Source organism: Myodes glareolus, chromosome 1, assembly GCF_982192425.1.
Source record: "Myodes glareolus chromosome 1, mMyoGla1.1, whole genome shotgun sequence".
Classification (NCBI taxonomy): domain Eukaryota; kingdom Metazoa; phylum Chordata; class Mammalia; order Rodentia; family Cricetidae; genus Myodes; species Myodes glareolus.
The window spans coordinates 111,472,753-111,544,841 of NC_142026.1; the positions used below are offsets into that span (position 1 = coordinate 111,472,753).

The window sequence follows — 72,089 nt, forward strand, 5'->3', positions numbered from 1 at the left end:
ATAAGATTGTTTTGGCTATCCTGGGTTTTTTGTTTTGCCATATAAACTTGATTATTGTTCTCTCAAGGTCTGTGAAGAAGTTTGGTGGGATTTTGATGGGAATTGCATTGAATCTATAGATTGCTTTTGGTAGAATTGCCATTTTTACTATGTTTACATATGTTTACTATGTTGATTCTCCCAATCCAAGATCAGGGGAGGTCTTTCCATTTTCTGGTATCCTCCTCAATTTCTTTCTTCAAGGACTTAAAGTTCTTGTCAAATAGGTCTTTCACTTCCTTGGTCAGAGTTACCCCAAGATATTTTATGCTATTTGTGGCTATCATGAAAGGTGATGTTTCTCTGATTTCCCTCTCTGCTTCTTTGTCCTTTGTGTATAGGAGGGCAACCGATTTTTTGGAGTTGATCTTGTATCCTGCCACATTACTAAAGGTGTTTATCAACTGTAGGAGTTCTTTGGTAGAGTTTTTGGGGTCGCTTATGTACACTATCATATCGTCTGCAAATAACGAAAGTTTATCTTCATCCTTTCCAATTCAAATCCCCTTGATCCCCTTTTGTTGTCTTATTGCTATTGCTAGAACTTCAAGCACTACATTGAAGAGGTATGGAGAGAGTGGACAGCCTTGTCGTGTTCCTGATTTTAGTGGAAAGGCTTTGAGTTTCTCTCCATTCAATTTGATGTTAGCTGTTGGCTTGCTATATATTGCTTTTATTATATTCAGGTATGATCCTCGTAAACCCAATCTCTCCAACACCCTTATCATAAAGGGGTGTTGAATTTTGTCAAATGCTTTTTCAGCATCCAATGAAATGATCATATGGTTTTTTTCTTTCAGTTTATTTATATGATGGATTACATTGATAGATTTGCGTATGTTGAACCAACCCTGCATCTCTGGGATGAAGCCCACTTGATCATAATGGATGATTTTTCTAATTTTTCTTGGATTCGGTTTGCCAGTATTTTATTGAGTATTTTTGTGTCAATGTTCATGAGTGAGATTGGTCTGTAATTCTCTTTCTTGGTTGTGTCTTTGTGTGGTTTTGGTATCAGAGTGACTGTAGCTTCATAAAAAGAGTTTGGCAATGATTCTTCTGTTTCTATATTGTGGAATACAGTAAGGAGTATATGTATTAGCTCTTCCTGGAAGTTCTGGTAGAATTCTGCATTGAAACCATCTGGTCCTGGACTTTTTTTGGCAGGGAGATTTTTGATAACAGCTTCTAATTCTTCACAACTGACAGGTCTATTTAGATTGTTCACCTGGTCTTGGTTCAACTTTGGTATATGGTACTTATCTAAAAAAATGTCCATTTCTTTTACATTTTCCAACTTTGTGGCATATAAATTTTCGTAGTAACATCTAATGATTCCCTGAATTTCCTCTGTGTCTGTGTTTATGTCCCCCTTTTCATTTCTGATCTTATTAATTTGCATGTTCTCTCTCTGCCGTTTGATTAATTTGGATAGGGGTTTGTCAATCTTGTTGATTTTCTCCAAGAACCAGCTTTTTGATTCATTAATTCTTTGGATTGTTTTCTGTGTTTCTATTTTGTTGATTTCAGCCCTCAGTTTGATTATTTCCAGTCTTCTAGACCTCCTGGGTGTATCAGCTTCTTTTTTTTCTAGAGCTTTCAAGTGTGCTGTTAAGTCTCCAATGTGTGCTTTCTCCGTTTTCTTTAATTGGGTACTTAGTGCTATGAACTTTCCTCTTAGCACTGCTTTCATAGTGTCCCATAGGTTTGAGTATGTTGTATCTTTATTTTCATTAAATTCAAGGAAGACTTTAATTTCTTTCTTTATTTCTTCCTTGACCCAGGGGTGATTCAGTAGTTGACTGTTCAACTTCCATGAATTTGTTGGCTTCCTAAGGGGTAGCACTGTTGTTGAATTCTAACTTTAATCCATGGTGGTCTGACAAGACACAGGTGGTTACTAATATTTTTTTGTATCTGTGGAAGTTTGCTTTGTTACCCAGTATGTGGTCAATTTTTGAGAAGGTTCCATGAGCAGCAGAGAAGAAGGTATATTCTTTCCTGTTTGGGTGGAATGTTCTATAGATATCTGTTAAGTCCATTTGATTCAATACCTCCAATAATTCTCTTATTTCTCTGTTAGGTTTCTGTCTGATTGACCTGTCCATTGGTGAGAGAGGAGTGTTGAAGTCTCCTACTATTAGTATCTGTGGATTGATGACTGCCTTGAGTTCTAGAAGTGTTTCTTTTACATAAGTAGGAGGCTTTATATTAGGGGCATAGATATTCAGTATTGAGACTTCCTCCTGATGAATTGTTCCTGTTATGAGTATAAAATGTCCATCTCCATCTCTTCTGATTGATTTTAGTTTGAAGTCAATTTTGTTGGAAATTAGAATGGCTACACCTGCTTGTTTCTTAGGTCCGTTTGCTTGAAAAACCTTTTCCCAACCCTTTACTCTGAGTAGATGTCTGTCTTTGTGGTTGAGGTGTGTTTCTTGTAAATAGCAGAATGTTGGATCCTGTTTTCGTATCCAATCTCTTAGTCTGTGCCTTTTTATAGGTGAATTGAGTCCATTAATATTAAGTGATATTAATGACCAGTGGTTGTTGACTCCGGTTATTATTATTTTTTGTTTGTTTGTTTAATAGAGTTTGTATGTGTCCCTTCTTTGAGTTAAGCTCGTGAAGGGTCGTTAGATGTCTGAGTTATTGTAGGCAGTGTTGGCAATGCTGGATTCCTTGGGTTGTGATTTTCCTTCTATTACTTTCTGTAATGCTGGGTTTGTGTCTACGAATTGTTTAAATTTGTTCTTATCCTGCAATATTTTGTTTTCTCCATTGATAGTGAATGATAGCTTGGCTGGGTATAGTAGTCTGGGTTTGCATCCATGGTCTCTTAGTTTCTGCAGTACCTCTATCCAGGACCTTCTGGCTTTCATGGTTTCCATAGAGAAGTCTGGTGTAAGTCTGATAGGTTTACCTTTATAAGTTACTTGACCTTTTTCCTTTGCAGCTCTTAGTATTCTTTCTTTAATCTGTATGTTTTGTGTTTTGATTATTAGATGATGAGGGGATGTTTTTTGTTTTGATCAAGTCTATTCGGTGTTCTGTATGCTTCTTGAACCTTCATAGGAATATCATTCTTTAGGTTGGGAAAGTTTTCTTCTATAATTTTGTTGAATATATTTTCTGGGCCTTTGATCTGCAGTTCTTCTCCTTCTTCAATCCCTATTATTCTTAGATTTGGTGTTTTTATTGTGTCCCAGATTTCTTGAATATTTTGTGATGAGAATTTGTTGGATTTGCTGTTTTCTTTGATCTGAGCATTTATTTTCTCTATGGTATCTTCAGACTCTGAGATTCGTTCTTCCATCTCTTGTATCCTATTGGTTATGCTTGATTCTGTAGTCTCTGTTCGTTTACCTAGATTTTCCATATCCAGCCGGCCCTCGTTTTGTGTTTTCTTCATTGCCTCCATTTCAGTTTTCAATTCTTGAACTGTTTTCATTACCTGTTTGATTGTTTTTTTTTCTTGGTTTCCCAGTGTATCATTCACGGATTTACTCATTTCTTCAAATTTTTTGTTATACTTCTCATCCATTTCTTTACTCATTTCTTCAATCCTTTTGTTGTACTTCTCATTCAGTTCTTTAAGGGAATTATTCATATCCTGTTTAAGGGACTCTATTGCTTTCATCATGGCATTTTTTTCCCAATTCTTCTGAATTAAGAGGTTCAAGTCCTTTTATTGTAGGGTTGTTGGGATCTGGTGATTTCATGTTGTTATTTAGATTGTTGGAGGAGTTCTTGCCTTGGCGTCTGCCCATCTCTTCCTTCAACTGCTCTATATTGGATCTTCTGGTACCAGGTCAGGTTCCCTTGTTGGGCAGGGACTTCACTGACAGAAGGTCTACCTTTCCTCAGGCAGTCTATTGAAACACAGGCACTCCCTCCTGCCGGGTTGCACTCACAGCCCCGGCCCAGCGCACAAGGGAGCTGCTCTGGGAAGATCTTGTGGCCCCAGGGGGAAGGGGGGAAGAGAGGGAGGTGTACCTGGATGAAGGCTGGGATGGGATTTGGGAGAGCTCCGCAGGGTGGAGCCACCACTTCTGGGCAACCAGAAAGTCGAGGGGGGCGGGGAAAGTCTGAATTCCTCCTAGCCGAATCCCTCGGGTCAGGAGCAAACTCACCCCTCCTCCAATGGATGTCTGCTAGAAGATCACTGTCTCTTGCTGGCCAGGAATGTGGCTGAGCTGATTCAGGGCCTGCCTATCAGGCAGGTTCTCAAAGCACAGGAACTGCCCCTGCCCGGCTGAGCCCACAGCCCAGGCTCAGGGTGCAAGGGAGCCTTTGGAGAACATTTTTGCAAAGATAAAGTGTATATACCAGTCTGTAGGCCATTTGTTTGAAATACCGGGCAAAACTCTCCTGAATTGTACTCAATACATATCCTAGCAAATAATAGTGGGTACGAATGGTGAAGTCTCAAAATTTAGGACCATAACAGAGAGCCCTGCTGGACCCTCAGTGGGGGATCCAGCACCTTCAGGAAAAAGAAGAGAGGGGAGTCTGTTTGTTCAGAAGAGTAATTTGAAGGGAACCTGTCGAGTTCTTGCCCCGTTTATGCAGTGTAATACTGAGGTAGAGGTCAGAGGCATGGCATTGTTGGCGGAATTATCATAAATGTTAACACTGCTCTATAAGAAATGCTAAGGGGATGGGTAGTAGCTCAGTTGGTAAAGTGCTTGCTTTGCTAGATGCTGGCTAGCATCAGGAGCTTGAATTTGATCTCTGCAAATCCATATAAAAGAACAATATGGGGTGTTCCTATAATTTCAGCACCAGGAAGGCAAAGATGGGGGAATCCCTGTGGCTCCCTATGGTCAGGCTAGCCTAGTCAGTGAGTTCAGGCCAAATGAGAGACCTTGTCTCGAAAACCAATGTGGCAGCACCAAGGATGATCCCTAAGGGTGACCTCTGACCTCCATGTAGCATCCTACACACATTCACATACAGTCACAGACAATGCACAAGAATAACTGAAGACCTCTCTCAGCCACAATGGCCTAGGAGGTGGAATTTTAGAGGCTGCCAATACTTTCCACAAGGGCCAAGGCTATTTATTGGGTATTCTTCCATCTAATGGTGACGTCTCCATGTATGTCAAGTGGGTGAAACACTATATCAAATTAATTAGGGTTGATAAAAAAACTGGTTGAGAACAGAAACCATAAGAAGTGATTGGTTATAACTGTATAGTAATTAAGAACCATGACAAAAATCTTACTTTGCTTTGTCATTGAACTAAATCAGTTCCAATTTTCATGAGGCATAAATAACCTTTAGTTAATCTTTTGAGGCATGATTTCTCGGTGTATTCCTGGCTGTCCTGGAAACCATTCTGTAGACCAGGCTGGCCTTGAACTCAGATATCTACCCTGCACTGCCTCCCAAGTGTTAAGATTAAAGGCATACACCACTATACTAATCCCATTATAAATAACTTTAAGTGTAGAGTGTTGTAGGCGATTGATAGTGGACTCTGATATTTTAAAACGTATTATTCACTTAGGTATCCATTTGTTTTTGTGACATAGTCAATAGAATGTTCCTAATAACAAATGCATTTAGTCCAACTTCAAAAGTTCTCATAAGTACTCTCTAAACAGTCCACACAGGCATATGCGTATGAATTGCTTGTGAGTGCAGATGCCTTCAGAGGCTAGAAGAGGGTATTGGATTGACCTGGAAGTGGAATTGCAGGCAGCTGTGGGTGCTGGGAACTGAACTTGGGTTCTCTGTAAGAATAGTATGTGCTCTTAAATGCTGAGCCATTTTTCCAGTCACAGTTTCCGTAAACCTTATCAACCCCCTGTTAAAAAGTTGGGCCAGTATGGGAATGTATATCTCAACTGGTAGAGTGCCTGCCTTTCTCTGGCTTCATTTTACAGCAGGGCATAAAAATGAGACCTTATGGCACTTAGAAAGGGGAGGCAGGAGGAACAGAAGTTTAAGGTTATTCTTGGTCATATAGCAAGTTTGAGGTAGCGTGGGATACAAGAGCCTGGGTTTCAAAGCAGAAAAATTCTGAAATCTACTCTTTTTAAGCTTCAAGACAAATTTTTTATTTTCTTTTTCTTTTTTGAGACAGGTTTTATTTGTGTAACAGCCTTGTCTGTCCTGGAACTTACTCTGTAAACCAGACTGGCCTTGAACTCACAGAGATCTTCAGACCTCTGCCTCTTCTGAGTGCCGGGATTAAAGGCATTCACTATCACTGCCCAGCACAAGACAATTTTTATCTTGTTTTGAGATAGTGTCTCACTATGTAGCCTTGGCTAACCTGGAACTCACTGCTGGCTTACAACTCTTAGAGATCTGCCTGCCCCTGCCTGCTGAGTGCTTGGGTTAATAGTGTGTCACCACGCTCCACTCAAGGCAGTCTTTTTAACTGTGAGCCCCTGTAAAATCAAAGAGTTACATTAGCAACACACAATAGCACAGAGTAAGCATTCCCATTACAAAAGTAAGCAGCAGGAGGATGCCCAGGAGAGAACAGGACTCCCACCCAGTGGGCCCACATCAAATTCTGTAGCTCTGTGTTGAACATCCAGGGTTTGTGGTGGTACCGTCAGGGCTTTCTGAAGCCTATACCTCCACACACACCTCCATTCCTCCTGAAAACACATCCTCATGATCAAATCAATGTCCATATTTCTCACATCAGTGACCCCACTGATGCTACCCATTTTTTGCATTAGTTTTCCTTCACTGTGGTGACATGTGACAGAAGCAACTTAAGGGAAGAGGTTTTTATTTTGGCTCACAGTTTTAAAGGACCTGGTCCATCATGGTGGTCAAGGCTTGGTGGCACAGGTTCTTTCTGTGGTAACACTGCTGTTACAATCAGCATGTTAGAAAGCATAAGTGTTTGGAATATGGTCAGAAAACATTCAGGAAGAACAGTGTTGTTCTTGCAGGAGTTCAGATTGCAAAAATTATGGGGTCAGCATCAAGGTCCCAGAGGGCGGGGAACAAAACAGTGAGAGCATGCAATATGCATCAGAGTCATATGTGTAGAGCTTCTGCATGGGCTATGGGCTATGCATGATACTATGAAAGTAGAACCAAAGTGTGATGGAGACCTTAGGACTTTTGAAATGCCAGAAATGTAGGATGTCTTCAGAGGAAAGTTGAAGAAACTGAATAAAACTGGCTCAAGGAAGAAGTTACATATGCAGCAGGGAACGGGGACATTATGGGTGGGTTTATCAAAACCGGTTAGGGCCTGAGATGGTACCACTGTGAGCCCTGAATGCTAGGCAATGACCTACAGAGTTTAATATCTATCCTGCTGGGTTTAGATAAAGATTCTAAACCATCTCGAGAATAACAGCTGTTCTAAAACATCAAATTTAAAGCAAAGTTATCATGGACACAAGATTGCTATTATTGTGCTTATCAATTTAAAACACATGAGAAAGAAAGGTTAATTCAGAGAGGGGTCATTTTGACTATGGCATTGTCATATTTAATAATTAAATGTTTTTAGTAATTCTTTTGAGGATAGCGTTATTCCATTCTATGGAGTGAGCAGAAGATGGCAGCATTGCTTCAACAGTTAAAAAAATTTCGATTCTGAGAAGGGATGGGAGTTGACTGGCTGAGTCACAGCAGCAGGTGTTATTGTGTGCACAGTACACAGCAAAGTTCCTGTTTCTTGTGTGAGGTGTGTAGGAAGAAAACATGGAGTCAGTTTGTTCAGTGCCTCTAAAACCTGCACACATTAGCGTACATTTTCCAGGGTAAGAGGACCTTCCCTGTAGAAATGAAATGGGTCAAATGTTGAGGTTTTTAATGAGATTTAAAAAGCTGTGCATGGGCAACAAAGAGCTTGGCTCTACAGATGTGGGGGCTTAGTCTCTGTTTCTATGGACTGGTAATTTTCTAAGAAGAAAAGATGTTTGTCTTTATTCTCAAAACATTTAGGCGATGTTAGTGATGAGTAAGGACTTGGATCTCAGGTGAGTAGAAAAGCAAGTATTAATACACATTTGTTTGAATGGTTTGTGCCAGAGAACAGCAATAGGTTAGGGAATAACTGGCCTCAAGGTCCCTGATCATTAGCAGCCTGGCTTGTAGCTCTTTTTGTGGAGTCGACATGTAGGCGTACATCCAAACTCAGCTTTTAAAGTGCATGCGAAAATAAGTACATAGACATTATGTGTAGAAAATTTGTGACCTTTCTTAGTTTATGTCATTAAGTTTAACGAGTTGTTGGAAGTTTCTGGAAAATAAAATTTATTGACTAAGAAAGAGGAAGAAATGAAGACCCACACAGATATTTTATTAATGCCTATGTTAAAAAATAGGCAAGTTTTGAGTTAAATTGGAAAGTCATCTTTATCTTCATATTTTAAAACTCTATGTTTTTCAACTTGTGAGAGATTCCATAGAGATGCTTGCCACCATGTCTGAAGACCTGAGTTTTATCCCTGGGACCTACACAGTAGAAAAAGAAACTTACTTCTGCAAGTGCCTTCTTTTCTCCCAAACAAACAAACAAACAAACAAACAAACAGAGAACTCTATGCCCTTAGAAGACTGCCTTACATATGCTGATCTAGGCCTTTCCTACCAAACTGTATCTCAAGTTAGAAGTCTTGTTTCAATGGTGTGTCTCCAAATTTTACTCTTAAAAGATGGATTTATATTGCTCATTTAAATTAACATTTAGACTTTAATTTCCTCATGTCTACTTATAATTTGATCTGGGCAATGATTGCTTTTTAAAATTCTGTTTTGAGAAAGCAACCCTTTATAAGAGCATGCATTTGACTGTGTGTACTAAACAGAACATTTTATTAATATGCTAACTCATTTCCCATTGAAAGCAGAAGCTGTCACATACATAAATACAGCTTTTACGGCTTCATGAGAGTCCTAAAGGTGAGCTGGCAATGTAGTCTACTTGGTGGCTTATATCACTGTCAGGGTTAATATATGAGAAATAACGAGTTGAGTGTGAGCTTGAATAAATGAAAACCATGGATGTTTAATAATGCAGCCAGGGGTTTACTCTGAGCTCCATAAATAGTGTGAGGGCATATATGATCTTAAAGCCTATTACTTCACTGCTCTGTTTACATATGCCAGATCTCCCCAGCAACTAATTGTGACAAAGGTACTGGTAACATGTTTCATGTCTTTCGAGGTAATGAGAACTTTAAATTAGACTGTTGTGTAAGAGATTCTTAGTGTATCTGTAGGGCTCATCACTGGGCTTCAGGTTGATTAGTGGAAACTTCTTAGGTTGTCCACACCAATCTCTTTGAAAAGTGGTAACTTGGAGAGGGGAATAAAATTACATTAAAATATTTGTGTGTTGTATGTCTGTCTTTCCCTATAGCTGTCTGTCTGTCTAGCTGCTTTTTGGCACACATTAATTTACAGTCAAAGGGGGCTCAGATATGAACCCTAGTTTTATAATTTTATAAATGAGAGACAACAGAGAAGTGTTTAGTTCTAAGGAATCCCAATGGTTTTATCTAAGATGGGAATGATAGTAGTGAGAGTTAGCTGGGTTGATGATATGAAATGTTTGGGATAGCATCTCAAGCATAAATGGTGGTAATTATGATGGTACAGAAATATTATAGCAGATATGTATGTATATATGATATTTTAAAATAATATCATTGTGTTACATTTTATTTGACAAAGCATAACCTATATAAAGATAGTTTTCAGATCTGTTAAAAGTCAGATATCCCTAAAGGAATAAGTTACAACTTTTATTTAAACAGTGCCTGAGACAATATATTTGTGTAACCTTCTCAGAAAGGGTTTATAAATAGCTTTCATAGGCATGGATTTTATTAGGGTCCCAGTCCTGAGGGCTCCATAGAAGCTAGTTTAAAGATTATTTAGAAAGATTATGGAAACTGCTCTGCCTCATGAGAGTTTGTGCCTGTTCAGATTCCTGCTCTTGGCTTCAGCTCTCGACTATGACTTGGTGCCTCTGGAGCTAACGTGCTTGTTAAGAGCACTGCTTGTGACCACTGAGGGCTCTGCTACTCTGCACAGCATTGTACAGAACACTACATACATACTAGTGTAACACACGGCTTTACTTTTTATTTCTGTAGGGGTTTTTTTGTTTGTTTGTTTTGATTTTTGTTTTTTGAGACTGGGTTTTCCTGTGTCACTTTGTTGCCTGCCCTGGAACTATTTCTTTTATTTTCAAATGTCAATCATACTTTATTATTTTTTATTTTATTATTAGACTTTTTAAAAAAAATACCAATCCAAGTTTCCACTCCCTCCCTTCCTCTCATTCCCTCCACACACCCTCTCACTCCATCCCCCTCTAATCCTCAGAAAGGGTAAGGCACTTTGCTTTGTGGAAAGTTCAAGGCCCTCCCTACTACATCTAAGCTGAGCAAGGTATACATTCAAAGAGAATAGGATCCCAAAAAGCCAGTACATCCAGTAGAGACAAATTCCATTGCCACTGCTGGTGGCCTCTCAGTCTGCCCCAGCCATACAACTGTCAGCCACATTCAGAGGGACTAGTTTGGTCCTACGCTTGTGGAACTAGCTCTTGTAGACTAGGCTGGCCTCAAACTCACAGAGATCCTCCTGCCTCTGCCTCCCGAGTGCTGGTATTAAAGGTGTGTGTCACCTCCGCCGGGTTTAGTTTAGTTTAGTTTTTAACTATTTAGAAAAACAAAATAAAGTCTGGCAAGATGGCTCAGAGCCACCACCGCGGATGATGACCCGAGTTTGATGCCTGGGACTTACACAGTAGAAGAGGAAAACCTCTAACTTCCATATGCACCTCTCCGTGTACACATCCCTGCCTTCCCACAAGGAAACAATTAGCACAAAGAAACAATGCTCACTTCATTAAAATATTTGTGAGGCGTAGGACTTCTATAGAATTCTTTAGTGTTCAGTTCTTATGTTTTCTTTCCATTATGCTATTTCTTTGAGCAAAGCGGCCAGTCTGGTTCTGTTTTTACCCTTCTGTCCTTCCCTCCCTCTGCTCACTCCTCATTTGTTTATCTCACATTCGCTGCACACTGCATAGTTCATAGGGATCGTTGATAGCCCTCTAGCCTAAGGTCCGTTCTCTCTGTCTTTATCTACATCCAGCTTGATGGGGATCTTGGTCAACCAATTATCTTTAAGAGGCGGGACCAAGTTAGGTGTGCCTTTCTGGGACCCAGAGAAAAGCTGTGCACTCTGTGGTTCCCTCGCAGCACAGCTTGGACTTTTCGTTCCTGTTTTGTGAGTTTTCCCCTTATAATAAATAAAAATGCAATTCCTTTATTTTTTAGCTAGCCTGGTTATTTGACGAACCAAGATAATTCAACACCAGCTGATGCTGAAGTTTCTTCAATAGAGTGGCCATTCTCAGAAGTTCTCTGCACTTTATCCTACGGCCACCCTGGCTCTTTACATGCTGCAAAACGGAGTGCTCCATCACTGCTTCTCAACTTTCTTGACTCCTCAATAGCACTGGACAACTGATAGCTTCCACTTCAGTGGAAAACAGTTTGGGGTTGTCCTTTAGGACACTGTAGCCTTTGCTTTGTTCTGTTTGTTTATTGTGTTGCTTTATTATCTTTCTGCTTTGTTGTTTTCTTTTTGTTTTCTCAATCATGTTACTGATTCTTTTTGTTTGTTTGTTTTTGTTTTGTTTTTTTCCCCCAGACAGCTGTCTCTATGTAGCCATGGCTGTCCTGAAACTCACCCTGTAGATTGACCTCGAACTTAGAGGTTTGCGTGCATCTGTCTTCCGAGCCCTGAGATTAAAGGTGTGTACTAGGACTGCCTGGCCATATTCCTGATAATCCTGTGCTTTTATAAATATTGTAGTTCTTGGGCCTTTTTCCCCAAATCTTCTATCTATGTAGACTCCCTTTATGATTCTGTGCACATATCCATAGATCTATGTACATAGAAAGTTGGAAGCCTTTTTCAGATGCAGACGATACAGATATAAATTTTGTCTTCATTCTAGAGCCCTCCCCTCATCTCCAAGGAGGTCTCCTCATCAATCATTTGACAGTTCTACTTGAGCGACTACTGGCTTCTTTAGTAAAATTTCTGATCTTTTTTCCCTTTTTTATTGAGCTATGTATTTTTCTCCACTCCCTACTTCTCCCCTCCCGTTCTAACCTTTCCCATGGTCCCCATGCTCTCAATTTACTCAGGAGATCTTGTCTTTTTCTATTTCCCATGTAGATTAGATCCATGTATGTCTCTCTTAGGGTCCTCATTGTTGTCTAGGTTCTCTTGGATTGTGAACTGTAGGCTGGTTTTCTTTGCTTTATGTCTAAAAGCCACTTAAAAGTGAGTACATATGATATTTGTCTTTTTGGGTCTAGCTTACCTCACTCAATAAGATGTTTTCTAGATCTATCCATTTGCCTGCAAATTTCAAGATGTCATTGTATTTTTTATTATTTTTTTCTGCTGTGTAGAACTCCATTGTGTAAATGTACCACATTTTCCTTATCCGTTCTTCCATCGAGGGGCATTTAGTTTATTTCCAGGTTCTGGCTATGACAAACAATGCTTCTATGAACATAGTTGAGTACATGTCCTTGTGGTATGATTGAGCATCCTTTGGGTATATACTCAAAAGTGGTATTGTTGGGTCTTGAGGTAGGTTGTTTCCTAATTTTCTGAGAAATCACCATACTTATATCCAAAGGAGCTGTATCAGTTTGCTCTCCCACCAGCAATAGAGGAGTGTTCCCTTTACCCCACAACTTTACAGAAAAAGTTGTCATCAGTGTTTTTGATTTTGGCCATTCCTACAAGTGTAAGATGGAATCTCAGAGTTATTTTGATTTGCATTTCTCTGATGGCTAAGAAAGTTGAGCATTTCCTTAAGTGTCTTTCAGCCATTTTAGATTCCTCTGTTGAGAGTTCTCTATTTAGGTTTGCATCTCATTTTTTTTTTAACTGGATTATTTGTTCTTTTGATGACCAGTTTCTTGAGCTCTTTGTATATTTTGGAGATCAACCCTCTCTCTGATGTGGGGTTAATAAAGATCTTTTCCCATTCTGTAGGCTATCATTTTGTCTTGTTGACTGTGTCCTTTGCTTTATAGAAGCTTTTCAGTTTCAGGAGTTCCCATTTATTAGTTGGTTCTCTCAGTGTCTGTGCTACTGGGGTTATATTTAGGAAGTGGTCTCCTGTGCCAATGCATTCACGTGTACTTCCCACTTTCTCTTCTATGAGGTTCAGCGAGGTTGGCTTTATGTTGAGGTCTTTGTTTCATTTGGACTTGAATTTTATGTGTGATGATAGATATGGATCTATTTTCATTCTTCTACATGTTAAAATCCAGTTATACCAGCACCATTTGTTGACTATGCTTTATTTTTTGCATTTTATATATTTTGATTTTTCATCAAAAATTAGGTGTTTGTAGGTGTGTGAATTAATATCTGGGTCTTTGATTCAGTTTCATTGGTCCTCCTGTCTGTTCTTATGCCAGTACCAGGCTGTTTTCAGTACTGTATCTCTGTAGTAGAGTTTGAAGTCAGGGATTGTGATGCCTCCAGAAGTTTTTATTGTATGTAACATGTGGGTCGGCTTGTTGGAGTTTCTGTCCCACCTGGTACCCCACAACCGGCAACTCCCAAGGAAAATCATACACAGGACTTCATAAGGATATAAACTGATTGGCCCATTAGGTCAGGCTACTTATTAGCTCTTATAACTTATGTTACCCCATAATCCTTATCTACGTTAGCACATGGCTCAGTACCTTTTCCAGCGGGGCAGCTTACATCTTTCCTCTTCGGTGATCTGGGCAGGAGTGGTGGAGGGAGCTTCTGCTTCCAGAATACTCCCAGTCTCTTTGCTCCACCCCTACTTCCTGTCTGGCTTTCCCGCCTATACTGCCTGCCTGGCCAATCAGTGTTTTATTAAAATATGATTGACAGAATACAGACAATTCTCCCACACCAATTGTACAGGATTGTTTTTGGTTATCCTGGTTTTTTGATTTTTCATATTAAGTTGAGTACCATTCTTTCGATATCTGTGAAGAATTTTGTTGAGATTTTGATGGGCATTGCATTGAATCTATAGATTGCTTTTGGTAAGATTGCCATTTTTACTATGTTAATTCTACCTACCTAAGAGAATGGGAGATCTTTCCATTTTCGGGTGTCTTCTTCAATTTCTTTCTTCAAAGATTTAAAGTTCTTGCCATACAAGTCTTCTACTTGTTTGGTTAGAGTTACTCTGAGATATGTTATGTTTTTTTTTGTGGTTATTGTGAAGGGTGATGTTTCTCTGATTTCTTTCTCAGTCCATTTATTATAAATGTAAAGGAGGGCTACTATTTTTTTTAGTTGATCTTGTATCCTGCTACATTACTGAAGGTGTTTATGAAATTTTGGGATCCCTTCTGTAAACTATTGTATCACTAGCAAATAATAAGAGTTTTACTTCTTTTCCAGTTTCCATTCCCTTGATCTCCTTTTGTTTCTTATTGCTCTAGCTAGAACCTCAAAAACTATATTGAATGGATATGGAGAGAGTGGAGAACCTTGTTTTCTTCCCGATTTCAGTGGGATTGCTTTGAGTTTCTCTCCATTTAGTTTGATGTTGGCTGTTGGCTTGCTGTATATTGCCTTTATTATGTTTAGGTGTGTTTTTGTATCCCTGATCTCTCCAAGACCTTTATCATGAAGGGATGTTGTATTTTGTTGAAGGCTTTTTCATCATCTAATGAAATGATCATGTGCATTTTTTCCAGTTTGTTTATATGGTGGTTACGTTGACAGTTTTTCATATGTTGAACCATCCCTGTGTCTCTGGGATGAAGCTGATTTGATCATGGTGGATGATTTTTCTGATGTGTTCTTGGATTCAGTGTGCCAGTATTTTATTGAATATTTTTGCTTCAATGTTCATGAGTGAAACTGGTCTATAATTCTCTTTCTTAGTAATGTCTTTCTGTGGTTTAGATAGCAGGGTAATTGTCGCCTCATAAAAAGATTTTGGCATTGTTCCTTTTGTTTCTATTGGGTGGAATAATTTGAGGAGTATTGGTATTAGTTCTTCTTTGACAATCTTGTAGTATTCTGTACTGAAACCATCTGGTCCTGGACTGGTTTTGGTTGGGAGACTTTTGATGATTGTTTCTATTTCTTTAGCAATTATAGATCTATTTTATTTGCTTATCTGGTCTTGGTTTAATTTTGTAAGTGACATTTATCCAGAAAATTGTCCATTTCCTTTAAGTTTTCCAATTTTATGGAGTACAGGTTTTGAAATTTGACTTAATGATTCTCTGGATTTCCTGTGTTTGTTGTTATGTCCCCCTTTTCACTTCTGATTTTGTTAATTTGAATATTCTCTCTTTACCTTTTGGTTAGTTTGTATCAAATTTCTGATCTTTAGTAAGATCTACTCTTTTCCTTGTAAAAAGGTTAAACACTATGACTTATTAATATTATTGTATGTTGATACTATTTGTATATTGTGTTTTGGTGCTTGTGTGGACATTAGAGGGCTTGGGATTGAATTCTGGTCATGATATTACAAGGCAAGTCCTTCACTCCCTGAGCCATTTTGTGTTCTAAGTTACTATGCAAAGTAATGGAATTCATGTGGCATTTTATACATATGTGTCATTGTACTTTGGTCTCCCGTCTTCCCCTTTTCCTTACTCTGTTTGTCAGTCTTCCTTATTACTGTTTAGCATCATCCTGAATTTCTGTGATCAGGGAGGTGGGGGCAGGGTAAATGAAAAGACATCAGCTGCCACTCAAACTCCATTCCAAAATGGTGGAAAAGTCACTTCTGTGAACAATGAAAAGGATTCTGTGCTGATGAGAAGGAAGGTTACTTTAATCACTGAAGATGAGATAGTTTCCAGTCCAGGAATCACTAAGTTGGAAAAACAGTCTTCAGGGACTATTCAGGGACTGGCCAGACAGGTGACTCCATAGTGGAGTCTACTAAATACCCTGTACAATTTCAGCTCTGTTGTATTAGAGGGCTATGTTAGCTCTGAAGAGATGTTTCTGAGCACATGCTACTCTCCCTGAGGACCAGGGTTTGTTTCCTAGCAACTGCATGGTGGCCTACAACTGTCTGTAGATCCAGTTCCGGGGGATCTGATGCAACCTTCTAGTGTCAGTGGGCACCAGGGGCACAAGTGGTGCACAGACCTGCACGTGGGCAAAATACCTGTTTACATAAATACAATAAATAGATCTTTGAAAAAACATTGCTAATTAGCCGGATATAATTTATAGATAAGATATTTTACTGGAGGAGATACCCATTGATAGAGTTAGAATTTTTCAGGGATGGTATTAGCGAGAAGGAAGCTAAAGGGGTTGGGGAAGGCTATACACAGTAGTGAAATGTCACTACCTTTATTATCTCCAAACTATCAATACAAGGCACAGGTGTCCCTTGTATTTTCTTATTTGCTCCAGAAAACCCATTCCCTCCACTCTCCAACTCTATGGGAGAGACTGACTCGAATGAAGGATGCTCACGAGCTTTTCTTGTGTTATACCTATGAGAAGTCCCAGTGGGCGTGGAAGAAGGTGAAGGTAGACTACTTAGTCCAGGGTCTCCTACTGGTTTAATCCAGTCCTAGAAGAATACTGTAGGTTACCCACTACGTATGTAGTTATATCTTCATGAGTTGCTTGTCCTTGGAATTCAGTGACATCCTTTGCTATTTCTTCAACCCTGACTGCTATTTATTTATAGACAGTTTTACTAGTAAGCTCTATTTAGTTACCCAGTTTAGCACACTCTCCCCCTCCTGCTAGATCCCAGGCCCTCCTAACTGGGTATTGTTTGAGGAGTCAAGGACAGGAGAGATTACAGGTCATTTATAGAGGTGGCACAAGGGCACCAAGAGACATCTGAGGAGACAGGTGTTAATGCAAATGATCCGACAGAGGACTTGAGTGCTTATGGAAACCGGACATCCACAAATAGTCAGAGCATAAAGTAACTGGATGTCAAATCATCTACATCCATGACTGATCCACACTGATCTTGAAGATGACAATGTTAATTGTCATATATTTTGGGGAAGTTTACAGACTGTTGATGCCCTTTCTGTAATGCAAAGCTCCAGCCAGTCAAAGACCAAAAAGGTAATGATGGTAACTCACTGCTTCTATTTCATTGGCATCAATGCCTTTCAGAAACCACAGCTCCCTCACTGTAACAGTAATTTGGCATGTCCTGTGGTTCTTGTCTTTCATTTATTTGTGAGATAGGGTCAACAAACAAGCAACCACCTGTGTTAAAGAAATAACTCTGCAGAGGAAATCCTCTGTGGAGAATAAATTAGAGGGTACTTATGCATCCAGAGGAACCCAGAATAATAATAATGATAATGATAATAATAAGCAAAAGGAAGAGAAAATAATTCTGGGATGCCACAAGGTTTGAGGAGTGATTTATATAATACCCCTACAATGACAAAAAGACTAGAAGAAAAACCGTACTCACTCATGACAGAAAGAGCAGGTTGGGCACTCAGGGACTGAGTTTAAGGTATGGCATGGTTTTTATTTATTTTATTTTTATTGTGATTATTGTTGTTGTATGGCTTTTAAAGACACAGTTTTTTTTGTATAGCTCTAGATGTCCTGGAACTTGCTCTATAAACCAAGCTGACCTCAAACTCACTGAGATCCTCCTGTCTCTGCCTCCCTGAGTGTTGGGATTAAAGGCATATGCGACCACCACCAAGCTGACATGTTATTTTTAATGTTTGTGTATTGATCATCAAGTTGGCATTTGCAAATAAGCAAAATATGTGTATTTTCAACATAAAAACAAATTATTGTACTAATTTGTCTAAGTGCCACAACCTAACAGAAGGCTTTGCATATTGAAAATTGATATAATTAGTTGAAAGAATGAATACAAATCTACTAGATAATTTTGTACTATTAGCACGTAAATAAATGTATTCTTTTGTTCTAGTGTAATATTTTATTTAACTGACCATTGTTTTGATTGACTATATTAATTCATAGCAGTATTTATTAAACCTGTCAAAGACAAATTGAATGTCTGTTTACTTTGCTAAAAGTTCATTGATGAATTCTAAATACCTTTTGGATCTATCCCCAAAGGAGGCACAAATTTATAAGTTTTTTTCCAAGACAGGTTTTCTCTGTGTAGCGTTCCTCTGTGTAGCCCTGGCTGTCCTGTAATTTACTCTGTTAGACCAGCTGACCTTGAATTTAGAGATCTGCCTGCCTCTGTCACCAGAGTGGTGAGATTAAAGGTATTTGCCACCACTGCCTGGCTAATTTATAAATTTTAAAATTATTAGTCTATAGCCATTATGTAAATATAAACAAGCGACATGTCCAGGTAGTTTGAGTTCCTACTTTGTTTCTGATTTCTATCCTGAGTTTCCTTGGCTACCTTACCCTGAACACAGAACAGTGAAAATGCGGTGTTCTACACACAAACAAGAACCAATTCTGGGTAGCTACCATCGTCTTTGTATGCTAAGGAATTTTTTTTTAAAGACTTACTTTATTTTAAATTTATGTGAATATATTTGTTCCTGTGTGAGTCTAGGTACCCGTGGAGTGCAGAGAAAAGCTCTGGACTCTCTGGAGTAGGAGTTATAGGCAGTTATTGATGTGTCCACCAAAGTGGGTGTTGGGAACGGAACCCAGGTCCTCTGCAAGAGCAGCACGTGCTCTTAACTGCCGAGCCATCTTTCCACCCCACGGAATTAATTTTTAAATAAAATGATTAGAATTTTATCAGTGCCTATGTATTGCTTTAGAAGCTAATTTTGTGCCCGTGGTCATCAGGTCAGAGAGAAGGTTAGAACATTTAGGAAATATGATAGATTCATATGTAAACTTCGGGACAAATTCAGGTTTGAGATGAAAAAAGCTGGGCTCCGATACACCGTGTAAGAAAGGTTGACATCTGATACTCCACACATCTCCATTAACCTCTGACATTCTACTCTCGTTATGTTTCCATTGATGTAAGTGTTTGGTGAGGCACTGAGGACCTTTCCTTCACAAACGTTTGCTTTGATTTACAGCATTTGGGACAGTGACATTCCTGGTTAGAATACTTTGCTGTTGACATCTAAAAAAGCTTTGGTGGAATTCGCAAAGGAAAATGAGTTCTTTGTTAAACTATTTTTTTCAGATTTGTTTCAGTCTCCAAAATGTGTTTTCACTAACATAACAGTGTGATGAACGCAGAAAGGCTACACAGAAGGAAACGTTTGGAGATGCGGCTGCTGTGCTTTAACCTGGGCAGTCACTTCTTGGGAACAGGAAATGTTTGGAGATGCTGCTGCTGTACCTCAACCTGGGCAGTCACTTCCTGTGAGCAGGTGTTTCAGTCCTGTGTGTTTCTGAAAAGTGAGCGTGAACTCTCTGGGGACTTCAGTTTAGAGTTAATCTGGAAAAACATAGCAGGCAACTTCTTACTCTTGTCTAGTAAGACTTCTCAAACTTCATTTCTTTTTGGTTGTCTGGTAACCACTTTCATTGGTTTTCCCTTGAATATTTGTCTGTGCTTCCTTAATAATTTATCTGTGCTTCCTTCTTTTCGCAGTCTGAAGATTTTGAATCTGAGTGTCATATCCATCCTGGATTTTCCATTTCCTCCAGTCTCTTTTATGGCCTTCATAATGATCTCTTTCTCTTAAGCATTTAGTGGTGCTGAACTTTAAAAGATAGTTTCATAACCAGATCCATAACCATCATCACTAAGGCAGCTTGTATCACCAAGATATATGACATTGCCAAGATACTACATCACCAAGACACGTGACATCACCAAGACAACCTATATCACAAAGACAGCCAACCCTTTGTATTCTGTCTGTTTTTCAGAGTATGACATATGTTTGCTGAGTATTCGTAATTGAGCAAATACAAAACGGGAAGTACTGAAAATATACAAAAGATAAAATGATAGAGAACCTTATGTGAACAATTTTTATTTTGACTACATGTTAAAATAATAGCTTCTGTTTGTTTATCTGTTTTTTGAGACAGGGTTTCTTTGTGCAGCCCTGGCTGTGCTGGAACTAGTTCTGCAGAGCAGGATGGCCTTGAACTCAGAGATTTTCCTGCCTCTGCCTCCTGAATGTTGGGATTAAAAGGGTGCACCACCACTGCAGGGTTAAAGTAATAGTATTTTGAACTTGTTGGTCAAAATAAAGTAGAGTACTAAGAAATTAGGACTGAAGAGGTAGCACAGCAGTTAAAAGCACTGACTGATGTTGTAAAAGACACAGGTTCAGCTCCCAGGACATACATGGCGGCTCACAACCACCTGTAACTCCAGTTTCAGAAGATCTGATATCTTCTTCTGATCTCCAGGGGCACCAAGCATGCATATGGTGCACATACATCCATGCAGCCAAAACACTCACATATAAAATAAAATGAGTAAATATAATAAAAAGTCTCCCCCATCCTAAAAAAAAGGACAAAGTTCCTGATTAAGTCACAATCTCTTTGGAGACTAGACATTTTAAAAAACAAAAATTAAAATGTGCTATTAAGAAATTTCTCTTTTTGGATTTGGGTGGGAAAGGAGGTGAGGAGGATCTTGGAGGAGGGGAAACTAATCAAAATATATTAAATAAAAATCTATTTTCAATAAAAAAATAGGAAAAAGATGGGCAGTGCTGGATCTGTGTGTGTTTGAGATCAGCCTGGTCTATAGAGTGAGTGCCAGGACAAGCTCCAAAGTCACACAGAGAAACCTATCTTGAAAAACCAAAAAAAAAAAAACCAAAAAAAAAAAAAAAAGCTACTGAAAATGTACCTCATGTTTGTAGCTCAAATTGTCTTTGGTTAGGAAATATGTCTCTGCACCCACCCCCCATTCTAAATGATTCTTTAAATGTATCCAACAGCCTTTCTATTCACTTCTGGGGCCCTATCGCATACCTACTGAGGGCACTTTAACCAGGCCAAGCACGGCAAGCATGGCTGTGGCAGGCTTTGCCCTTCTCCCCCATTCCCTCTGCTTTGCTAAAAACTGTAAGATTACATTCCTAAAGCTAGATACCCAGATCTATTTTTTTAATGTCTTAGTTAATGTTTCTATTTCTTTCAAGAGACATCTTGATCACAGCAACTCTCATAAAGGGAAACATTTAATTGAGGATTGCTTCCAATTTCAGAAGGTTAGTCCAGTGTTATCATGGTAGGAAGCATGGCAGTGAGAAGGCAGACATGGTGCTGGAGAGGTAGCCTAGAGTTCTTTAATCCACAGGCTATAGGAAGTGAACTCTTTGTCACACTGGGTGTATGTTGAACATAGGAGACCTCAAAGCCCACCTCCACAGGGACACACTGCCTCCAACAAGGCCTTACCTACTCCAACAAAGCCACACATTCTAATAGTGCCATTAGACTCCCTATGGGGGCCATTTTTTCAAACCATTACAGTTTGTTGGAGTAGACATGGCCTTGTGGGAGTCACTGTGGGAGTGTGGGGGCTTTGAGGTCTCTTATGCACAAGCTACTCCCAGCGTCACAGGCTCCTTCCTGTTGCCATTGGATCAAGATGTAGAATTCTTAACCATATTTGTCCATACAGTGCCATGTCCCATGATGAAGATAATGGACAAAACCTCTGAAATTCAAAGGCACCCCAATTAAATGTTTTCCTTATAAGAGTTGCCATGGTCATGGTGTCTCTTTACTGCAATAGAAACCCTAACTAAGACAGGCCATTTTCTTTCAAACCATCACACCTTACTTGGCCATTTCCTCCTCCTGAGGCTGACTACCAAGGTCCAGCTATCAAAGTATTGAAGGCCAGGATGAAAAACCCCCTTTGGCTCACCAACTAACATGCCTAATTAAAACTAAGCATCTCATTTTAACATGGAACTTCTCCTTTTACCTTTACAAGTTGTCATTTGCCTTTGGTTCATATCTGTCTCTTCTCTGTCCAGAGGCAGTTCTTTGTCCCCACTCCCAAGACAAATATCCTTCCCCCTCTCTCTTGTTCCCTTCCCCCTCTCCCTCATCCTTTACGTCCTGTCTTAGTCTCTTATTTCCTACCCTTTGTGCTGAGAACTTTGTCTTGGGATGCCTTGAGCCGACTTCGAGGTCTCTACCCAACCAAATCAGAGGGCTCAACATGAGGCTTAGGAATCTAAGCTTTGTAATCTGTGATGATTTTGGTGTCACTTATCCAAGCAGCTCATAAGAATTTCTACTCTACTCCCCCATCTTTTTTTTTTTTTTAACTGTCCCACAGCAACTTTTTGTTCTTAGGTCACACTCACTCTAAGTTAGCTCGTGGCTGGAGATGGTAGCAGGCGAATCACAAAAAAGAGGTGTTTTTTTGTTGGATAAAGCAGTTTCCTTATATTTTCTCACTGCACGTGGTTTACATGCATGCCAATCTCTGCTACTGAGCTATGCCATCCACTGGCCTATTCATAGTTATTAAAAACCTTTTCCATCCTTAATTTTTTTAGTCGATAAGAAGATTTTGAATTTATGTACAATATTATGTCTCAATATAGAAATACATTGCAGAATGGCTAGGAAGAGCTAATTTATATATGCATTATCTCATATACTTTTTAATGCAAGAACATTTAGTAAAAGCTAATTAATATAATGCTTCTTATACCTATTTATTTTGTTGTGAGAACACCTAAAATCAACTCTCAGAGATTTTTTAATATAGAGTATATCACTAACTTTCACTGTGATGTACAATAGATCTCTTAAGTTTATTTCTTCTAAGTAAAATGTGTCCATTGACCAATATTATTCTCTTGAAGTCTAGAACTCTTCTAAGAAGGGGCTTAATGACTTTAGGGGATTTCTTTATTTTCTTTCCTGTCTTTTTTTTTTTTTTTTAAATTCTGAGACAGAATTTCTCTGTGTAGCCGTGGCTATCCTGGAACTCACTCTGTAGATCAGGCTGGCCTCAGACTTAGAGATGCTTCTGTCCCTGTCTCCTGAGTACTACCGCTGCCTGGCCACATTACCGACTCTCCACTACCATCCAGTGAGGAGATTTCTAATGTCAAGAAGACCCTTTGTCTGGTTCGTATGGGAATAGTAATGGTCCATTGAAGGTCAGAAGGAAGTTACCTGTATATGTATGAAATTCTGTTTTTTTGTGTGTTTATTTTTGTTTTTAATATCAAAATGAGTACAGATATCTCATGATCAACCTGTTGATGCAAGGCTGGGGTTTCTCAATATTCTGGTCTGTTGGTGAGTTCTACAGTATCTTTTTTCATAGATAATATCTACTACGCAACTTTATACTTTCTACTTAAATTTCTTTGGCAGGATGTGATTAAAGTGCCTGAGAAAAGATCTAACTGTAGTAATTTTTTAGAGGAGTGTAATATCCCCCCTCAACCTACAGTTTAATTTAGTTTTGCAGAAATGACTTTTGTACCGTCTTTTCACAACATTTAAAGCAGACTTCACAGAAATAACTGTGAGGTTTAGCTTTTATTTTATAAAAGTGTATATTCTTTATCAAATTATTACTAAATGTTAGTTTAATTCATTAAAGTTTGATGGTAATTACAATGCTCATAGACAGACTAGTGAATAAATTTATTAGCTAAGCATAAAATTCAACAGACAGCCATATGTGGTGGCATATGACTATCAATCTCAACACTCAGAGCAGAGACAGGCAGATCTCTGTGAGTTCAAAGCCAGGTTAATCCATATAATGAGACCCTGTTTCAAAACCAAAAACATTTTCCTTTCAAAAAAGCCCCAACAAGCCTTCTAAAATACAGTTGTTTAGAGCCTTTAAAGTAGAGGTTCTCAACCTTTCTAATGTTACGATACGACCTTTCAATATAGTTCCTCATGTTGTGGTGACCCCTGAAGCATAAAATTATATTTATTGCTACACCATAGCTGTAATTTTGCTACTGTTATGAATCATAAAGTAAATATCTGATATGCAGAAGATCTGCTATGTGACCCCAGTGACCCCAGGTTGATAACCACTGATTTAGAAGACTCCAGATGTCAGTCCAAATACTTAATACAAGGAATGGATAGAAAGCAAATTAATCTGACAATTCGGTTTATTGAAAGCCACGTTAGAACCCTTGATGAGAAAAATGGAAATCCAGTAATCATAACTCATGTTTCTGGAACAATTTACTATGTGTTTCACATTCATATGGCAAATACCCTCTGAGGTATAGCTTATAATTAACTTCATTTTACATGTGAGGAAGTTGAAGTTTCCAGAGATTAAGTCATGGAGGGTCACATAACTTTCTCTTTGAAGATAAAATTCAAAACCAGGTCAGTCCAATTCTAGAACCGAGGGTCAGCTATTAGCTTCTCAGGCCGAACCTCACAGAGGAGAGGGTTAACCTGGTCCCTTGCTGGTGATCTCCATCGGCCTGACATTGATCTATGGGGCTGGGTCAAGACCATGGACTCTGCAAGGCAAGGGTCCCCATAACCGATAGCTTGCACGTGTGTCCTAGGGCCATGAGCAACTCTATCAGCTGCATTTGAAGGAGATGAAGTACCAGGTAAGTAATAGAGTAATTGTCGTAAACAATGGACAGATGAGGTGCTTGCAAGAAAAGTCGGCTAAGCTACATCCTAGGCTTCCAAGAGATAAATAAATTCTTATCGTTGTTTCTGAACACTCTCCGCTGGGTTCTGAAAAGGTATTTATCACGCTGTCTCCTTTGTGGTACTTTTCCTGGGTGTGATGAATGTGGCTCTCTGGCATGGCTGTTGTACACCAGCCTCAAGGCAGAACACTTCCACCTCAAAGAGAAATAAATTAGCTGCAAGAGAAGAAAAAAGAATGCCGTCAACCTTTTAATCTCTCCTTTCCATCTTCTGACCACCCCCCAACCCCGACTATGAATATTTCAGTTCTCAGGGACCCATTGTTCATTTTGAGAAGGGCATCAGGTGCCCCACATGTGCCCTTTGAGGGCCTTTCATATGCTTCGTCACACCCACATGTGCTATGCTGTAAATAATCACCATGGATTAATTGCTTAGAATACCGCTCCGGGCTATCTGTAGCTCCACCGCTCCCCAACCCCCCAGCCCCCAGAGAAAAGATTGGTGCGTAGCTTTGCCTGGGTGTCACTGGGTAATAAAATGTTTTTCTTAGAAGTTTCCCAGTGAACTACAAAGCACTTACAGTGTTCTGCCCCTATTTTCTTGTCTTTTGCCGGTGAATAATAGCATTTAACTGTCTTTGAAGTGCAATTTATTCATTAAGCAGTCATTCTGTTTACTTGGTAGTTATAGATTTTCTGGGACTGCTCTTTTAAATATACCCTATTTGAGATATTTTTCTAATAATAATTTTCTAAGAATAATTTTGATCTGAGCCTTAAAAAGCAAGCCATTTTTATCTTGAACTGGCAAGAGCCATCACATTTATCCTGTGAAGTTTTTGTTGTATAGAGATTTGCTTTCAGGGAAGTGAGCGACTTTCTTGGAACATGAAATTCGGTTAGACTTAGATTGCGTATACTCTGTCATACAGAATTAAGAATTTCTGCCTGGCAGAAAATAAGTAGCTGCTATGAGTAAGTCCAAAAGAAACAGGAAGCCTGACATTTCTCTTCTCTGGGGCCTGTCCCTCAGTGTCTGGGAGAAAACACTGAGTATGTTCTATTGCCTTGGAAAGAAAGTTAGTTTTATGATGGCCAGCTTCACAGTAGGGAACGATTCTTTGTTTTCTCATAAATGGCAGTTTGATTTAAAGTTTACTGGATACTGAGGAGGATCAGGGTGCTAACACATCTTTACAGGTGGACAAACTCAAATGATGTAGAGAGGGCATCAGAATTTGAAGAATGGCTTGCATGGTAAACATGACTATTATTCATGGAGGAGATCAGTGGTTCTCAAAGAGTGGTCCAAGAGTGGTAGGAGCAATGCAATTGTGTCTGACTGGAGGAGGAGGTGCCCAGATACTCAATTAAACATTATTCTGGCTGCATCTATGATGATGTTACTGGATACAATTAACATATGAATCAGGCTGGATGTAACAGGTTGTCCTCTCAGTGTGGATCTCTTCCAACATTCCAACATGCCAGAAGGCTGAATGGTAAGAAAAAGCTGTTCCTGTTGGCAGATGATTTTTGATTTGGATCATTGGTCTTCTCATGCCTTCATTTTGCACCAGAACCACCACCATCTGTGGCAGTTTGAATGACAAGTGTCCCCCATAGCCTCAGCTATTTGAACACTTGGTCCCCAGTAGGTGGCACCCTTTGGGGAGGTTTAGGAGATGTGGCCTTCCTAGCTGGAAGAAGTATGTCACTGATGTGGGTCTTGAGAGTTCCATCCAGTTTGCTCTCTCTGCTTCTTTTTTTCCTGTGAAGATATTTTGCAATCTTACTGCCTGCCTGCTGCTGTCTCTTTCTGCCACAAGGGACTCCTTCCTGGTGAGCCATCGCCAAAGAAGTTCTTTCTTCCCTAAATTGATTTTGTCAATCCCAGCAGTAGCAGAGTAATTAACACAGGTCATTGCTCTTCTTATGCCTTTATTCTTTTTAATTTTTTTTTTTGTACCTGTCCTGGAACTAGCTCTTGTAGACCAGGCTAATCCCTAGTTTACAGAGATCCGCCTACCTCTGCCTCTGCCTCCTGATTGTCCTGATTGCTGGGATTAAAGGCATGTGCCACCACTGTCTGATTCTTTTTCAGTTTTTAGAATTATTTGTATTGTATATAATGTAAGTATTTTGCCTGTGTATATGTTTGTGCACCATGTGCATGCCTGTTGTCTGCAGAGGTCAGAAGAGAGTGTTGAATTCCCTGGAACTGGAGTTACAGATCCAATGTGAGCCACCATGTGGGTGCTGGGAATTGAACCCAGGTCTTCTGGAGGAAGATAAAGTGCTCCTAACTGCTGAGACATCACTACAGCCTTCATGCCTTCCATCTTGTACTATAACTTAAATTATTCATCATTGGTTCTGGGATCCTCAGGTTACAGATGGTCTGCTTTCTATACATCTACAATCACATGAGCAATTCCCCTCCTCCCCTACCTCCCCCATCTATATAGATATAGATATATGTATTTAATTGTTCTTCAGTTCTGCATCCCTGGAGAATCCTCATGCAATAATATTTTATAAAGGAAAATTCTCAAGTCTTACTTCAGTTTTAAGAGTTAGGGGCAATGGGAAATCTAATTTTTGAACAGGAATGATTGTTATGGTTCTTCTCCCCATGTATCTAACATGTATGGATAATGAAACATAGTTACCAGTAGATAGAGGGAACTTTATTTTATTAATTACTAAATGAAACAGAACAAAACAAAAGAATCTAACTTTAATTTTCTAAATTCCCACCAAATAAGGCCTTAGATACAATGAAAAATATTGTATCTAATTGTCAGGGTATGACTGCATTTAAAATTTGTAGACCTTATGGAGACATTTAAAAGGAGGAAGTTTGTGCCCTAACCTGAGAACATAACTATGTATTTAAATAAATGATAGCTCGGTAGATAAATTAGCAAGCCCAAGAGTTCTGGGAAGCAATTAACCAGAACTATCTTTTTGAGTGTGTAATCCAAGCAACACAGGCCATTTCTATGTAGTCCTGGCTGTTCTGGACCTCACTGTGTAGGCGAGACTGACCTCCCACTTGTAGAGATCTGAAGCCTCTACCTCATGGGTTCTGGTATTAAATGAGTGTATCACCTCATCTGGTTTAGTTTTGAGACAGGATTTCACTATGCTGACTTGCACTTGGTTATATAGATCAGGCTGGTCTTGAACTCACAGAGAAACAACTGCCTCTGCTTCTTGGGTGCTGGAATTACTGGCATGCACTACTATGCCTAGACTACATGCCATTTTTTATGTGTAAAAATGGTATATGGAAATCTGAAAAATGTTAATGATAGCATTAGCCTTGTCAAATCCAATTCTGGTGTTACTGTTTGTTTTTTAAATTTTCTTGTTTTACTCTAAGAAATATTATTATTAAACAATCACATACATATTTGGTAACATATATCTAATTTTAACTAAGTACTCGACTTATTTACATACTGAACTCTCAAAAACTCAGGATATACTTGGTAGTGGCTAATGAAGAATGGATGTGCATCTTTATTGTATGCTAAATTTAAATCTTTAAATTTTTTTAGTGAATTTTGAAAATTGAAAATAAAAAGTTAAGTTGACAGCTGTGTATTGATCTCAATTTATTACATCATGGTGTTGGGCCACTGACCCTTTGGCACAGGATCACACAATACTGCCTGGAGATTCAAAATAATGCCTGGCCACCTCTACTTCTCTGTTATACCAGTTTTCTCTATAGAGAGTAAAGTATAAACTCTGTGGTTGTGTTTTCTGAAGCTGTACAAACTATTCCTACTCATTTAGTCTTTGATACTTATGATCATATCCTGTTGTTACATTTTCTTCCTCCAATTGTTTCAAGAATTATTTTTTGCAATGTTTTTCATAGTTCGTGATTGCTGACTCAAATCCTCTGCCGTTAAATAATGTGCTATTTTACTGTTATAGTAAAAAAAAATGGCAGCCAAATCATTGTAATAATCTAGCAGTGTTTTTGCCAATGTAGAACCAAAAATATTTTCTAAGTTTGGAGTCATTCTGTCATTTTTGCAGTCCTGTTAGATATGGTTTTACTTTAATCTTTCATAGAGCTATTGTTTTTCTGACACTTTCCTGGCACCCATTTGGGCTATTTTGGACTTTAACTTATTACGTCTTGGTTTTTCATCTTGTACAAGAGAAATGTGTGAGCCAGCCTGTTTGCTAGCAACTGATAAGGATGATGTAAAGTCCATTCTAGGAATAGTTAACCTAGCAAAACTCTTTCATTGATTCATAAATTAAAAGAAAGATTTTCCTTGTTTTGAATTCTGAGGTGTTAACTCAAATGCTATCTCTGTTGTATCAATATTTTTTATTGTTTTGCTCTTTCCACTTTATTCAGTTTAAAAAACTATCAATGGTGATTTATGTTTAAAAGTTAACAAATAATGTCTTCAAGTAGCATTTTTGTATGTAAAGTTTTCTGAGGGAAGAAAAGCATATCTTGGAACTTGTTTTGTAGGGTTGAACATAAACTTGCTGGAGTGGTTTATTTCTTCTAAAATTGATGTGGTTGGGATGGGTTACAGGGTTGATTATAGATCTTTATGACAGACCTTCATCTTATGAGGCTAGGAGAGTGATTTATAATGTTGGCCATAGGTCAGATTGTCTGTGAGAAGGCTTTGCTTTCAGCACTCCAGGACTAAAAGAAAAAACCCAAAGGAAAACCACTGTATCACAAACAACCTTTTCTCTAGCCCTGTCCCTCTCTCCTTCCCCAACATCTTGGTTTGTAGACCAGTGCAAAGTGAAGCTGGTGATAGTGTGTCAGCGTTCTTCTCTACCGTCCGGTTTTCGCCATCTATGCTCACAATTCTTTCTCACTTGGTTTCTGTTGGGATTATTAAACTGGTTGGGCCCTGCTTTGTGGTCTCTTTGAAAGGAAACAAAAGGGGAAATTTCATGTTCCCAATCTTAACACCATATTGTTAAGGGAGTTAGCTACATTGTTTTAAGAAAAATTGGTCAGTCATCAGATTTTTTTCTAGACCTCACTCCTGGATAGAACCCTTATGAAATATCAGTGTAGGCAAGAATCCAAGAAAGTCATGTTAAAGTCCCCAAAGGGAGTTACATTTTCATGCTAGTAAACTTTGAAATGTGCTATGTGCGAGCCTTTAAATGTTAACAATTGCCCTCTGACTATAAAGAGTAAGTAGTCAAAAACATAAGAATACAAAATATAATGTTTTGGAGAAATTGGTGCCTAAGAATCATCACTAGCTGTGATAATAAGGTATACAGAATTTTTCATAACCAATACTTATTTTGTTCTTCATATGGTCTGTCTTTTATTTCAGCCCCTTCTCTCTATCTTGTAATTTGATATCGACAAAAATTTTATAATTGAATCTATCTTTAACGTTGATAAGTCAGAAATTTCAATTCATCTGTTATCTTGATAATAGAGCCAAATTACCAACAGAAATATTCTATATTATTTTTTGTAAGAATTACTCTCTTAGGAAAACCTATTGACAATGATAAACTGCTCAGATTTCACACTTACACTGAGTAATATATTTGGAGAGATGTTAGAGTCAAGTCTTTAATACATATGAACTATTTGTTTGGAATAGTCTAATTATTTACAGATAGATTCTAAGAGTCTTCAAGTGTGTCCCATGGCACATATAGACTGTAGTCTACTGAGCTTGCCTAATGACCTTGTAAATGAAAGAGCAAGAGTTGAGTGGTTTGTCAATGTCAGCAAACTCCGAGCTCAGTGAAATTTGAGTTGCATACTCTTTCAGTGTATATATGCTTTTCATTACAATAATTTGCTTTTTAAAAAGGTATCTCTATAATAAATGTATCTATGAAATAGAATTGTCTTCTGGAAGGAGATAACAAAGTAACAGAGTGTAGAAGTATATTGAGAGGATTACTCTGGATGCCAGAAGATGTTTGAGAGGGTAATTGTGAGTCTGTCTCATTTTTAGAGAAAGGGAGGTTAAGATAGACTCTTACTTTGCATCCTGCGTAGGTCTTGAACTTCTGTCTCCCTGCCTCAGCCTCCCAGGTGCTGAGATTATAGTGATGCACCTCATGCATGGATTGTTTGTGATTCTGTTGGCTGTCCTTCCAACCAGTTTTTTTTTTAATTGCCTACTGGGTAATTGAATGAACTTAAAAAATTTACGTAAGTTGCAGAAATTTTATGAGAATTAAAATGGTTCAATTTTAGTTAATTTTTATTCTATTTATGAAAACATTATTGACTAAAATAATAAATCAGTTGGTGGTGGAAGTGTGTATTTAGAATCAGACTGAAAAACTTGTAACCATCTCAAAGAACCTTTCACTATGACAATTGTACTATTTACATGACTTTTCTTGTTCTTTTATCTTATTGGATAATGGTGATTGTGATGATGATTTGGCAGGTGTGTTGTGTGGTTTGTATGACAAGATTAAGTGTAGTTGTGTGCACATATACATGGGGAAGTATCTGAGTTAGGGTTTTTATTGCTGTGAAGAGACACCATGAACCACAACAACTCTTATAAATGAAACTTTTCATCGGGGTGACTTGCTTTCAGTTTCAGAGGTTCAGTCTGTTATCATAATTGCAGGCAGCATGCTTACAGGTGTGGTGCTAGAATAGCTCGGAGTCCTACATCTTTCAGGCAATAGGAAATAGACTATCACACTGAGGGAAGCCTGAACAAAAGAGACTTCAAAGCCCACACCATACAGTGACAGACTTCCTCCAACAAGGCCACACTTCCTAATAGTGCCACCCTCCTTGGGGGAGGCATTTCCTGTCTAACCACCATATTCCACTCTCTGTGCCCCAGAGGTTTATAGCCATATCATAATACAAAAATGTATTCAGTTCAACTTCAGAAGTCCCCAACAATCTCAACAGTCTACAACAGTCTCAAACTTATTTCAAAGTCCAAAGTCTCTTCTGAGGCACATGGCAATCTCTTAAGTGTAATCACCTATAAATATTAAAATAAAAAAGCAGACCACAAACTTCTAACATATAATGGCACAGAATATACATTACCTTTCCAAAACACAGGGAAGGGAGCATAGTGAAGAAATACTGGACCAAAGCAAGACTGGAAACCAGGTAGGCAAACTCCAAACACTGCATCTCCATGTCTGATGTCAAAATGCTCTTCACATCTCCAACTCAGTTCAGCTTTGTTGACTGCAGCACACTTTTTTCTCTTGTTTTGGTTCCAACCTTAATATTAGCTCTTCTAGTCAGGTATTCCATGACTCTGACATCTCTAATGTCTTGGGTTCTCCAAGGCTTAAAGACTTCTGTTGTAATTTTAAAAGAGTGGCACAAGAGAGAAAGATGCCATGTGATAGAACTCAGGAAGAGATGGTATTTTATTGAGGGAAGTGAATGGGAAAAGGGGGGAAGGAAGAGGGAAGACCAGCCTTTAGGGACAGAAGAGAAGAGAAGAGAAGAGAAGAGAAGAGAAGAGAAGAGAAGAGAAGAGAAGAGAAGAGAGAGATGGGGGGTAGAAGGGGTGAGATGAACAGGGCCCTTTTAAAAGAAAACATAGTGAATATGCAGATTAGGTGCTCTTAGTGGCTACAGCTGATGATGTGTACCCCAAGGTCAGGCCAGTACAGATGCCTCAATACTAACAGCTTTACCTTCATAGCTTCATTCAATGGCCTCTCTACTAGGTCTCCATTCAGGGACACCACTGACACAGGCCTGACCTCAGAGGCTTTCTTTAGGCATGGAGGCAAATTCCATAATCTATTCTCTCCATAACTCTAAAGCCAGAGCCATGTGGCTGAAGCTGCCAAGTTCTGTAACTTTCTGGGCCTGGACCATGTCCCTGTTGTTCAATTACATCTTCTCCAGATTTCTGCCCTTCACTGTCTAAGTTTGACTGTCCTGAAACCTGCTTTATAGACAGACCAGACTGGCCTAAAACTCAGAGATATACCAGTCTCTGCCTTCTGAGTCCCGGGATTAAAGATGTATCCCACCAGACTTGGCTTTAAGTTTTTCTTTAGTTCCCTTTCACAAGTTGGAAATTTAGTTGGGTGGGATCTTGCCCTGAGGTCACCACTCCCTTTATTCCCTTTCTTCATCTATCTGTTTATCTCCTTGAACACAGGATTTAGCTCCATTCCACGTCCTGATTTTCATTTTATCCCCAAAATTTACATCTTAATAATTTACCCTGCTCAGCTTACTGCTTTTCATTATAAATCTTCATTAGATTTACCACTAAATACCACATGACAGAGTCTATACTAGACTGTTTTGAGATTTCTTCCGCCAACAAAATTAATCCAAAATTCTTCATTTTAGCCTCAGGCAGACTCTTCAGGCAATGGCAAAAGTCAGTCACTTTCTTTACCAAAATATTGTAAGTACAATCTCCAGGAAACATACTAAAATTCTTCTCTGAAATCTCTTGAGTAAACCCCCAATGGTTCAAATAACTCTAAGCACCTATGTCTTTCATGTTCCTACTGGCGGAGGTGGGGTGGGTAGGGGACATTAAGCAGTGCCTAAAGCATTCCACTGCTTGCATAACCCAAAGTACCAAAGTACAAATTCCTCCAAACAAAAACATGGTCAGGCTTTAACAGCAATACCTCACTTTCTGGTACCAACTTTTGTTTTAATTAGGGTTTTTATTGCTGTGAAGAGATACCATGACCTTGGCAACTCTTGTAAAAGAAACGTTAAATTGAGGCAACTCGGTTATCGTTTCAGAGGTTCAGTTCATTACCATCAGGGCAGGAAGCATGGTGGCATGCAGACAGAGGTGGTGCTGGAGGAATAGCTGAGAGTCCTACATCTTGCAGGCAACAGGAAGCCAATTGACTGTCACACCGAGGAAAGCCTGAGCAAAAGAAATCTCAAATTCTGTCCCCACAGTGACACAATTCCTCCCTCAAGGCCACACCTTGAGACAGGGTGTGTCGTTGAACTGGAAGTCCACTGGTTAGGCTCCTGTTTCCACCTCTTCTAAGAGCTGAGGTTTACAGGCCTGTGCTACCAGCTGGCTTTTGATGTGGGCTCTCAGAATTCAAACTTAGGTCCTTAGCCTTCACAGCAGGCACATGACTCATTGAGCCATTCTTCAGTCTTCATCCTACTGAGTTATTGTCCTGTATATTTGCAGTTTGCTCTTCCTAGGTCTGAAAGCAAGGCAATCCATTTTTTTTATGTTAGCTTATTTGATTAATATACTCATTTCATTTATTCCTACTTTCACCTCTCCACTAAGATCAGCAGCACTTTTTTTCCTGGTACCAAATTGCACAGCTTTAGAGGGCAGATGAACCAAAGTTTGGTAGGAGCAAATGGTAAGATATGTCTGAAAGCGGACACCTGGTACCGGGGTCATGGAGTTTCAGAAATGGGCTAGCCAGAAGTAAATAGGTCCCCAGGTCAAAGTGAATTCTACCGTTTATTTTTCTGACTCCGTTGCTTCTCATTGCTTTTTCAATCTGGAAGACAGGCAATTATAAAAGAGATAAGATAGGATCAAGATAAATGTAGTCCAAGTCCAGCCCTGACTTGGAGCATAAGAGAAATAAATAGAATTGGAGTTGACTAGGAAAAAGGAGCATAGCCAGTGTCAGGGTAGTCTCTTTAGGAAGCTAACAAACTTAGGATGGGGTATGACCACAATGTTTTGCATAAAACCCAGGAACATAGGTACCATTGGATGCTTGGATAGACTGGGAAAGAATGTGGCTTCCTGGGGTAGGTGGAAGAAAGTATATCAAAAATAGTTGGATCTGGTCTAGAGGGAACATGGTGTAGTTCTAGAACCTCAGGGGCTGACTAGAGCATTGTTCTGTGCACCAGTTTCTAGCTTTTTCTTCGAGATGAGCTCCAAGTGATGATTCCCATGAAAAGAAACACTTATTTTTCAGATTTTTACAAATGCTTATTTTGCTATGGATAGTGCAGGGGACAGGGCATGACAAGAGGAAGATTCTGCATTCATTACAGCTTATATTTTACTTACCAAGGATAATAACCTTTGAGCAGCACCAGACTGTACTGGGTGTTCAATGTGGGCAACTCACCAACAACTCCTGTAGAGCATAATCAGTACCAACATGCTTGGTTCCAAGGACAAGTTTTAAGGGAGTTCAGAAAAGAGAGAACACTACATGAACCTGAACAACCACAGAGCCTACACAGAGAAGGTGTCACTAGCTAGCTTTTGAGGGAGAAGCATCCATGTGTACTGATGGCAGGGAAGCTACATTAAGGGAGATAAGGAAGAGCTTCAGCTTATTATGGAAAATCTTGGGAAGTAGATTTAAGTAGGTATGTATAGTAGAATACTGACAAGTATAAAAACTTTATGTTGAGGGTACTTTTTTTTCCAGTACTGTGAATTGAACTCAGACCCATGTACATGCTAGGCAAGCAAGCACTTTACCACTGAGTTATATCCTTAGCTCCCTAAAGTACAGCATCTTTAAGAAGGAGGTGAAGATAGCAGATATGTCACATTCAAGTATACCATAAGGGTTTGCCATTGGCACATCTCCGTGTGTGTGTGTGTGTGTGTGTGTGTGTGTGAGAGAGAGAGAGAGAGAGAGAGAGAGAGAGAGAGATCCTTATGTAGGACTGGTTACCCTTTAACTTAGTTTGTAGACCAGGCTTGTTGTAAGGAGGGGAAACCACTAGTTAGTTCCCAGCCACTTAGCTCTGAAATAATCACACAGAAACTGTATTAATTAAATCACTGCTTGGCCCATTAGCTCTAGCTTCTTATTGGCTAACTCTTACATATTAATTTAACCCATTTCTATTAATCTGTGTACTGCCACATGGCTGTGACTTACTGGTTGAAGTTTCAGTTTCTGTCTTCAGCAGGGCTACATGGCTTCTCTCTCTGACTCTGCCTCCTTTTTCTTCTGCATTCAGTTTAGTTTTCTCCACGTACTTTAGTTCTGGCCTATCAGGCCAAGCCAGTTTCTTTATTCATTAAACAATAAAAGCAACACCTAGACAGAAGAACAGAACAGAACTGACCATGAACTCCAAGAGAAGTGCTTGTTTCTTTCTTCTCCAAAATAGGGGTAAAGGCCTATGCCATCATGCTTGGTTATAGCATTTAACTAAAGACGGTTGAAAAACATTAGATTCAAGAAGGGAACTCTGTCTTCATTTTAAAAAAATCATTTGGGAACCCAGTATTGGGACTCACTCCTTTCATCTCAGCACTTGGGAGGCAGATTCAAGGGAGATCTCTGCAAACTTGAGGCTAGCCTGGTCTGCATAATGAGTTTCAGGAGAGTCAGGCTATGTAGAGAGACCCGGTATCAATAAGGCAAGCAAAATCAAACAAAAGTCTCTTATTTCCACAAATTATCTCAGCTATTATAGTTACTTTTGTCAGTTGCTTCTCCTGGTTTAATCTTGAATATAATCAGTTAGGTTTGTGCTGTTTGTTTAGATACCCATTTTCTTAAGGGGGCTACCATATATTTAGAAAACATATGTGCATTTCTTATGTACCGATCTACCTTCTGCTAACTTGACTCTGAGGCAGCAAGAGTTTGTTTATCTATGAGATACATACATTAGTTTAGAGTAGCAAAGATGTATGTGGGGCTGACAGAGAAGAGAAGACAGATTATTGGGGAAATGCTATGTTGCAATTGCCATGAAAATCTCAAGATCGGCCTGTGGTTATGGATGGCCATGACTTTTGTAAAAGACAATCACATACTCCATTCTGAGAGGAGAGACCAACTTGATACTGTGCTGAAAGAAGTTGAGTGTCTCGTTCTTGTATGGCAGGCCGGTGTTATACAACTCATTTCCATACTGAGGTTGTGGGCTATAACCAACTTCATTAACTGGTATTCTGGAAATGTTTTTCTAAGAAATTAATTCTGTGGACTATGGAGCCCATTACCACCACTCTGTTGAGTCTAACCTTTCTGGCATGATTTTACTGGCTACAAGCACACATGTCAGTTTGTTTTCATCACTTTGGATAAAAATACTTGGAACAGAAAAGCAAATTCCATAATGGATGCCTTTTAGGTGGATGCTGTGCAATGACTTATGTCTCCACTCTTAGAACATCGCAAGCCCTATAACGTTAACGTTCCTTAAGAGGTGATTTTAGATCCCCAGGATACAGGGGAAATAGTCAGCCTTTCTGAACGGAACTAGTGTGACCTCATCCGTTCTCACGCTATTGACAACCTGCAGATCACAGCGAAGAGGAAAAGTCTGGCTGACAGGCTGATACATGGCACCTCAAACAAACAATGCAATGTAGTGTAGGGCTGTAGACCCTAGTGCACACGCTGGTGTTTGACCTGAACAAGTTATTTATTATTTTTGTTACTTTTCTATCTGATATATAAAAATGACGCAACCAAACAACATTATCTTGGAAGTTAATTAGGCGATGTAAGACAAGTTTTTAGAACACTAATTGCCACAAGAGAAGTCATCAATAAATATCAGATAATGGAATACAGGCCGAGAATGGACCCGGTGCAATGCAGCACAGCACAGCACAGCACAGCACAGCACAGCACAGCACAACAACTGGCCATTATTAGTACACACCAGAGACTGACAGCTAGGGTCCATTTCGATTGGTTCTAATTGATCAGAATGATCACTGTGTCCCTTTTAATTGATTAGTAACTGTGCTGTATGGTCCATCAAATATTGTATTGTATTTATACAGCGGGTATCTGGTTCCTTTTCTTTTTCTTCTTCTTCTTTTTATTTTTTTGAGACAGGGTTTCTCTGTGTAGCTTTGGAGCCTGTCCTGGCTGGAACTAGCTCTGGTCTATAGACCAGGTTGGCCTCGAACTCATAGAGATCCGCCTGCCTCTGCCGCCCAAGTGCTGGAATTAAAGGCGAGCACAACACCGCCTGCCTTGATCTCTGGTGCTTTAAGGGAAACTTCCTTGACCTGCCCATGATAAATCCACCCAATCAAGTTCTTGTCTTCCTCCATCACTAATGTGGCCTCCTTGATGAAGCCTCTGACCTGGCAGGTATAGGAATGGTGTTTGGCCATTCCGAGAAATGGGAAGGAGCAGGTGGTGGAGCTGAGTTATAAGCAAGCAAACGTAAAGCTCCATGTCTCTTGTTTATCTCTCCACGGCTACAGAGTTGGCAGGACTGTGGCAACAGCAATGCCTAGAAGAGCAGGGTGGACCATGTGCTCAGCGCATACTTGCCTGGGAATGAGTGATTTATCCCCAGCAAGGAAACCCTCTGCATGAATTGTGTGATGTGGCTTCTACGGAGACTAGAAGGAGCTGTGGTGATGCTCTAACCGTCATTGTTCAGGGCTCATTTTTCTTCATCCTTTGGATCTTATTTCCTTTTCTCATTTCCACTGACTTTTGGAATATTTTCAAGCAGGGGAACTGGGCAGGGCGCAGTTATTTTTTCACTAGTTACTCATTCTCAAATACATATTATCTAGACGAGTTATCTTGCTGTCCTTGGTTTATTTGGTATCACTTTGCCAAAGTAAAGAAGAAAGCCTTCTCATCACAAAACTCACATCATAAAACCATCCACAGCCACATTCCTCAGTGAGCCTGGGAGGAACAAGGCACAGGCATGACCTAAAACCTGGCTGCTTTGCTAAGTTGTGCTCTGCCTTCTGAGGTTCTGAGGCGCAGGGTCTCTCACTGCAAGAAACAGAGAAAGAACATGAAGTAAGTTTCTAAAATGGTCATAATTTTCCAAGGTCATGTTTTAAAATTCTAGGATTAGTTCCCAGAAAACCATTTCTTTAATTATTAAAAGAAAGTGAGTAATGCTTTCTCTCACCACTGACTGTTTGTCAAGACTCAGCTGTACCCACTGATAATCAGGATTAGGAAGCGCTGGCTATTAAGTGGGAACTATATATTTAATTGTTACTGCAAGAAAAATACAAATTACTGGCAAAATGCTGAAGAAATTGAGACAAAGTATCCCTTTTTTCTTTGGTAAGAATGTGGATGCTAACCAAATGCGTCCACATGGTTTCAATTAAGCAGAGGAATGTTAAATGTAAAGTTAAATTGATGAAAATAACCAAACTTTCTGACAAACCAATAAATTGGAGTCTAGAAATCATTGCCCATACTGTATGGCAGCCAGAGAAACACTGCTAGATCATCAATTTCTAGTTAATTTTTTCGGTGAGTTTATACTTAAAAAGAAAGAAGGAATGCTAGGGAAGTCATTTCAATTCTTCTTGGCTATAAACAGAGTGTATACATTGGACGTGGACCGTATTCCTCACTATATGCAGGTTGAGTTGATTGTTTATTCTTTTTGCCATTTCATCATTGAAATTTTTGGAAACTTAAACCAGTTTTCAGGGATCTCTCATGTCAACATTTCGGCAAATGAGCCGGCAGAATGCTAGTTAGTGAACTATTCTCCTAAATTTCTTGGAATCCTTCCAGAGCAGGCAATTCTTACTCCTTTATAATGACATTTTAATTTCTTTCCTCTGAAATTTTTTATTTCTTCAAGTGACCGTCACATGGAGACAACCAGCTACCACCAAAAATTATGAGCTTGGAGAAGAAAATTCGCATTTTCTTGCCTAAATCAGAGTCAGATTACACCGTCAGAAATCTAACTCTGCACATTTCTGCTTATATCAGAAAGTTCCATTTCTAATACAAAAACCTATGTCTGAATAGGTCTTTTTATTTTGTGGGACTTGTCAGAATTTAAATGTTTTAAGCCAAGAAAAGGAAGCAAAAGCCATTTGCACCACAGTAGCCTTCCCATGACATGAAATTAGCATCCTTAGATGAAGGATCACCTGGGAATGGATCCTTCACATCCTGGTCCCCACTGTTCTGGGGATTCGGAGTTTACCTGAGACTCTTGCTGAGATAGTATGACTGCTACCAGAGATAAGGCGAAGTCTCTCAGAATGTGCCAGAGGATCATTGTCCCAAGCTGGGTCAATTCAGTCAAAGGCCCATTTCAAAACTGATCAATACTGTATGTGGTTCCCTAAAGATACTGGAGAATAATCAATCACTTTTAAAAATCAGGGGGGCACTCAACACAAATTATCTGATTACTGGCCAACAGCTGTGATTTCTTTTAAAAATTGATTTTGGTACTCTGCTATGAAACTCCCCCTACTTCCCCTCTTCTTTGTCTTCATCTTCTCAGATCTCTCCATGCAGCCCTAACTGCCCTAGAACTCACTATGTAGACCAGGCTCTCTCAAAGCCTGGGATTAAAGGTGTGTGCTAGTGCATTCATCTCCTTTCATGCTTCTTAGCCTAGGTTTCAACCCCTTTATCAGTATCACTCAAATTCACCAGAAATTTCAAATTAAAGTTGATTAAATATAATATTAATTTACTTAAACAACAGCTCAATCTTTATTGCCAGAGGAGAAAATGAAGTAATTGTGTATGTGTGGTAGTAAAGGATCAAACTTAGGGCTTAAGGCACACACAGTAGGCAAGCACTCTATGACTGAGCTGTACCCTCGGCCTGCACATACAGTAATCTTGATTGAGGGCAGATAATGTAACTTTTCCTAGGTTTGAATTTGCAGCCACTCATTTTTTAGAGGTGTTAACTTTATAAAAATGCTCAATTAATATTACTGTGGAGTTAAGTGAGTGGGGGTGGGATGCTCTGTTAACCACAAACTTAAGACATTTGACCATGCTAGTTTATATTATTTACATATTCAACTAACTCAAAGCTCTTATGTATTGTTCAAATCAACGATAAGAATTTTAATTCATAACTTCTGAGACAAGTTATTGTCTTTCTCCAAGTTTAGTTTACCTATAAATATTGATATAGTATCTAAGTCCTTTGCTTAGCTTTGGTGTGCAAGGATAAAGAACATTACATAATTTCTGTCCTTGAAATTTTTTTAAAAAGGATTTATCTTATGCATATGAATGTTTTGCTCATTTATATGTCTATATGTCATGTGTATCCTGGAAATGGAGAAGTGGATGGTTGTGAACCATCCTGTGGGTGCTTGGAATCGAACCCAGGTCTTCTGCAAGAACAAGAGCTCCTCACAGTTGAATTATCTCTCCAGTCCCTATTCATGACTTTTAATAGCTCTCAACTATGATGATGATAATTATGTACTATTGATAAACATGTTCATTTAATATGGCAATACAATCCCTAGATTGCATTCTTAATGCTCTGTCTTAGTTAGGGTCACTAGTGCTTGGGAAGGAAAGGGTTTATTTGGTTTATGCATCCACATCACTGTTCATCATTGATGTAAGTCAGGTTACAAGCTCAAACGGCAGGAACCTGAGGTAGAAGCTGATGTAGAGGCTATGGGGAAGTGAAGCTTACTCATGTTTTTTTTTTTTTAATAGAACCCAGAATCACCTTCCTGAGGATGGCACCCCCACAATGGGTTGAACCCTTCCATATCAACCACTAATTAAGAAAATGATTTATAGGCTTGCCTACAGCCCAGTCTAATGGCGGCGTTTTCTCAATTGCTGTTTCCGACTCTCCAATAATCTTAACTTGGTTCAAGTTGACAGAAAACCAACTAGCACATGCTCTCCTTTTATTTAGTACCTAATATATGATAGATACTGGACAGGGATTAGAGGAGTATTTGTGCTGTATGATCACGATTTTCACCTAAACATTCATCCTGAAAGACTTTATCAGAAGTTCTGATGTAATTACGGTTGACTCTTGATTTGGACATGTTGGCTGGATGGATTGTAGAGAGCAACTTTGACCATTAAGTTCAGGATGACAACTGGAGATTTCTGATTCTCATTCTGCAATCAGCTATTGCTTTAGCTTTGCCTTCCTTTCTTCTGGTGTGGGTCATGTGTTTCAGTCTGATTTCTTCATTTTACTCGTGTCTCTCATCCATACTTCCTTTGGCTTTTCATATACCCCTGTCATTTATTTCTCTATGGTACTGTTTACATTTTCAACTAAATGGCCAGTATTTGGTTATCTTATTGTCTAATTGTAGGACTATCTGATCATTATGATGGACATGCTATTTAAAAATCATTATACCTTGCTACTATATTTACTTGATCATCCTAAGACTGATTTTTTATCCTTTCAATGTTAGTATCTATCTGTATTATAGTAAATTGTTTGTTTTTGTTTTTTAGATGTATATTTATGCTTTTTTATTGTTTTTAATTGAGCTCTACATTTTTATCCACTCTCATCCCTCCCTCCCTCTTCCCTTCTACTCTTTCCCATGATCCCCATGCTCCCAATTTACTCAACAGATTTTGTCTTTTTCACCTTTCTATCTAGAGCCATGTATGTCTATCTTAGGGTACTCTTTGCTGTCCAGGTTCTCTGGGATTGTGGCCTATAGGCTAGTTTTATTTTGCTTTATGTCTAAAAGCCACTTATGAGTGCATACATATTATATTTGTGGTTTTTTTGGATCTGGGTTACCTCACTCAATATGATGTTTTCTACATCCATCCATTTGCCTTCAAATATCAAGATGTCATCATTTTTTAACCCTGTGTAATACTCCATTATGTAAATGTACCACATTTTCTTTATCTATTTTTTTTTTTGGTTGAGTAGCATCTAGTTGTTTTCAGGTTCTTGCTATTGCAAACGATGCTGCTATAAACATAGCTGAGCACATGTCCTTGTGGTATGATTGAGTGTCTTTTGCGTATGTACCCAACATTAGTATTGCTGGGTCTTGAGGTAGATTGTTTCCTAATTTTCTGAGCAATCGTTGTATTGATATCCAAAGTGGCTGTACCAGCTTGCATTCCCACCAGCAATGCAGGAGTGTTCCCTTTACCCCACAGCCTCTCCAGCATAAGTTGTCATCAGTGTTTTTGATCTTGGCCATTCTTACAGATGGAATCTCTGAGTTGTTTTGATTTGCATTTCTCTGATAACTAAGGATGTTGAGCATTTCCTTAAGTGTCTTTCAGCCGTTTGAGATTTGTCCTTTGAGAGTTCTTTGTTTTGGTCTGTGCCTCATTTTTTATTGGATTATTTGTCCTTTTGATGTCAAGTTTCTTGAGTTCTTTGTGTATTTTGGAGATCAGCTCTCTCTCTGATGTGGGATTGGTGAAGATCTTTTTATTCCGTAGGCTGCTATTTTGTCTTGTTGACCATGCCCTTTGCTTTACAGAAGCTTTTCAGTTTCAGGAGGTCCATTTATTAATTGTTTCTCTCTCTCAGTGTCTGTGCTACTGGGGTTATATTTAGGAAGTGGTCTGTTGTGGGATTCCCCTCTGTATGCCGTGATTACCATTAATGAATAAAGAAACTGCTTTGGACGTATAGCAGGGCAGAACTTAGGTAGGCGGGGAAAACTAAAATGAGTGCTGAGAGAAAGAAAGGGAGTGTCAGAGAGAAGCTATATAGCCCTGCTGGAGATAGATGCAGGAACTTTGATGGTAGCCACTGCCACGTGGTGATGCACAGATGAATAGAAATGGGTTAAGTTAATATGTAAGAATTATCCAATAAGAAGTTAGAGCTAATGGGCCAAGTAGTGTTTTAAATAATATAGTTTCTGTGTGGTTATTTTGGTTCTGGGCAGATGGGATGAATAAGTGGACTCCTCCTACAGTGGTCTCCTGTGCCAATGTGTTCAACTATACTTCCCACTTTCTCTTCTATAAGGTTCAGTGTGGTTGGTTTTATGTTGAGGTCTAAGATTTTTGACTCTATCCAAAAGCAATTGTTACATATAATAGTAAGTAAACAACATCACTCCTCATACATTATGATGGGCAACCACTGAGTCACCCTTTCATTACAAGTTTGTGTGACTGTTTTCCTAATGCACTAATAACATTCAGATTTAGCATCCATGTATTATAAATATATAATTATGCATACACAGGCTCTTTAATAGATCTTCATTTAATAAATAAATGGCTTGATAACTTATCATATTGTATAATACAGAGACAAGGATTTTAGTCTAATATATTGGGAAAATTCATTGAATATAAAATGCCTCAGAAAGTTCTTTGAGTTTTATTTTGTCAAAATAATTCTGGAAAAGTTTTCCATACCACAGAATCTATAGACAATGAACAAAAAAGTGTGAAATTTTAAGATAAGAATGTTGTAGATTTTCTAAGCACAGTATAGAATAAAGCAGAAATCAGTTATGTGGGAAAAGATAACATTTCCTTTAGTTTTTGTCTTTTTCCTGCTTATGAGTCATAATAATATACAACACAGACAACTGAGTAACCTATAGAGTGATCTGTATTGTTCTGGAGTTTTAATGTGGATAGTAAAACTGAATGAACTGGATAAATCCAAGTCATATATCATCCCCAACTCACATATTATCCATTATCTGGAAACTGTGTTACCGACCTCTGGTTGGTACCCTTTTGCCTTTCATCATTGCTCACTTTCTCTGCTTACTTCTAGGAAGAGATCAGAAGGCAGCTCGAAAAATATCCTTAGTTCTAATTTATGCTAGGCTATAGTCCACATTTAACATTGAAACTCCTCTCAAACTTAATGATAATTATGGTGGTGTCGTTTGAGTATGACCATCCCCGTATGTTCATGTATTTGAACTCTTGGGCCTGACTAGTGGTACTGTTTTGGAAGATTGTGGAACTTTAGGAGGCAGAGTTTCAGTGGAGGAAGTCAATCACTAGAAGAGGGCTTTGAGGCTACAGAGACTGGCCTAGCTTGCTACCCTCTCTCTGCTTTCTGAATGAGGCCACAATGTGTCCAGTCACCTCCCAGTCTGTCCACTATGCCTACTATGTCATAATGAAATTGTATCCTTTTTTAGATGGCAATCCAAGATAAACCTGTTTTCATTTATGCTGTTTTCGTCAGGTGTTTTAACATAGAAAGGAGAAAGGTAACTACTACAAATGAACCACAGCTAGGTCTGGAGAGATGGCTCAGAGGTTAAGAGCACTGGCTGGTCTTCCAGAGGTCTTGAGTTCAATTCCCAGCAACCATATGGTGGCTCACAACCATCTGTAATGAGATCTGGTTCCCTTTTCTGACTTGTAGTCACACATACTGGCAGAACATTATATACATAATAAATAAATAAATCTTTAAAAAAATAAAAACCACAGCAACACCAATAATAAGAACTGTAATTCATGAAACCAAATATTTTAAACACATCCTTTTACTAATTCATGCATGTGCCTGTGTTTTATGTCCTAGTATTATTCTATATCTTTATTTTATAACCCGAGGAATTGAAATTTCAAGAAACTCAGCATCCGTTAGAGCTCTGACATGGTTTTAATAACTCTCAATGAGTTTCCTTTGGAACATTCCCCTTTGACATTTGGAATTCGTAATGGTATGTGCATAAATTCAAAACCAGTGCCAACCATTATTGTTTGAATAACTTTATGAAAACGTGTACATATGTGTGTATGTATATACATATGTATATGCCCTATGGACAAATACGCAAATGCATCATGTAAACTGTGCAATAAACATAGTATAGAATTACTAAAACTGAATTAGATACTTAAAATAGTTTTATTTATTACTAGAATCAGAAATACATTTTAAAATGACATAATAGTAGATCAAGAATTTGGAGAGGTATTAAAATGGTATGGTTGTCTCTATATTTAGCCAGAAACCAATGGGACCTAGGGGCAGTATTTAGAATCGTTTTGTGCATGCAACTTTTTCCCTTGGGGCCGCAATAAAGGATATTTTGTTAGTGAGTCAGTTTATCTTAAATCCCTTCCTGAGCTTCGGAAAAACTAGGCCTTTTCTTCTAAGTAATATTTCTCCCACCATTCTAAAGTCTAGCGTTTGGGAAAGAATATATAGGCCCTTGATGTTGTGGCTGTGTGGTATATATCACTCACAGAGCAGAACTTGAGAGCTTTCATTTCCCGTTATGGGAAATGCAGTCTGGCTGAGATGGAGAATGCTCTTTGGAGAGTGATGTTTGTGGGTCACTTCAGAGTTGCGCATGCTTACCCAGAGCTCCCGGAGGGGTGTTTGTGAGCATCAGCGTTTGTGTTTCATTTTTAGTTCAGAAATGTGCATTTCTCCTCCTCACTGACCCCTCCTTCCTGTTTTTCTGGTAGCTTTGCTGATTTAAAATGCCTCCCTCAGGATATAATAGAGGTCAGGGACACGATGCCAAACAAGCAGCATGATTTAGAGTAATTGAGGCCCCTGGGTGTATTTCTCTACTTTACCAGCAGTTTGATAACTAAAGACTATAAACTTGGAATAGTGAGTCTAATTCCCCGTAGACTCTTTGGTTCAGAATTCAACTTCTACACAATTTTATAGAAAACAACAATGGCTTTGGATTTTAGGGGAAAATGAGCTTCAGTTCTTTAGGTATATCATAATATGACATTTTCCAATGTTGAGAAGCTATGAAGGAAAAAAAACCAGAGTCGGTAGTATTCTTATTTCTAAATTAATTTTTAGAATTGCCTTTCCCCGTGTATTGCTTACCATAGTACATAACAAACTCAAATGAATGAAGATATTCATCTTGCAAAACCCAGTTGGATTATACATCTATGCAAACTGAGTTTTAAACAAACACAAAGTAAAATGGCAACTGTGTAGCAAATGCTGTTGTAGAATCCATTGATTTGTATGTTAGCCTAAAAACAATTAAAAAGTTAAACAAACACTTACTAAGAACAGATTGGGTATCTTGCCTTGTGTCCTGTGTTGAGGGTAAAACATGTTTCTGTAGTGAAGAAGCATCTAGTGTATTGCTGTAGTGTTTCTCCACAAATACAGGCTATGCTATCCTCTGCTGCATTTATTAAGATTATATTAAATCTTGTAATAAAGAAGGTTATGAGTTTTGAAATACATAGTCTTAGATCTTCTATTTAAACTGTAGTTTAAGTAATAATGCAAAGAAGTGCCCTGCAGTCAAATAAGTTTGGAAATGCTTTATTAGGCAATGTCAAGCAGGGTTTCCTCCATGACCCTACAGGAAAAGGGCTGTGTTCAGCATCTGTCAAACTTACCTGACCTCAGAACCCTCCCCTTAAATATCACACAGACTCCCATGTGTGTCTGGGAACATAATTTTATTTTAAAGGGATACTAACCGTTTTAAAGCTTTATTATTTATTGATTATTATTATTATTAGTGTATACATGTATGATGTGTGTGTGTTTGTGTGTGTGTGTTTGGTGCATGCGTGTATATATATGGGCCTCAGTGAGAATGAGGAAGTCAAGAGGTAACTTTTTGGGGTTCTCTGCTTCTACCTTTATATAGGTCCTGAGGATCCAACTCAGGTGTTCAGGTTTTTACGTGTCTTTACCTACCAAGCCATCCTGATGTCCTTTAAACATTTTAAAGTTTTTTTTATTTTATTATAATTGTATGTGTACATATGTACAATGTATGAAAAGTGATACACTTTTTAAATACTTTTGAAACTTCATTAAAAGGAGCCCTTTTGGGCTAGAAAGTTCCAAGATGACAGTTCTTACTAAGCTTAGAGATCTGCTATAGGACGCTGCTATGGAAAAGTAGTTAGCCTGTAAATCTTCACCTAGCTGTTAAGCCCAAGGAACCCTAGTTCCCATCCTTCCTTGTTTTTGTTTTCCATTATGTCTACAACAGGAGCACTGCAGAGTGCAGGCGGATGCACTAGCAGGATAGCTTTAATGGATGCCAACCTTTGACTCTCCTAAGACTTCCCACATCCATGATACTTTCATAAGCTTGTTCATTGTGTTATCAAAAGAGACACTTCCCTGAGCTATTTTCTCAGAGACAACAGTGAGTGCAAGGCCATAGCTCCCCTGGTACTGTTCTGGGCTCCCTGAACTTTCACTTTATCCAGATACCCATTTTATGGAAGATAACTAGTTATGCTTTCAGAGTTCATTTTATTCAATCTTACCATTAAATATATAAAATGGTTTGAAGATCACATGCTCGTTCAGTCACGGTCCATCTGGCCTTGGTAAACTCTCATTAGATCCGACCCCTTGTATCAGTGGGTGATAGTATCCCTCGCAGTCCTTCGTCATTTTCTTCCTTCCATTTGGATCTTGGGGGGCTCAGTTCCGTGCTCCAACGCGGGCCTCCATCTGTATCGTCATCCAACGCCAGATGAGCATGTGATCCAACCAGATTCTCTGAATGTGGCCGGATTTTCTGAATGTGGCTGGCCTGCAGTCTTACTGAGAAGCCATTGACAATGACACTGGGACTGGTTTCCTCTGCATATACTGGATTTTTGGGATCCAGTCTGTTTGGATGCTCACCTTCCTGGACCTGGAGGGAGGGGGGAGGAACTTGGACTTCCCACAGGGCAGGAGACCCTGACTGCCCTTGGGGACAAAGAGGGAGGAGAAGAGGGAGGGGGGGAGTGGGAGGGCGTTGGGAGGAGGGGCGTAAATGGAAACTCTTTATAATTTAATAAAATTACTTTAAAAAAAATGGTTTGAAGAAGTTTCTCTGGGCATTAGAGAGGAGTAATTTAGGTTTAGTGGTGCAAGAGAATTCTCTGTATTCTGTCAATCATGTTTTAAATAAACGCTGATTGGCCAGGCAGGAGGTGTAGGTGGGAAAACAAGATAGGAAGTGGAAATGATACAAGGAGAGCAGGAGAATTCTGGGGAGGAGGAAGCTGATTCTTCCCACTCCTGCCCAGATTGCCGAAGCAGCAGGGTATAAACTGCCCCACTGAAAAAGGTACTGAGCCACATGGCTAACGTAGATCAGAAAAATGGGTTAATAAAGATGTGAGTTAGCCAGTAAGAAGCCTGACCTAACTGGCCAATCAGCATTGTAATTTATAGAGTCCTTTGTGTGATTTTTCTCTGGGACTCAACAGCTGGGGGACTGGGCAGGACAGAAATACAAACAAGCAGGCTCCCCTCATGTTACAGTTTAGTGATTGAAACATTTGCCTGAAGTTATACGATAAAGAGTTAATCAAATGGTCACTGGAACAGAAGAATGACCTTCTCAAATATAACACTTGGGAGTATTCAGCAGACGGGTGGTAGAGCCAGAAGTTTGGTGTTTCTTATTCTCCACCAGCTGATGTTGATACTATTGTTTCCTAGTAGACCATGGTGTGAGGAGAAGGATTTGGATCACATTACCTTACGTGAATTAAAACTTAATTGAAAATATGTCGTCAAATTACTTTTCAAAAAGAGTATTTGAAATTGCCATTTGAGTAATTATAAACCTTATGATTACTTGCTGATGTACTGGTGTCATCACTCAAGAGCCATAGCTGCTCTTGTTATTCAAGTTTGTCTTTCTCTTGTCAAGGAAACTGCATTTGATGTTCCACATTGAGTTCTCACCTTTCTACTACACACTCATTTATATTGTTTATATTTGTCTGTTTCTAGGATTTAAATAGTGAGTTTCTTTCTTTTGATTTAGATCCATCTAATTCTTTACTGTTAAAATATATTTTACAAAAAATGTCTCTGATAAACTGTCCTAGTGCATAACTTAGGGACTCAATTGGAATATATCTGAAAACATTATATATTAGTTTTTTGTACTCTAAAGTGTATCCTACATAACCTTCACATTTGTATAGAGTCATATTTATTATAAGGTAGGAAATGTGGAATTTTCTTTTACACTGTGTGAATATATGTTGCTGTGATTAGTTTAATAAGAACCTGACTGGCCAATAGCTGGACATAATAAGGTTAAGGAGAGAGTCAAACTAAGGACACTGGGAAGGAAAAAGGTGGAATGAGGAGTTGCAAGCAGATACAGAGAGAGGCAAGATGGACATGTTGTACTGAGAAAAGGTGCCAAACTACGTGGCAAAGCATAGATAAGAAATATGAGTTAATTTAAATGTAAGAGTTGCTAATAATAAGCCCAACATTCGTATCTATTGGCCAAACATTCGTAATTGATATTTAGCCTCCATGTTGCTTATTTGGGAACTGGCAGGAGAGAAAGAAAAGTAAAGTCCTCCTGCACCAATAAGTTTATTTCAGGTTGGTTACAGTGATGTATTTCTTAATACATGTATTTCTTAATAGTGATCACACTATTTTGTTGCTACTTCATAACTGTAATTTGGCTTCTGTTAATTAATCTGTGCTTTCCAAAGGTCTTGGTGACTCCTGTGACAGGGTTGTTTGACTCCAAAAGGGGTCACAACCCGTAGGTTGGGAATCACAGCCATAGCTGGTGTCTTCCTTTTGAGCCCTAATGAGGCAGAAGGGATACATAAGATCTGTTCTAAGGACACTAATTATGTGCAATGAGGGTACAACCTTCATGCTCTGATCACCTCTCCTATCACATTGGAGATTTAGTTCCAACATAAAAATTCGGAGGGAATCATAGGCGTCTTTTTTGTTATACCTACTCAATATGATAAATCCTGTCCTCATTCATGCTTCTTTTTCTTTATGCATTTGTTACCAGATGACTGGACCTTGTATGTGAATGCCTTTAGAAGTCAGTTTTTTCTCATTACTGTATCCCAGTACCTAGAGATGCTTTTGGTATTTAATAGGCATTTTTCTACATATAAAGAACTAAAATAAAAAACAGAATCAGCTTGCTTTTTTTAAAAAAAATAAAATAAAATTGTAGCCTTCATCTGGGAAGTTGTTTATATTGACTACAGAGCATTCTAGACCCCACTCCAGTGAGAAGCCAATGGTAATTCTCAACTGGGGTTTAAGTGTTTTAGGAAATATTGGTTTCAATGGGAGCATTACTTATGGGATGTAACTGACATTTGTAGTGAATTAATCAAGGAATTAATACATATGAGGAGGTCCTGAAATGGATTATCGGTGATTATCAACTTCTCAACAGTGATACTCTGGCTATAAATATGCCCTGTTTTTCACCGTCAATTATTGAATTACAGGCAGTATAGTCAAGTGGAAAGAACCAGAAATGGTAAGTCAAAGAGCCCATCGGTTGTGTTGACCTTAGGCAACTTATTAAATCTCTCGACGGCATTTTTTTCCTTTGAAAAATTGTAACTACAGGGAGGGGATGGTGACAATTAGATGAAATCCATGAAACTCATGGAGAGCCGGCACTGTTTGGTTCATTGTTACATTCTCAGCGAGTGTCAAGTGTGAGTATTGACCGCCACGCACTATGCTTAGTAAAACAAATATTTCATGAAAGGAAGAAAGAATAAATCATGTGTGCGGAGCCTGTAAACCAGTTCCTGGCACAACGTGGGCACTCAGTATGTGATAAATGTTGTGTTAGTTATTAATAAATTACCGCATTTCTTCAGTTACACAGAGCACAGAGAGATTCAAGAACACCCAGTGGATTACAGCTGACTTGGGTTTATTCCACTTTGGATAAAATTGCAGGTGTGTGTTTTAACACTAGAATTAGAAAGTGCTTTCCCTGGCTTTCCATTTGATGAAAAGAGCCATTCAACCCCCAAACTATAGCTGTAGCTAAAATAGAAGTTGCAATAAATTTCAGTTCATAGTAACGTCAAAACACAGTTTCGTGGACTTTTCTACTAATCTATGGCAGAATTACAAGTAAGTGGTCTTAATGCTTTCAGCTGAACTGTTTACCTTACATAGTGCTATTAAGGTGAGACCCAGTGGTAAAAACCACCCAGACCTCTGTGGGTGAGTTTCCTGGCCTGTAATAGGGCTACCCATATTTATCTCTGAACACAGAAGATTCAACAACAGAAAAATAGGAATTCCTGTCCCAGTGCTTCCCACAAGTTAAATTATTTGACTGAATTTCTTGTTTTAAATTTTATTGATTTTTATTGAGCTCTACATTTTTCTCTGCTCCCCTCCTGCCTCTCCTTTCCCCTTCAACCCTCTCCCAAGGTCCCCATGCTCCCAATTTACTCAGGAGATCTTGTCTTTGGGTCCTCATTGTTGTCTAGGTTCTCTGGGATTGTGGTTTGTAGGTTGGGTTTTCTTTGCTTTATGCTTTAAAACCACTTATGAGTGAATACATATGATAATTGTCTTTTTGGGTCTGGGTTACCTCATGCAATATGATGTTTCCTAGCTTCATTCATTTTCCTGAAAAATTCAAGCTGTCGTTATTTTTTTTCTGCTGTGTAGTACTCCATTGTGTAAATGTACCACTTTTCCTTATCCACTCTTTGGTCAAAGGGCGTTTAGATTGTTTCCAGGTTCTGGCTATGACAAACAATGCTGCTATGAACATAGTTGAGCACATGTCCTGGTGGCATGATTGAGTATCCTTTAAATATATACCCAAAAGTGATATTACTGAGTCTGGAGGAAAGTTGTTTCCTAATTTTCTGATAAATTGCCACACTGACATCCAAAGGGCTGTACCAGCTTGCACCCCCACCAGCAATAGAGGAGTGTTTTCTTTACCTCACAAACTCTTCAGCATAAGCTGTCATCAGTGTTTTTGATTTTGGCCATTCCTACAGGCATAAGATGGAATCTCAGAGTTGTTTTGATTTGCATTTCTCTGATGACTAAGGGTGTTGAGCACTTCCCTAAGTGTCTCTCAACCATTTTAGATTCCTCTGTTGATAGTTCTCTGTTGAGGTCTGTACTCCATTTTTTTTATTGGATTATGTGATCTTTTGGTGTCCAATTTCTTGAGTTCTTTGTATATTTTGGAGATCAGACCTCTGTCTAATGTGTGGTTAGTGAAGATCTTTACCCATTCTGTAGGCTATCATTTTGTCTTGTTGACCATGTCCTTTGCTTTGTGGAAGCTTTTCAGTTTCAGGAGGTTCCATTTATTAATTGTTTCTCTCAGTGTTTGTGCTACTGGGGTTTTATTTAGGAAGTGGTCTCCTGTGCCAATGCATTCAAGTGTACTTCCCGCTTTCTCTTCTATGAGGTTCAGTGTGGCTGACTGTATGTTGAGGTCTTTGATCCATTTGGACTTGAGTTTTGTGCATGGTGATAGATATGGATCTATTTTCATTCTTCTACATGTTGATATCCAGTTATGCCAGCACCATTGTTAAATATGATTTCTTTTTTCCATTTGATATTTTTTGCCTCTTTGTCAAAAATCAGCTGTTTGTAGGTGTGTGGATTAATATTCGGGTCTTTGATTTGGTTCATTTGGTCCTCCTGTTTGTTTTTATGCCAGTACCAGGCTGTTTTCAGTACTGTAGCTCTGTAGTAGAGTTTAATGTCAGGGACTGTGATGCCTCCAGAAGTTCTTTTATTGTACATGATTGTTTTGGCTATCCTGGGTTTTTTGCTTTTCCATATGAAGTTGAATACTGTTCTTTTGATGTCTGTGAAGAATTTTGCTGGGATTTTGATGGGCATTGCATTGGATCTGTAGATTACTTTTGGTAAGATTGCCATTTTTACTATGTTAACTCTACCTACCCAAGAGCATGGAAAATCTTTCCACTTTCTGGTGTCTTCTTCAATTTCTTTCTTCAAAGATTTAAAGTTCTTGTCATACAAGTCTTCCACTTGTTTGGTTAGAGTTACTCTGAGATATTTTATGATATTTGTGGCTATTGTGAAGGATGATGTTCCTCTGATTTTTTTCTCAGCCCACTTATCACCTTGTACAGGAGGTCTATTGATTTTTTTAAAGTTAATCTTGTATCCTGCTACATTACTGAAAGTGTTTATGAGTTGTAGAAGTTCCTTGATAGAATTTTTAAGGTCACTTATGTAAACTGTCATATCTCCACCAAATAGTGAGAGTTTGACTTCTTTTTTTCTGATTTGTATCCCCTTGATCTCCTTTTGGTGTCTTATTGCTCTAGCTAGGACCTCAAGAACTATGTTGAATGAAGAGAATAGGCAACCTTGTCCTGTTTCTGATTTCAGTGGAATTGCTGTGAGTTTCTCTCCATTTAGTTTGATGTTGGCTGTTGGCTTGCTGTATATTGCCTTAAATATGTTTAGGTATGTTCCTTGTATCCCTGCTCTCTCCAAGACCTTTATCATGAAAGGATGTTGTATTTTGTCGAAAACATTCTCGGCATCTAATGAGATGATCATGTGGTTTTTATTTTTCAATTTGTTTAAATGGTGGATTACGTTGGCAGATTTTTGTATGTTAAACCATCCATGCATCTCTGGCATGAAGCCAACTTGATCATGGTGGATGATGGTTCTGATGTGTCCTTGAATTTGATTTGCCAGTATTTTATTTAGTATTTTTGTATCAATGTTCATGAGTGAGATTGGTCTATAATTCTCTTTCTTAGTAATGTTTTTATGTGGTTTGGATATCAGAGTAATTGTAGCCTCATGAAAAGAGTTTGGCAATGTTTCTTCTGTTTCTACTGTGTGCAACAATTTGTAGAGACTGGTAAGTTCTTCTTTGAAAATCTTGTAGAATTCTGAGCTGAAATCATCTTGGTCCTGCGCTTTTTTTTTTTTTTTTTTTGGTTGGGAGACTTTTGATGACTGTCTCTATTTCTTCAGCAATTATAGGTCTGTTTAATTTGCTTATCTGGTCTTGATTTAATTTTGGTAAGTGATATTTATCCAGAGAGTTGTCCATTTCCTTTAAGTTGGACTGAATTTCTGATCTAGTATTAGTGAATTTTAAAATGTATGCCTTGGGCTAGCAAGATAAATTGACATGTAAAGTTGTTTGTTGCCAAGCTTATGACCTAGTTTGATTCCCCAGGACCCACATGGTATAAGGATAAAACCAAATACTACATATTGTTCTCTGAACACAGGCATACTGTGGCATCCTAAACTTGCATGTGCCCTGGGGACACATACACACACACCCTGGCACACACACAAAATATATAGATGTAAAAAGAACGTTAAAATGCATTTTTTCCTATTTCCAATGTAATCTAGGGAGTAAACATACTCATGTTATCCAGAAATATTTGTAAATTCTGAATATTTGTGTCCCTCCCAAATTTACATGTTGAAATCTTACTTACTTATATATTGAAATATCCACCATACAGGAGAGTATTAGGAGATGAAAATTGTAGGAGATTATTACATGTTGAAATAAGAGCTCTTGCAAATAGAATTAATACCTTTATAAAAGGTAAACCAGATAGTGTGTCTACCTTGATCTTGTACTCCCTAGCCTCCAGAGCTGCAGGGAATAAATTTTTATTGGATACTAGCTACAAAACTCTAGTATTTTCTTATAGTAGTCAAAATAGACTAAAACGAAGACTTTGGTTGTAAGCAAACGGGGAATATTTTTTTGTTTGCTTGTTTGTTTTTTTGAGACAGGGTTTCTCTGTAGCTTTATGGACTGCCTGGAACTCACTCTATAGACCAGGCTGACCTCGAACTCACAGAGATCTGCCTGCCTCTGCCTCCTGAGTGCTAGGATTACAGGTGTGTGCCATCATCGCCCGGCTGCAAATGGGGAAGGCTTTGAGAAGACAGTAGGTATATGTATACACACAACAATAGTTTGTGTACTGAGGTCTGAGTGAGATTGCTGGAATAGAAAACTAGGAAACCCTCAGGAACATGTTGTCCATGGTCCACTGGCTGGCACGGTGCTCCTCAGTGTTGTGCTTTTGCTTCCTTTCGCTGGCTTCCTCCTGGAGTAGCTCTGTGGGTTCATTAGCGTTCCAGATCTTCAGCTGGTAGTCTTACCTGACAGTCTGGCAACTTTACAGTGGAAGGGCTCTTAGAGAATGAGTGGAGACTCAGCTTTTAAACTGCAAATTGTTCATTCAGCTGCTCCTTTGAGAAGTTTGCCTCTGAGAATGCAGGAAGGGGCTGACTCTTTAAGGATTAGCCTGGGCAAAGTAATAGACCAAAGAAAGAACTTACTTGTATAGTTCTTATTGTTTGAGGTTTCGTACATGAATATAGTGTGTTTTGATAAAGTTCATCCCCAGCTCCTTCCCCTATAATTACTTCTACAACCCCCCACCACTTTCCCGTCTCAATTCCAAATATCCTTTTTAAATTTTTTTTAAAAAAGAAAACAAACTATCCTTTTTCATTTTACATACCAGCCCCAGCTTCCACTCCTTCCCCTTCTCCCATCCCCTCCAGTTACCCTCCCCCCATCCACCTTCAGACAGGGTAAGACACATTGCTTTGGGGAAGGTCCAAGGCTCTCCCTACTAAATCTAGGCTGAGCAAGGTGTCCATCCAAAGAGAATAGGTTCCAAAAAGCCAGCACAAGCAGTAGGGATAAATCCTGGTGCCACTACCAGTGGTCCCTCAGTCTTCCCCAGCCATACATCTGCCACCCACATTCAGAGGGACTAGTTTGGACCTATGTTGTTTCCTTCCCTGTCCTGCTAGAATTGGTGAGCTCCCATTAGCTCAGATAAACTGTTTCAGTGGGTGTACCCATTATGGACATTTGTTCAACTATGTTCATAGTAGCATTATTTGTCATAGCCAGAACCTGGAAACAACCTAGATGCCCCTCAACCAAAGAATGGATAGAGAAAATGTGGCACGTTTACACATTAGAGGACTACACAGCTGTAAAAATCAGTGACATCTTGAAAGTTGCAGGCAAATGGATGGAACTAGAAAACTGAGTGCAGTAACCCAGACCCAGAAAGATGAACATGGTATGCACTCACTCATAAGTGGTTACTAGCTGTAAATCAAAGGATAACAAGTCCATGACACTAGAGAAACTAAGTAACAAGGTGAACCCTAAGAAAAACATGCATAGATCCACCAGGAAAGGGGAAATAGACAACATAGTATGACAAAATTGGGAGCATAGGGGTGAGGGGTGTAGGGAGCATGGAAGGGGAAGAGGAGGGGAGAAGAGGAGTGGGGAGGAGAACTTGAGGGAACGGGATAGTTAAGATGGAAGAAGGACAGAGATGAAAACAAGGAAAGAGCTAATTTGATTGAGGGAGCCATTATAGCAAGAAACCTGGCACTAGAGAAATTTCCAGGAATTCACAAGGATGACCCCAGCTAAGAACCTAAGCAATAGAGGCGAGGGTGCCCAAACTTGCCTTGCTCTGCAAACTGATTACTATATTAAATATCACCATAGAACCTCCATCCAGCAACTGATGGAAACAGAGGCAGAGACCTGCATTGGAGCACTGGACTGAGCTCCCAATGTCCAATGGAAGAGTGGGAGGAGTGAGAGTATGAGCAAAGAGGTCAAGTCCATATACCCTTTTTAAAAACCTTATGGAGTTCTCTTAGTGCTGCTAGCCTGTGCTTGGGTTTAGGGGTACCACTGGAGTGAGGGTAGCCAGCCTATCAGGGGTCACATCTGAAGAAAGCTGGCTCTCCCTCTCCTAGCAGCCACCAATGGTCAATAGCTCCCCACAAAGTTTAGTCCATGTCCTTCAGTCAGTGGAGATAAAAACTATCATGTGAAACTCTAAGTCAAACATCTATATGTTTTTCTTAGTACCTTGATTTTTACATGAAATAGATGACGATTTGTGTAGTTATGACTTATCAAGGATAGTTGAACTCACAAGGGTGTAATTTGAAGTATGGCTTTGTTCAGCACTCTTGAGAGTTTCATTTGTTTATAGTACCACCCTGTGCCCATGACACTTTCTTAACTCTTCCATCTGAAGTGGAAAAGAACGAAACACATCACTTAGGCAAACAAACAATCCCCAAAACAAAACAACCACACACATATGAAACCAAAAATAACAAAACAAAACAAACAAAAAGAAAAAAAAGCAAAACAAACAAAAAAAACCCAGAAACAAAATAAAGTAATACGTTTGGGGTGGAGAGAAGGCTCAGTGGCTAAGAGTGTGTACTGCTCTTCCAGAGGACCTGAGTTTGGATTTAGTACCATGTCAGGTGACTCACAAGTTCTTGAAACTCCAACTTCAGAGGGATTCAATACCTCTGGCCTCTGTGGATCCCAACACGTGCATATAGCCCCAAACATATACCACCGCATATGTCCCCACATATGCATATACCCCCACATGCATTAGCTCCCCCCTACATACCCCCACATATGTGTATGTCCCCACATATGCATATACCTCCCACATGCATTAGCCCCCCCACATATACCCCCACATATGTATATGTCCCCACATATGCATATACCCGCACATGCACATAACCTCCCCCACATGCATATTCCCTCACACATATATGCACATAACCTCCTACATGCATTTACCTACACACATGCATATACCCTCACATGCATATACTTTTCCACACGTATACATGATTAAAAATACAATGCATGATTAAAAATCTTCTTTTCACTCATCACCATACATTTTATTTTAATTTTAAAAATTTTCCAATCTCTTCTATTGAACATATATTTTTTTCATTAATATATTCTGATTGTAGTCCCCCTCTCCCAATTTCTCCAAGTTCTTCACATACCCTCTTCCATTCACACCTACACCCTTTTCGCCTCTTGTTAATAAACAGACAGGCATCTACATAAGATAAATCTTTAAAACCACATTCACTATTACTACATAATATTTTTAGTACCTGGTCAGCTTTTCAGCTTTGGATGGGTTCCTGCAGAGGGTAGTTAGGAATCCTTCTACAGGTGAGAGAGACTGGGGAGAAGGAAGCAGAGTTGGCAAGAAGAACACACAGACTATTTTTCTAAGGAATAAAAGCTTCTTTTTATCTTTATTATTCTTTCTGTTGCTCACTCTAGTCCATTCTTTTTCTGTTCTGTTCTTCTACCCTGATCTTTCCCTTCTTTCTCGATTCTGATGTCTTCCTTCTCATTTCTTTATTTTTCCCTTACAGCTTACATGCCCTAGCAAAATCTTTCAAGCAGTATAAAAATTACAGTGTGGTTACATTCTATTTTTTTAAGGGAATGATTACAATGAATGTAAGTAAAAAACCAACATTTACCATTTCCCTTTCATGATTAAACATTTTATGTATTACAGGTGAAAAGCGAATTATCCCCCAAAACCCACATACTGTTAAACAGTTATCTTTTAGACTTCTCATAGATCAGGAGCCTTTCAGTCATTACCATTTACAGAGGCAGTAGTTTTTATAATTGCCAGAAAAACAGGTGACTAGTTTCACTTTTCGAATTCTACAGTCCTGACCAATATCTTAACTAGTCATCCAAGTCTTTGTTTTCTAGTTACATGAAGTCAATTGTTTAAAGCTTTTTTTTTTAAATTTAGCTATGATACACACTGAAACTCATAAACACATTTCCAAATATCAAAAAGAACTTGAGCTAATTCCTGGGACTTGATTGTTTTCCTCAGTTATGAACCTAGACCATAGTCTATACTACTCCTCAAGAAAAACTCATAAGTCTTAGCTGTGTGACACTTCCTTGGCCCTGTTCTCTACACTCTGCAACCCCTGCTCTATCAGGGGTAGGTGGGAGTAACACTCTATCCTACCATTACCTTGTCGGAGACCAGCTTTGACAAGTATACCACTTACCAGGGTAGGGGCACGACGATTAGGAAAGCTAGTAAAGGGTACAAAGACGTGAGTGAAAACAATAAAACAGAAAACATAGGCTAGTACCAAGAGGGAGTTCCAGTGATACTGAAATTTCCCCCTTTTAATTGCCATTTGCTTAAATACCCTGACCCATAAAGGCAGGAGTAAGATTAAAAAAAACTCTGCATTAACATGATACAAGGAAATGAACATACCACCTGATGGTTGGTTGTGGTCTGCATTTTAGGTTAAGCATTTTGTTGCTAGAACAAAACAAATAATTCGCACACCCTAGACCAAAACATTCTGTAGGAAAACCCTGGGTTTGCTCCCTGAGTAGAATCCACTGTTATCTTCCTAAGGGAGTAGGAACTTAGGATCCTTCGGTTTCATTTGGGGTACAAACATAGGTACTTTTCTACACCTGTTGACAATAATCTTGAGAAAGCAGAACTCTGATCTTAATCTAGGTGGGATCTTCGTTTGAGGTAGAAAACAGGCAATAACCTTGAAGAAATAGAGGTAAGTTCCAACTCCCATTGGTCAGGGTGGCATAGCAACAACTTTGAGCAATCTGAAACTCTCTGACCTTCAAAGTGGAAATAGGCTCACATTTTTGGGCCTCTGCATTACCTTTATTGATTTTCCCACTAAACTAACCTTTATCATAGTTCCTTACTACAGTTGCTAAAAGCCCTTAATCATCAAAATTCTATTTAAACTAACACTATTATTGCATAAAATAATTACTTCAGTTAAACAGTACAATTTAAAAGGCAATCATCTTGAGAGTAGTTCACAGGTAAAAATATCCAGTAGAATGGGATATTTCCATAAAATAATCACACTACATTAAAAGCATCCTGAAGATGGATGCTATAAAACAATCCCACACTCAGAATTGAGTATAATAAAAGGTTATTTATTTAGGGGTAGACTCATAGATCACAGTTCTCTGCATGAATGGGGAAGAGGAACCGAATCCTGAAGCCAAGAGAGAGTGAGTGCATGCTTTATATTGGCATTCATAGTGGGCTTATATATAAGTGGGCTGGTATCTTAAAGGCTATTGGGTGAGGAAGTTACCACAGCATCCCCCAACACCCATTCACACCATGCCTGATACCAGAGAAAAATTGCAGACTTGTAAGGGTACAGCAGCAGAATGAAGCATTTTGTAGCCGAAGCCCTCAGGGCTTTGCCTATCTGAGATTCACCCATCAGATAGGAAGTTTGCTTCCTAGTGGGTCAAACTTCTGATGCTCAGTTCCCATCTGTTGCTCCTCTGACGCATATTCCTGTGTGTTTTGATAATCTATATACTTCGAAGTCCTTTTGCTCTTTATTAATACCTTCTCAACCTTCCTTTCTCTCCCTTCCTCCCTTCCTCTTTCCCTTCCTCCCTCTTTCCCTTCCTCCCTTCCTCCCTCCTTGCTTTCCTCCCTCTTTCCCTCCCTCCTTTTCTTTCTTCCTCTCTTTCCTCCTTCCTTACAAAAGAGTTTTATGAAATCAAAATTGGCTTTGAACTCAGTGCCTCCCCAGTGCATGTGCTACTATGCCCAGTTTATTCAGTGCTGGAGATTGAATCCAAAACTTTATGCAAGCTGAGCATTCTGTCAGTCGAGACACTTCCGTAAGTTGTCAACTACACTTTGCAATCATTTAACTTTTTTTTTTCTGATGGCCAACTTTTATATCCAGTTAGAATTTACTTGCATTTTTCTTCTGAAATTAGTTGATGGTTTTTATTTCTAGTTTATTTGGTTCCAAGAAGCATAAATATTCTTAAAACTTTTATTTATTTATTATACATTACTAATGATTTATTACGTGCTTTCATATGAAGCAGAATTGGTTTCAGGATTTAAACCACTGATTGTATATAGTTCCATGTAAATTTAATCATTGCAGTTTGGAATGGATTTTAGTATTGTACATCTAATTGTCTTTATCCTCAGGTCCACATTTTTTTTTTTTTTTTGAGACAGGGTTTCTCTGTAGCACTGGATTCTTTCCTGGAATTAGCTCTTGTAGACGAGGCTGGACTTGATCTCACAGAGATCCTCCTGCTCTGCCTCCTGAGTGCTGGGATTAAAGGTGTGTGCCACTCAGCTCCATGGCTTCTTTTTATCCTTAAACAAAATGTGAGAATCTTTTTCCTCTTTCTATTGCATAAACAATATTGCTTCGATATCTTCATTTAGCAATTTTCTAAAGCCATATTTTGGCACACCCCTTTCTCTTATTTGATAATTCATAGTGTTTAGAGGAGTTCTGTATAAAGTCACCTCACAGTTAATGGAGAGAAGGTGAGTAAGCATAGAATACTGGCTGAAATTTGAAATGTGCTGTGTATTCATTTCACAGATATTCTAAATTCTGTCCCAAGATGAAGATACAAAAAGCCACAATTCTACATGATGATTACTATCTCTCTTCCTCTCCTCAGATCCACTCCATTCCCATCGCTCTTATGGAATTAACTTTGCCATGAGGCCATCAGTTCTACTTCCATCAAATATATACTAAATTTGCTTCCTACTCCACTGAGGGTGTTGAACATTCTATACAAAAAAACTTGTGGGGACCTATAGAGATCTATCTTTCTAATCTTACCCATAGGATTGCAAATAGTTACAATTTAATATTATGAATAATGCAATCAATTGTTTGAATTTATATATGTATGGTTTGAAATTGTGACTTTTAGGCAATATGCATATAGAACCTATCCCATTTGTGTGTTCTGCCAGGTCTTCACTCAACATCAGTGAGATACAAGCAATCCCAAATTCTCCTTCTTTGTTCTATAATGTTCTCCTGTACCCAAACGGTAATTGTGCTATCTGTTTAAATTGTTGCTTTTACTGGCTTATTTGAGATTTTTCTTTCTAAATATTGCAAACTCACCTATAAACTGAAGGCATGGTTTCAGGGAGCTGTAAAGGATGGAGGGAATCCCCACTCTGGTAATAACGAGCTGGAGTCTCAGGTTTTAAAGGGACTGTGAGTTCGGCTTTGTTCTGCCACTGCAGCAGGAGTGTTGTAAACACTTGGAAATCACCACATCCAGGCCTAGGCTCCCTTTGCTCCATCTCATTCTATAAACTTTCACTCCTGCCCTTCAAAATATGAGAGAATTGACCTCATTACTATTTATAGAGACTTCGCTTCCACAAAAGCCCAGAGCTCTTTGGGGGCTCTTAATATTACAGCACCTATGGCAAGACCTCCAGTCACTGTGTTATCCCATATTCTAAAATATCTTGTAAAAAGGAGGTGAAGCACACTCACTCTCGATGTAAGGAGAGCTCTGCATCTCCATAAACAGCCGTATGCAAGAAGATCTTTCTAAACAGGCTGGGCTAAGCCTGTTGACATAGTGTAGACTATTCTGTTTCCAAAGTCCATCTACCCAGTACACAAGGGACTCAAGGGACAGACCTTGTGCTTTTTCCTTTGGGCCTTCTGTCTTGATGTGTACTTTCCTTTAAAAGGTAGCCCTTTCGTTGTTATTCATGTTCCTATAAAATCCAGGGACGTGAACAGAAACTTCTGGCATTCTTTCTCTTGGTATTCTGTATAGTAGGCTGAGTCACACTTTTCTCCTTTTCTCTGAATGTGTGTAGAAGCATATGTGTATGTAGGTGTGTGACCTAGATGGCTCTGTGTGCACAGGCATGTAGAGATTTGAGGTTGATACTAACATTCTTTTGTGTTTTAAGGCTTGTAATTTTTGAATTCTGTGTATGTGTCTGTGTAGATGATAAGTGCATGTAAAGGCCCATGAAGCCAGAGGGGAAAGGAGACCTTCTGGAGTAATAATCAGAGGGTGGTGGTGGTGCACTCCTATAATCCCAGTATTTGGGAGGCAGAGACGGGTGGATCTCTGAGTTTAAGGCCAGCTGGTCTACTGAGTGAATTCCAGGCCAGGGCTACATAGAGGGACTCAGTATTGAAAAGCAAAACCAAAACCAAAAAGTAAAAACAGAGGGAGGGAGGGAGGGAGTAGGAGAGAAACAGAGAGAGAGAGAGAGAGAGAGAGAGAGAGAGAGAGAGAGAGAGAGAGAGAGAAAGAGAAGAAAAAACACAAAAACTCTTAGTAGCTAAGCATTACTTTGGAGAAAATGGTTAACAAACTGACAAGGCTATAAAAGTATTTGAAAAGTACCTGACTTACCCACATGCTAGTTTAACATTTTAGGTCTTCCCCCTTCCCCACCCCCACGACCCCGTGAGGCAGGATTTATCTGTGTAACAGCCTTGCCTGCTGTAGACCAGGCTGGCCTTGAACTCCAGAGTGCTGAGATTAAGGCCTATGCCACCCCTGCCCGGTCATTTGTAGAGCTTTTAAGGAAGAGAAGCATTCAAGAATGGGACGATAGTTTATAGCTCACAGCAGATCACGTGTATAGCACTTTTCACTCTTGTGATTTAAAATGTATAGAAATGCAAGAAAAGAGAGGTATTTTCTGGAAGACCAGGCTTAAAAATAGTGTTTAATAGTTTTGAAATAAACTTTGAGTTTTATATCTCTATTCATGATTTGGTTTTACCAGCAATCTATATTTCATTGCTTTAAAGTGATTCTGTATAGGAATTATAATTGACTCCCCTGAAACAACACAAAGGTGAAGGAAATCGAGGTAGATTTTACACTATTAATTAACATGGTCATTTCCACAATGCCCATTCCTACATTGTGATTATCGCCACTCCTTAGGGGGAATTTTTCTTTAGCCACCAGAGGAGTCATATTGAAAGACTGTACCAAATCAAAAGTGCTTCTTGTACCTTTAAAGAGAAATTATGATGAACATTTGGCTTGTAATGAATGTTATTGTGGCTTATCTTTTTGTAAATACTAGCAAAAATTGCATAAAAATAACATCAATTGCTGATAGCATTCTTAAAGACCAATGTTTGATTATGTATAGTATTTCTCTGGATAGGTACATGTGGTAATTTTTGAAGCCATATACTTGTATGTATAGCCTCTAATGGGGAAAGAGGGATACTGAGCAAAATCTGACCTTACTTTTTAAAGACCCTTAGGTCAATCATGTTTGATTCCCAAGACACCCTTTGTTATGTTTGAAGCATAGTTATTGGCGTGGCGACTCTTAATAGCAAAACATAGAAACTGAAAAGTAGTTTAAAACAGAGCCAGTCATGTGATTTCTGAACATAATCTTCTTATAGCATTTTGCAAAAATGCTGCCCTTCAACTTTTACATTCCAGTTGAGCCTAAACACTCATTGGCTTTCAATGATGTAGAAGGCATGAAGCTCTAAGCACTAAACGCTGTGTTGACAAAGGAAACTCACTAGCAGGGATTTCATTAACTGGGGATTAAGCTAAACCCCTTTCCCTGAATTGCCAATAAATGAGACTCTTATCTAAAATTTCACATTAAGTTCAGTACAACTGAAATGTGTGTTGTTACATGTGTGTGCTTGCTGAATGAGTGTGTGTGTCCATTAGGGCAAACACCAAAGTAAGTTTCTGAAAACAATTCTTATTTCATTAGAGGAAAAAGCACAAATTTCTCTAGCAAGTACAAGGTACTAAGCGAGAGAAAATCTTACAACTTAAGCATACTTGATGTATCTGATGTATATATGTATTTGTGTGTGTACATAAATATCTAAATATATGTATATACTTGTACATGTGCAATACACATACAAGTGTGAAAATGAGAGATTATCTACTGTAGGGGTGAGTTTAGGCTTAATTTGAGAGAATGTCTTTGATATTTATATAATGGAGAATGTTAAAGGTTTATTATTCTTTGTGTGTGTGTGAGAGAGAGAGATAGACAGAGAGAGAGAGAGACAGCGAGAGAGACACACACACAGACAGACAGATACACACACACATACACAGAGAGAAAGAGAGAGAGAAATAACATGTATGTGTCTGTGATTGTATGTGTGGATGTGAGTGCCTGACCTCGCACAGCCTGAAGTGGGCATCAATATTTTCCTCTATCACTGCTTGTTCCCTTGAGGCAGAGTCTCTCCTTGAACCCTGGGTGCACATTTCAGTGAGGCTGAAGGTCAGCAAGCTTTGGCGAGCCACCTCTCTCCCCACTTGGTACTGGGGTTACAAGTTTTTGCTGAGGAATGCCCAACTTGTTATTATTATTTATTGTGGAGCAAGCACTCTTTTTTAACTTTAAGGATTTAAATTTTTTTTTCTTACATGGGCATGTCTGTCTCTGTGTGAAAGCAAGTGCCTGCATAGTCTAGAAGGATGTATCAGATCTCCTGGAACTGTAGTTCCAGGCAGTTATAAACCCATGACCCGGGTGCTGGGAATCAAATCCAGGCTCTCTGGACGAGCAGCAAATTCTCTTAAACCCTGATCCATCTCTCCAGTCCATGGTAGAAACTTCTAGAAAGCCATTTGTAAAATTGATCCTGAAAGCCCCACTCTTAAAGAATATTTCTCACACTGAACCTGATAGAAGAGAAAGTGGGAAATAGACTGCAACATATGGGCACATGAGACTACTTCCTACATATAACCCCAGTAACACAGACAATAAGGGCAACATTGAATAAATGGGACCTCCTAAAACTGAGAAGCTTCTGTAAAGCAAAGGACACGGTCATTAAATCAAAAAGGCATCCTACTGACTGGGAGAAGATCTTCACCAACCCCGCATCAGATAAAGGTCTGATCTCCAAAATATATAAAGAGCTCAAGAAACTAGACTTTAAAATTCTAATTAACCCAATTAAAAAATGGGGCTCTGAATTGAACAGAGAATTCTCAGCAGAAGAAGTTCAAATGGCCAAGAAACACTTAAGGTCATGTTCAACTTCCTTAGTGATCAGGGAAATGCAAATCAAAACAACGTTGAGATACCATCTTACACCTGTCAGAATAGCTAAAATCAAAAGCACCAATGATAGCCTTTGCTGGAGAGGATATGGAGTAAGGGGAACACTCATCCATTGTTGGTGGGAATGCAAACTTGTGCAGCCACTGTGGAAATCAGTGTGGCAGTTTCTCAGGAAATTGGGAATCAACTTACTTCAGGATCCAGCAATACCACTCTTTGGAATATACCCAAGAGATGCCCAATCATACTACAAAAGCATTTGTTCAACTATGTTCATAGCAGCATTATTTGTAATAGCCAGAACCTGGAAACAACCTAGATGCCCCTCAATTGAAGAATGGATAAACAAAGTGTGGAATATATACACATTAGAGTACTACTCAGCGGTAAAAAACAATGACATCTTGAATTTTGCATGCAAATGGGTGGAAATAGAAAACATTTTACTGAGTGAGATAACCCAGACCCAAAAAGATGAATATGCTATGTACTCACTCATTTGTGGACTCTAGCCATAAACCAAGGACATTAAGCCTATAGTTCACAAGCCCAGAGAAACCAAATAACAAGGGGAACCCAAAGAAAAATATGTATAGATCCTCCTGGAAATTGGAAGCAAACTAGATTGCTGGGCAAAAGTTGTGAGCATGGGAATGGGGGCAGGGGTGGGGGTGAGGTTGGAGGAAGGGGAGAGGGAGAGGGAAGGGAGAAGGGAAGGACTGACTGGCAAGAGTTTGGGGGAGTGGGAGGGTGAAGATGGAGGAAAAGTGGATATAAAAGCAGGGAAAAGACACCTACAGTAAGGGATCCATTTTAGGGTTGGCAAGAGACTTTGCTCTAGAGGGGAATTCCAGATATCCACGGGGATGTCCCCAACTAGGTCCTTGGACAGCAGAGGAGAGGGTGCCTGAACTGTCCTTGCCTCACTATCACGCTGATGATTATCTTGAATATCACCATAGAATCTTTGTCTGGCAACAGATGGAGATAGAGACAGAGACCCTCATCAGAACAACGGACTGAGCTCCCAAGGTCCATTTGAAAGGTAGAAGGAGGGAGAAGATGAGCAAGGAAGTCAGGACCGCGAAGAGTTGGTCCACCAACTGAGGCAGTGTGCTGTTCTAATGGGAGCTCACCAAATCCAGCTGGACCGGGTCTGAATGAGCATGTGATTAAACCAAACTCTCTGATTGTGGCTGACAATGGGGGCTGACTGAGAAGCCATTGATAAAGGCACTGGGACTTGTTTTTACGGTATGTTCTGGCTTTTTGGGACCCTAGTCTATATGGATGCACAGCTGCCTAGGCCTGGATGTAGGGGAGGAGGGCCTTGGACTTCCCACAAGGCAGGATTCCCTGCCTTCTCTTAAGGAGGGAGGGGGATGAAGGGGGTGGATGGGGAGGTGGGAGGGGAATGGAAGGAGGGGAGGAAATGTAAATTTTTGAATGGAAAAATAAAAATTAAAAAATAAAAAATTAACCCAAAAAAGAATATTTTTCAATTTTCTTTGTTGTCACTATTCTATTTCAATTTGTTCATGATTATTAAATTATGCTGAGGTAAAATTGTTCAGGGTCAGAGAGATGGTTTGGTGTGTAAAGACACCTGTCACTGAAGATGACAATCCAGCTGGAATTCAGTCCTGGGGCACCACAGGGTGGAAGGAGAAAAATGACTCCTACAGTTTGTTCTCCGATGTTCATGTGCTTAATCATGTAACACATATGTGCACACAAAAATAAGGGATGAGGGAGGTATATTTCAAGGGAGGGGAGGTGGAACATCATGGTATAAAGGTTTAAAGGGGAGAACAGAACACGAAAGATTAAATTAAAAGATTAAATGGGATGGGACAGCAGGGTAGAGGAGCGTCTGTGTGAGGGATAATTAACACTGAGGACATTTTGAAAAACTGATATGGAAATCTACTGCTTTCAAAGCTCCACCAAGAGACAGAATAGATATCTCTGGTGTCCTTGAGGAGGGGGTCTGGACGGGGAAGGTGGGATTGGGAACAGGAGGAATCAGGTTGTGGGAGGATGGAGTGAGAGAGTCGTGGGAGAGAGAGCTGGGAAGGGGGGCATCTCTGGGATGAGCTAAAAACCTAATGCAATGGAAATATTCAAGACTCTATGAGGGTGACAAAGACTCCTAGCAGTGGGAGATATGGAATCTGAACCAGCCATCTCCTGTAACCCAGAAGACTTCCAGTGGAGGGCCTGGGACACCAATCCAGCCACAAAACCTTCAACCTACAGTTTGTCCAACCTACAAGATATGCTGCGGTAAAGGTGGTGCAGAAATTGTGGGAGCGGCCAACCAATGATTGGTCCAACTCGAGACCCATACTATGACAGGGAGCCCATCCCTGACAGTGCCTGGAGAGCCAGGAACTGGAGGCTGGACACCTCAGAGACCTAGGATGACCCAAACATGACTGGCAAAAAAAAATGTCAATGAAATGATTCTTAATGATATTCTGCTATACACATAGATTGGTACTCAGATAATAAGAAACAGATGCATACCCACAGTCAAACATTAGGGGAGCTTGGGAAATCCTGTGGAAGAGTGGTAGAAAGGATTATAGGAGCCAGCGAGGTTAAGGGCAGCACAAGAAGACCCACAGAATCAACTAACTGGGCTTCATAGGCACTCACAGAGACTGAACTGACAATCAGGAAGCCTGCATGGGAATGGGACTGAACAAGCCCCTCTTCTCATACGTTTTGTTGTGTAACTTGGTCTTCTTGTGGGACTCCTAAGAGTGGGAGCAGGGACTGTCTCTGATTGTTATTTCCATTTGGGACCCATTCCTCCTTTTAAGTTGTCTCGTGCAGCCTTAATAGAAGAGAAGGTGCCTGGTGTCACTTCCTTGATATGCCATGTCTGACTGATATCTATGGGCATCTGCTCTTTTCTGAAGAGAAATGGAGAAGGAATAGATTGGGGGAAGGACTGTGAGGAGAGGAGGGAGGGAAAACTGCAGTTGGGATGGAAAAACAATAAATGTACAAAGAAATAAATACAAAGTTCCCTTCCCTAAATATATGCATGCACCTATATAAAAAAGTTTAAATGAAATACCCTATAACATAGCAATGATGCCTCTACTAGATATCACAGGCTAACAAATAAAAAGCCCAGTGACGGAAATGGATTACCTCTTTTGGAGTTGTTGGCCATTGAGGTCTTATAAACTCACAAAGAGTACAGGCTGTTGTCAATATTATTGTCTACCTTATAGAACTTGATGCTAAGACCCTATCACTGAAGACATTACATACTTGAGTCATATAACATGGGAAATCAAGCTGGTATTCATCTGGAAACTTCATTCCTACTGCTAGTTTTCATAGTACTGGGAGGTGCTATGCATGCTGCCAGAGGAGAAAAGTAATCACCAGTCTTACCCAGATGTGAATTTTGTGAATTGCAGTAACTACTGATTGCTGGCTGGCAACACATGCAGGTTGGTGCAATAGTGGCACAACTGTCTCGGGAGTAACTAGTCACTTTTTGATTGGATTTAAGGCCTGCTCCCCAAGTTGAAACTCATACTTCACAACAATATTGAGGTCAGGAATCTGTGGCTAAAACAGGTCATAATCCCTGGGGAAAGAACATACTACTGTTACTCTGATAAATAGAGATTATAATAAAATGACTCCTGATGACTTATGGTTATGCCTATGGATTAATGTTTCTGTCAGCCCTCACTAGAGAAGCTTCCTTTTACAGTAGATAGTGACTAACACAGAGACCCACAACTGATCAAGCTACAGAGAAGGGGAATCTGTAGAGTGCCCATTCTTCAACAGGACATCTATATCACATTTCTTCCTCTGAGAATTGTTACAGCCGAGGGAACATAAAAACTGTAAAATCCAGAAGTGGCAGGAAATGGTGTCATCTGGACTCGGCAGGGCAGCTGCATATATGAACTCATAGTGGTAACGGCAGCATGCAAAAGGCCTGTGGAAGCTAAAACCAGACCAGATTTCAACACGGGGAAGGGAGGTAAGTACTGGTAGCAATTGATAGCTACCGAGAGGGAGAGACAGTTTTACTAAGAGGATAACCTCTGGTGAGCTGATCACGTTACAACAGAGAATCACACGTCCACGATTATATGGGCATTACCAGCTGTACTGGATGGATTGATAATAAGAAAAAGAAAAATAAGAAAAAGAAAAGTTGGGTGGGGAAGAAGGGGGAGTGGATCTGGGAGGAGCAGGTTAGAGAGTTAATATAGTAAAATACAGCATTGTATAAAGTTCTCAAAGAACTAATATAAATGAGAAAAATAATAAAATGAAAAAAAATCATTCAGCTTATATCCTTTTTACATATCTACATGCATAAACTTTTGAAGGCAAAATTGATTATAAGTGAGCATGTCTATAGAAGTATCCTTCATGATTAAATGATAATATTATTTATTAGCTACATTTTTACTTGAAAGTATGAATGTTATCGATTTAAAATAATTTAAAAACCATTTTATTGATTTTTTTAAAAATAATTTCTTTCCCTGGGGCTGGAGAGATGACTCAGTGATTAAGACCACTGGTTGCTCTTCCAAAGGCCCTGAGTTCAATTCCCAGCAACAGCCATCTAGATGGGATCTGATGCCCTCTTCTGGTCTGCAGGCAGACCTGCAGCTAGGGTACCATATAGATTTATATATTTTATATATTTATTTTATATAAATAAATCGTAATTTTTCCCTTTTATCAGAAATTCATTTTTTTATAAAATATATCATAGTTATAGCTTCTCCTTCTATTATTCCCAGTTTTTCCCCACTCCCTCCCATATGGATCCACTCTTTTTCTGTCTCTCATTAGAAAACAAACAGGTTTTTAAGAGATAAAAGTAAAATAAAATACAGTTGGGCAATGGTGACACACGCCTTTAATCCCAGAAAGGTGGATCTCTGAGTTCGGGGCCAGCCTGGTCTACAGAACTAGTTCCAGGACAGTCATGGCTACTTAGAGTAATCCTATCTAGAAAAGATACCGTAAAATTTTACAATAACATCAAACAAAAGCTAGAACAAACATTGAAGTTGGAGAAGACAAACAAAGAGAAGGAAACAAGCCCAATAGAAGGCACAAGAACCAGAGACCCACCCATTAGCACACTCCAGAGTCCCATATAGCCACTAAACTGAAAACCCCAATATACATACACAGAGGACCAGGTGCAGACCAGTGTAGGCTCTGCGCATGCTGCCCCATGCGTGTAAGCTCATAGGGGCTTGGATTATGTTGATTTAGAGGGCCTTATTTTCTTGGTGTCTTCCATCCCTTCTGGCTGCACACTCTTTCTGCCTCCTCTTCTCCCAGGTTTCCCTGAGCCCTAGGGGGAGCAATTTGATGGAGACAAAGAAATCCCTTTACAGTTAAGTAAGTGTTCCAAGGTCTCTGCCCTGGGTTGTATAACTGTGGTAACCACCTTCCTACTCCTTTTTTTCAGGGAGAGCAAGGAGTTTAGGCAAATGGAAATCAGTCTCTAGCTTAAAAAAATCCAAAATTAAACTCATTCCCTATGGGGGGATACCTTGCTTAGCCTCAATGGGGTGGGGGCAGCTTGGCCCTGCCTCAAGTGCCAGGCTTTCTTGACTCCCATGGCAGTCCTTACCCTTTGGGAGGTTTGGTTGGGTGATTGGGTGGAGGGAAGGTGAAGTGGAGCGGGAGGAGGGGAGGGAGAAGGAACTATGGTTGGTATGTAAAAAACAAAAAACCTTTCAAATAAAAAATTTTTAAAAAGTCCAGAATTAAACAAGTATTGCCTTGGGAAACAATACAATGAATTACCTCGTAGGCACTCTGACAACAGGACTAAGGAACTTAGGAGAAATTTAGGATTATAAAGAAAAAAAAATCAATTCTAAAGGAGGGCAACTTTCATTTATTGATACATTATCACATCCGTCGAATTGGGATAAACCAAAAGCATTATGGCCTAAAAAATTCCTAGAGGCCCAATGAGGAGAACGCTCTTGCCAGTGTCCCTGGCCGCTGGTGAAGATTCACTTGCCATCACCAATCGTGCAGTTAATGTGTGACTCAGGGTCAGATCGCTGAGTCACTGGGTACTGAAGTTTTGAGTTAAAAATAGATGCCAACTGAAGAATTCAATAATTTGAAAATTCCAGTCAGACATTTAAGCAGTGATATTTAGATGGGGGAAGGAATAAGTCAACCTGCTAACAGTGTCTTTACTGTTCAATAACCATTTAATGCTCAACCACCCGCCACCCCCATGTGGGATTCCCCTCTGTATGCTGTGAATGC

At 39.2% G+C, this 72,089-nt stretch overlaps 1 long non-coding RNA gene across 1 annotated transcript; it reads right to left on the reverse strand.

The window, feature by feature from the left end:
- Positions 1-24,074: 24,074 nt before the first annotated feature.
- Positions 24,075-34,186, reverse strand: LOC146895843 (uncharacterized). Its single transcript, XR_015001773.2, has 2 exons — positions 31,669-34,186; positions 24,075-24,818 (listed from the first exon to the last, which is right to left on the reverse strand). It is a non-coding gene; the product is annotated as an uncharacterized LOC146895843 (long non-coding RNA).
- Between the last annotated feature and the right edge of the window lie 37,903 nt (positions 34,187-72,089).